The sequence below is a fragment of the Crocodylus siamensis genome, chromosome 7 (assembly GCF_052110815.1).
Source record: "Crocodylus siamensis isolate JL-2025a chromosome 7, ASM5211081v1, whole genome shotgun sequence".
NCBI classification, from domain to species: Eukaryota; Metazoa; Chordata; order Crocodylia; family Crocodylidae; genus Crocodylus; species Crocodylus siamensis.
The window spans coordinates 12141981-12214069 of NC_143401.1; the positions used below are offsets into that span (position 1 = coordinate 12141981).

A 72089-nucleotide genomic window follows, 5' to 3' on the forward strand; every position below is an offset into this window, starting at 1 on the left:
CCCTTCCCTTGGGGAATACCCATAATGAAAATGGGCCAGCCACAGCAGGGGATAGAATAATACAGCCTCTTCAGCATCATTTTTCATCAGCAGATGTCAGGGCATGTCAGCACTGGAGCTGGTTAGAAACATTCCAGTGAACCCGTTTTCTGTTGGAATTTGCCAATTTGTCAAAACGGAAACATTTCATTTCCTGGTTTCCTGTCAGTTCATCTAACTTGCTTCTTGACACCCTGGGTGATGTGCTGCTGGAGAACCCACACATTCAGGATCCATAGCTTTAGGATATCCCAGCAGGTCGGCTGCTTTCAGGCCAAGGACCTCAGGGCATCCAGGATCTGTAGCGGGGATGCAGCCTCAGCATGCAGGACCTTCCCAGGGCTGAGACTCTGTAGTCACTCATGGAGAAAGCTGACACTATTTGTTTTATTATGAATTAGAACAAAAAATAATTGATTAAAAAAAATCAAAATCTTCTGTCAAACTACATACTTTTCTCCCCCCTAACCCTAGGGCCAGTATCATTATCTCCATTTTACCTATGGGGAACCAAAGCACAGAGAACAGAAGCCACTTGCCATGGGCCGGTGGCCCGCAGCAGAGCTGAAATCAAAGCCATCATCTCTGAGGCACTCAGCCAAGTGTAGCACATTCCCATACCCACATTGAAAAGAAGAGTGCACAATGCATTCCACATCTCTGGAGCCAATTAGGGTCCAATTGCCAGCAATCCTTACACAACACATGGTTGCTATACTGAGGCCTGTAGATGCTGGGGTCCAGAGCAAGTGGCCTATCCTAAACATTCAGAGATTCAGATTCTTCTCCACAAGGATGCTTTTTTCCTTAAGGAGCCTGAGAAAAGCATTCAGCCCCATCTCTAGAAGTATCTTACCTGGCGTGGGGCCAGGGCAGATCTGGGAAGAGGGGAGGGATGCAGTGGTATAGTTCGGCTCTCAACTCCCCCCCACCCCTCTTTGATTCTTGGTCCACCAAGGCTAGGGACAAACATTCATTCAAAATGGCTGAGCCTGAATTGATTCAATCTTTGCAAATTAATCTACCCTGGCTAGGCTGAACTGCTTTGCAAGTGCACAGACATTCCCTCTGGACTGGGAAAATGTAGGCACATGCCTGCAGTGGCTCAGGCTAGAAGCGGGGGGGGCGCTAGAGCAGCCCTCCCTTCCCTTCTACATTGCTGAGCTGGGGGGGACATAGCTAGGCCCCGGCAGGACGCTTTGATTAGGGAGTGGTTCCCCCACTCCCACTGTTTCTGACTAGCCCAGCAGGGAGTTGATAACAGAGCATTTAGTACCCCATCAAGAAAACAACAGCATCTTTCATTATTTTAAGCTTTTCTTAAACAACTTTTTCCCAGGAAGGAACAGAGGGACATTACCAACTGACCTGTTGATTAGTTTCAAAAAGCCCTAAGTGAAAACTGTCCTGTCTACCTTTATCCTGTCTGCCTTACACAGACATGTCTCAGCATTAGCTAGCATGCCACCTGCTGGCTATGGTCCGTGCTGTGGGAGAGGGGAAGTGGGTGATCCCTGCTTGAACAAGGAGTAGTAAGGGCGGGGGACGCAGGGGGAAAGCAGGCAGACCCTGCTGTAACTGCAGTTTCTGCCGGAGCTCCAGCCAGGGAGCAGAGCAGTGGGGCCAGCCCTGCTGTGGAGCAGATAGCCCCACCCAGCCCAGAGAGCATGCTGGAATGATGGGGAAGTCTGGTTTATCTTAAACCAGCAAGGGGTCTGGGACAGACATTGCATAAACTGGTTTGACCCAAATCAGTTAAGTCTGATACTACATTCAACCAGGTTTAACTCAAACCAGTTTCAGCCATTTTCAAACTGGTTTATGTGCACTGAACATCTGTTCTGTTATAGATTTAAACCAGTTTCTGATCACTTAAAATGGTTTATGTGTAATGTCTGTCCCTAGTCCAAAAGTTTAAAACAAGCTGCCTGGCAGTAGCAGCAGCATTTCTATTCAAGTAGCAGTGAGGGAGTCACTTGACCTCATGGTTCATTATATTTTACCTGATTCCTTCTAAATTCTTTCTTCCACAGGTATGAACGACCCTCTCTCCTTTTTAACTGTACGAATATTCCTCTAATCAAGCTATTGTTTCTTATGAAATTTTGCTATCTCTTAGTTCCTCCTGGTAATGTAGCTCTTATTTAAAAGCCTGGCAGACTGTTTGTTATGCTAGCTAAAAATATTAACTCAGGGATGGAAATAACTTGCAGTGAAGTAGAGAAGGCACTGTGAAAAAGCTCAAGAAGGCTTGATTTTGCTTTATGAATCCAAAAGAGATGTACATTTAATTTTAATGATAATAGATCTAAAGAAACAACATCTTTTGATTATTTTTCCTACTTTGTTCTTTTTTAATACAAAATGTAGGATATAGCAAATTAATGCACATTCCAATAAAGTTATATTTGTTTTTGCTTTGATCTTAAGCTGAATAATATAGTCCCAGGCCTCTATCATATTAACAAAGTTTATAGTTTCTTTTTACCTGGAGAAAAATATGTGTTGTTTTATAGGCAATGATGCATCAATCCATCTAACCCACCCTTTTCAAAATCCTAGATCTGTCCTTGCATGGAGCTTTGGGGAAAAGCCCCATTTTTGCTGACTGGGTTCTGTAGCTGGTGAAATTGTTGGCTATTGCCTCAGCCTCAGGAGAAGCACCTTAAGGCTTTTTGCACAGCTGCCTCCACAACAGCAAACCCCTGGCACCTCTTTCAGGGAGGGGCTCAGGCGTTGGGACAGGTCTTGGGAGCCCTAACAGCTGTCTCAGTGGGTTCCCGGGATGGCGGCATGGAGAGGAGCAAAATCCTATTGAACGGGCTAAAACCTCACTGCCAGCATGAAAACCATGGAAAGCCCTACCACAGGAAGCCAGTCTGTGTCCCACCACACAGGGGAGACTGATCCAGCCATGGCAAGAAGCAGAGAGGTCTTGCAGTCGTTAATATTAAAAAGGGAAGAGTCGGAGGACACAGGAAGTGGAGATTACTACAGATCAGTTCCTGATCCTGGACTAGGCCCTAAAATCTTATGGCTACTAAGATGGGAGATAGCGCAGCCAGTCAGTACTAAGGTATGGCCAAGGTATGCCCATTGAGGTAGCTGGTCATTCTGTGTGAACTTACCAGCACTGCTTGACTGTTTCACACCTACACTACTGCTGCTAACTGCTGTTGGAAGGAAAGGTGACTGCCCAAACACAGAGGCATGCTGCACTGCCTTCAACCCTTGGCTAGGTCAGCCACCATCCCTAGGCACTTGGGATTACTGTGCACCAATCCCGAGAGTGGATCCAGTGAATCTCCTTGAGCAGTCTTACCTGCCCACTGGCCCTTGACATGCAGTTGGATTGCTGATCCTGCTCCACAGCAGATTTCCTTCTATCAAGGGCCCCTTGTTCATTCAGCTTATGGTCAAATATCTCTGTGGGCATCCAATTCCAGGTTTCCACTTTGAAGCAGTTCACTGACAGGTGTATATCAAGCAAACTAGCCTCACAGAGACAAGTACATGCTTCTGATCCTGCCAAATGCTCCTCTGTGGGTGACTGAGGCACATACGTTCTTGCTTCCAGCTCTCACTAGGTGTCCCAAGTGCCCTTTTCTCATGAAAAGTTTCTTTAAAAGACAAGCTTTCTTTTTTATTTTTTTATTAGAAATGTGATATAGGCAACGCTGCATTTCAGGAGGCTGCATATCTTTCATACTAAACTATCTGTTCTTTTACAACTCTCTCTCTCTCTCCATCTACCCATCCCTTAGCTAGTAGAATTCAGTTTTCATTAAATGCAATTTTGTTAACATAGACCTAGACCTCACTTTAGTAAAGTCTGGAATACATGAACAATTCCCTCAGGAAGAGGAAAAATTCCCTTGTCCATTACATTCTCTCCAAGAATATTATCTCTCTGCTCAGATATTATTGGAGATGACCCCTGTACTAGGTAATTACCTAGCATGTTAACAAGGTTACTTCACAATTCCAGATGTGCTTTCAGCTCTTGTATCTCTCTTGACACATCTATTTCCAGTAAAATCAGGGGGAAAAAAATCCTTTTCCCTTGGTTCTGTTGCTATCACACACACACACATACACATTTATTTATTTTATATAAATAAATAAAATAGTATGTGTGTGTGTGCACGCATGTGCATGTGTGTTTTAATTAATCCTTTCTTTCCCAAAATAGCCCTTGCTATCAGCACTATTGATAGTTCATCTAATGGCTTACTTTCTCTTAACTGGTGTGACACCATGGCTAATTTGTAGGTACACTGATAAAAAATAACAAAAGTGCCTGGTGATTAAATTGAAATCTGACTGCCTGAAAGGTCAGAATATGATTTCCCTTTGCTGCTGGTCTATTAATTTTATGCCTGCTTAAATGGCCTAGCAGCAGAATCAGTGAGTTTTCAAAGAGCACTGAAACACTTTTAGATTATGCAACCCCCTGGTGCACATCCCTGGGTGGATATAAGATCTGTTAGAGTCTATAGAAATAAAAAACACTAGACAAAAATAGTCAAAATAGTCAAAAAATATTGTGCCAGTAGTCCTGTAGTCATTATAATTAAATGTACATCTCTAATTCAGATTCATAAAACAACATCTAGGTGTCTTGATTCTCTTGACAGTGGTCCCAATACTTTACTGTCAGTCATTTGAGTTAACTGTCAGTCCATCTGAGCTAACATTACCATACCTGAGTTTTTTAGCTAGAGATCAAAACAGTCAGCAGGGCTGTGAAATAAAAGAGAACCTTACCAGGAATGGCTGACTGACAGCAAAATTACAGAAGGAAGGGTAGATTGAACAGTGAAACAACAAGGCTATTAAAAAAGATAGAGAGTTATGAACACCTATGGAGTGGAGAGAGATTAGCAGGAATCGGGGAGATGATAATGAGCCATGAAGTCAATTGATTCTCTCGGCACTGCCTGAAAAGAAATGTTGCCGCCCCTTCCAGGCAGTTGGTTTTAAAGTTTAGATGGAGCATAAATCAAAGGGGGTGTGCAACTGCTACCCTGCATCTCCTGGATTCGCCCCATGCATGTTCACCTTTGTGTCCAGGTAACTGTGCACACTAATGCCCCATTTGCACTGGTGCAGCAAGCATGGGTCATATGTGTGACATGTTTACAGAATATGTCACATGTCACTTCAATAAAAAGCCTACATGGAGGACAGAAGCTGACTATGGATCCTAGTATTATTGATATTATAATGGCATCTATTGATATCACACCTCCATTGTGTTATGCAGTGGACAAAGCCCAGTGCAAAAGGCAGTTCCTGCTCCAATCTAAATGGAGAAAGGGCATGAGCGGAAAGAGATGCAGAAGGAGCTGGACTTGCTATTCAAAACTCATGGGTCAGGCCAGCAGCTAAGCCCATAATAGGACCCTTTTTGCCCAACTGAGAGAGCTGTATCTTACAACTTATGCTATTACACTACCAGTTCTCCCTCCAATTGCTGTAGGGCTGAGCTCTTGGGTGTAAATGTTGTTCAAAAGTCTATTGGAAGGGTGCAGAGATGTTATCGCAACACTAGTTTTCCAAGGCACAAAGTTTTCACTTCTTCACATTCTGGGCATATGAACTAGAGGCACGGCAGAGCTGCAAAATTCAGATCCAGTTTCGAGTCTCCTTTTCTATTTCTTCGCTTGTTCTAAAGTCAAACATTTTCTGATGTTGAGCTGAATTGCAGCTCATTCCAGATAGGTGTTCCAATAGTGCAATTTAACTCTGGAATTTAGGGTACTTCTATTCTGTCTCTAAAATGAGATAACTTATCCTTTGTCAGGAGTCTGTAAGGGTATAGACTCTGTCTTATTACATCTCTCTACAGCAGTGGTTTCCAACCTGTTGTCCACAGATCCTTGGGGATCCACAGACTATGTCTAAGGGGTCCATGAAAGAAGACTATTATCAACCAAAAGTATGAGAATACCTACATTTTTTAAGGGTTCTGCAAATGAAAAAAGGTTGAAAACCACTGCTCTACAGGATCTCGTGCAATGAAATATTCCGTCTCCGTGTTTCAGTTTTACTACAGTATAACCTCATAAATCTGGCAAGCTCAGGACCAAGCACCTGCTGGAAATTTGAAAATTTCAGATTTTTTAAACCAGGGTGGCAGCCAGTCGTGGAGTGGAGGGGGTAGTGGCAGCTGGTCCCAGGGCAGCAGCTGCATGCGAAGCAGCAGTGTGGGGTGGTGGATGGCAACGGCAGCTGCCGTGTGCAAGCTTCCCCCTCTGCTGCTCTGGGACTGGCCACCACTGCTCCCCGAGCAGCATATTTAGTTTGTGTAGTGTACTTTTCCAGCATAGTGTAGTGTAGTGCACGCAATCCAGTGTAGCATATTTTTTCAAAGTACCAATTTTTGAGAACCCTGGATTTTCGATATCCGGATTTATGAGGTTATACTATATTTGTAAAACAGAGCTAACAGCATGATCTTTTTGTAAAGCGATTGATATCTACTAATAAATAGAGTACTGCAAAAATATGATATAGAAATAAGGTATTACCATCATCATAAGAACTAAAACCTGGGGGGAAGTGGGTGACCTGAAGGAAGTACAAGCAGGAGGGGGCAACAGGGAGGCCTTCTCATTCTTCCTAAGAAAGTAGGGGAATTGGCAAGTTACCCCGGGTGTCTGTCTGTACACAAATGCATGGAGCGGGAATGGCATACTATTCTCAGTGGTGGCAGATAACTGGAGAGCTACTGAATTCATGGCAGAAGAGGACTGCATGGAAGCTTCTTTAATCTTGCACGTCCTCCTCTATCCCTTTCCCTCGCAGCTCCATGCTGCCTGGCAGATGGGCCCCACCTCTCACTCCTGTTTGGCAGAGGTGAAAACCATAGTTTTAAATATGGTGCCATTTTTGCCTTCTGACCAGTCAGGAACAAGCAGCAGGGCCACAGGAGCCCCTCAGCCAATCAGCTACGGGAGGAAGTGAGCATGGGAGAGCCTGCAAAATTAAATCAGTTGTCATGCAGCCCACTTCCACTGTGAATTTGGTAGGTCCCTACAGATGACAGAACAAGGAGCAATGGTCTCAAGTTGCAGCAAGGGACGTTTAGGTTAGATATTAGGAAAAACTTTCTCACCAGAAGGGTGGTAAAGCACTGGAACAGGCTACCCAGAAAGGCTGTGGATTCTCCATCCAGTTTTTAAGACCTGGATAGACAAAGCCTTGGCTGGGATAATATAGGTAGGGATGGTCCTGCTATGAGCAGGGCACCTAAATGGCCTCCTTAGGTCCCTTCCAACCCTAATTTTCTATGATTCTATCGTCATCATCATCACCTCTATTTCCAGCCTAATATACATAATAAATGAAAAAGTGCCACAGAAAATATACTTCCCCAATACATTTTGTCATTTGCAGAACAATAAAACACCAGAACTATTATAAAACGTACGCAAGAGTTCCCAACTTTATTGTCAATTTAAAAAAAAATCTAAATAATTTGAGAGACAAATAAAGCTATTCTAATTTTATCATCGGAGCTCTGACCTGTACAAAGTTCATCATTAAAATAATTACTCATGGCAAAAGAGGGCAATGCAGATGAACTCCCTGTACCATGTGTGGGCTGTTGAATCATTTTTTCCAGCTAGCCAATCAACGCTAAAATGACAAATAGTAATTTGCACAACCTAAATTTATTAGCACCTCAAACTGTCCATTTGGTAAATTACCACTGAGAACTGGGACAAGTGAAATATGCTGCTTTTTATAAGGAACAGTGAATTAATGCGAGGCCTGAGACAGGATGAAATGCATGACATTGACTGGAGAAAATGATTCTAATGCCTAACCAATCATTAGTAGCAATTATGAAGTGTTAGTGTTACAAATTGCTATTAAAATCTATTCCCATGCCAAAAGATTTTGGCTTTAGTTGTAAGTGGTTTTTATTCGATCACAAATAGCCTTTTGTTATAATAGAAGTGACTCGAATGAGATAAGTACCATCCTGCAGGGCATCTGATTGGTGACAGTAACTCTGCTAACTAACACTTGGCTCTTTTACCTAATCTTTGGAGAATGGTGGGATTTTCTCTCTGGGTTGATTTGTCCACATTGTAAGTCCCCCACTTCACCCCAAGTATGTGCTTAGTATAGAATGCCCCCGGTATTCCTGACTTTTATGATTTTATTGCAAATCTCAATACATTTAATGCTGTATTTAAATCTCCATCTCCTGCAGTTATCTCATTACACAAGAATTTCAGCTTCTAGTCTTTGTGGTTGTAGAGGAAAAGGTTGAAACCATGTTTTCAGAGCTCCTTATAAGCTTAGAGACTTGAAGGCAAATAAGAAAACCCCTGAAGTATCTAGGAATTCTTTTTTAATCTTACTACTTTAAAGTCAATGTCAGTCTCAATTTGGGGGTCTTGGAAAAGGTAGATATTGGCTATAATGTATTCCCAAGGTGTTTGCATCAGAGTTCAGAAGAGCTGAACTTACTTCTAAAAGTCATTAGGCCAGATTCTTTACTGATCCAAATCCTGCTTCCTTCTTTCCACCAATACAGAGTGTACACAAGAGGCTACAAGAGGCAAAGCAATAGGAAATCTGACCAGTAGACTAAGGGGACTCACTCTGATTTATTGTAAAGCCCATTTTCTACCACTCATGGGATGTAATAAAAGACTCTTGAAATCTTATACTGTAGCCATAGAAAAGTAGGGTTGGAAGGGACGTCAGGAGATCAACTAATGCAACCCCCATACAAGTGTTTTCTCCTTTCCCCCAGTACTGAAAAGTTGCACTCCCTTCCTTTGGCCCAACCAACATCCCATGCTGGGTGGTGGCTTCTTTACGTTCAGGGCACGCAGGATCGGGTTGGGGGTAGCTCCCCGCACAAACGGATTTGCCCTGAGCCCTGCATCTTCCTCAGATCAAAGGTGCGGGGCTCAGGGCAAATCAGCATACCAAAATAGATACAGCTTTTTCATTATGTTCATTGATCACAGAATTAACTTTTGAAATGTTTCAAGTTCCCTTGTTTTGTACTGAAGCTGTTTCGAAGGCTTTTATTTTGGTTTGATTTTGCTGTTTCAAGCTCGAAACACAGTGAAACTGTTGAAACTCAATGCCAGGCAAAATTTTGCCCAGCCCTAGTATTTATATTTTCCTCATACATTGATCCAGCCTGCTCTTTGGCTGTGCTGGTCAGCCCTGACACTGGCTCTGATGGTATGGTATGGTTTTCAAGACACTAACTTCATAAACTCATTGGCACAGTTTAAGCAAGGCTTTTGCCTGCTGCCTGATCAGTCTGACACACGCCTTCCATAAAAGCAAGTGTTTTCAAAAGTATTTAGCAATTTGGTGTTCCCAACATGGACCAGTTTTTTTCAGAAAACACCTTCTGAAAAGTCCATCCTGTGAAAATAATCCTCTTTTCTCACTGGATCTCAAATTGGGCATCTAAAACTGAGTTATTTGAAGACACTAGTTGCTCTTGATAAACTCTTACTTTAGCCCTTCTTGTCTGCTTTTATGGGCAAATCCATCTTATGATCTAACAAGTCCTGGAAATCTCAAGGCAGTGTGGGAGCATAGGCACAAATATCCTTGTATTTAAGCCATGTGGCCAAAATCTCAGAGGCACATGCTCCATTGTGTTTTAGTGGTTTGAGGGAATAGGCTAGATTACACCCCCATGAGATTATCTGGAGAAAGATTTCAGCAACACCATTCTTACTACCAGCAGACTGTGAAGCCCAGTGCAACAATGGCTCTATATACTAAAATGGATATAGCTTTGTCATTGTGTTCATTGATCACAGAATTAAGGCCATGACTGGTGTAAGGATATGGGAGATGCTCTGTTATTCAGCATGCTCTTTTCGTTCGAGTGCCTTGCAGAGGGCTTGATGGTGAATTAGCTGCAGAGCTACTTTTATCTTTAAAGTGAATAGAGACTTCTTGTGAAAGCAAACTGACCAGAAGTTTTTTCAGTGGCTTTGATTTTATATTGCACTGCTCATAGCTCTGCTGTTCAATTTTTGCGCTGTGTGAGGCTCCCAAAATATGTTCCCCACATAGGAGAAGGAACAGGCAGCCCATCAGAGGGTCTCTACCAGGCAAAGCTGATCATTTTCAGAGGGTCAAATTGCCAAGACAGCCCAGAGTACTACTCATCATAGGCTGTGGGAGTGTCTGCGGGAAAAGCAATGTTGGTGAGATTTGGGTTGGGGATTGATTTTGGAGGTGGAATTTGATTCGAGGATCAGAATTAATTTGGGGGCGGGGGCTGAGGAAACAGAACTGACGACAGAGGCTGAAGTCATATTAAGCAGGGCAAACCGGACTTGGGTGGATTGACATCAGTTGGATGTAGAGGCTGTATGAATGCTGAGGGATTGCAGAGAGCTGGGCAGAATTGTCAGGTTCAGTATTAACTGGAGAATTGCAGTATTCATTTGGGAAAGTGTGAGGGGACAAAACAGACTCCAGTACAGCCCCTGCAGCCCTCCTGGGGCTACTCACTCTCAGGAGCTTCTGGGGCCCAGGCAATTGGTACCTGGGGACACTACCCCTTGTGCCAGCTAGACTGCTGCAGCAGCTTCCCAAATCCATTTTTAAAAATACCCTAAACTCCATGTTCTTCCGCAGTTAAAACAAAAAAAAAAACACTCTACACACACACATATATTGAGAGAGGGCAAGAGAGGGCGAGAGAGAGAGAGATCAGATGGGTAATGCTTTATTGGTATATTTACAATGTTAAAGCAATTTGGAAGCCTACCAGTGTCTCTGTCATCATGAAAAAATAAATTCTAAATACCTTTATGTGTTGATGTGTGCTTTTGGTTTTCTTCACACATGACGGGTGCATGATGGGGGATTTGGTGTTTGCAGAAAAGGGGTGAGAAGGGGTGTGTGGGAAGGTGGGTGGGTGTGTGTGGAGGGATGTGGGTTGGTCTGTGGGTAGGTGTGGGACAATTGCTAGGGGGACTGGGGGTGTGTGGGACCTTGTGGGGGTGCTGCTCATGAGTGGTGGGTCCCCCACACAGCACATGGAATGCCCCCCCCCGCACAGGGCCCCAGCTCCCCTCTGGAGGGCCACAACCCCTATCCCCTGCAGGGCTCCAGGCACCCTGGAGGGCCCCCCCACCCCAGGGTCCTAGCTTTACCTTGGAGGGGCCCTGCCACTCCTGCCCATGGCCCATAAGTAACCTTTCACAGCAGCAGAGGGACAATGCACTAAGCCCAGCTGGGTCCTGCTGGTCCTGAGGCTGCTCCTGCCACCCACAGCTGGGCTGGTCTGATGGTGACAGGACCCAGCATGGCATGTGAGGACCATGTGCTGGGCCCAGCTGGGTCCTGGAGCCTCTCTGCAGCCTGGCTGGGCTGGGCCCATGGTGACAGGCCCTGGCACAGCATGCGGCCCTGGCTAGCCAGGTCCTGGGGGCCCTCTTCAGCCCAGCTGGGCCAGGCCCATGGTGATAGCACAAACAGCCCCAGGGCTGGCAGGACCTGGCTTGGCTTCATACAGTCCCCCCGTGCTGAGCCGGGTTGGGCAGTACGAGCAGCCCAGGGCCAGCAGGGCCCAGCTTGGCTCCACACAGTCCCCACGCGCCGGGCCAGGCAGCACGAACAGCCTGGGGACCACGTGGCTCATGGTGCCTGGCCTGGCCCAGCATGCAGGGACTGCATGGAGCCAAACCGGGTCCTGCCAGCCCTGGGGCTGCTTATGCTGCCTGGCCCAACCAAGCGGTACGAGCAGCCTCAGGGCCAGCAGGACCCAGCTCAGCTCCACACATTCCCTGCATGTCAGACCATGTCCTGCCGCTATAGGGAGGGCCTGGCTGGGTGGCAGGAGACCAAAATTAATCACTGGAATTTTAACTTGAACTGGTCAGAACAGTTTTGTAAGTCTATGGTTTCATCAAGGCAGAACTGTTTCATTGAAACAGTTCTTGTTTTCAATGAAGATTTCTTGGAAACATTTTGTAAGAGAGACCATTGTCCCATGGTTCACGTGTGACAGGTTAGGTTGTATGATAGGGTTGATCGTGTAGTTTAGTAATGGGTTAGATAATATTGTGCATGGGATAGTTTAGATAGAGATGATCCTGTGGGATTTGGACTAAATGACCTCCAGAGGTCCCTCCAGCTCTACTTCTTTAGGATTCTCATCCCTCTGGGATTCTATGGGCTGAATTGAAGCGATTTGGGATAAAAATATCTCATCTGAACTAGGCACTACATGGATAAGACTCTCATATCTGAGGCCACTATCTGCCTCTCCTGCCAAAAAATGTTTGAAAGTTTGTTTTGTTTCTGAGGTTGCAGCTCTGGAAGTTGTTGAAAAATAGAACAATCTCATACATGTGAGCATACACGTGCACACATTGTGGATCTTCAGCCATCCATAGATAGATAGAAGCTGAGTCTGGCAGTCTCTGTAGCAGTTATGGCCCGGGTGATGTTGCCTGGGACCTTTTTGGATGATATGCCACAAGCCCCAGCTGTCCCTGAGGGCTTCTCTGGTCCCTGACCCCAGGCTTGTACCTGATAGAGTTTGCATCCTGGGGCACCAGAATGGAGATGGGGGGGATCAAGCTTTTGGGCCATACAGACTGGGGACTTGATGCAGTTGCAAGAGAGGTATCACTGTAAAGAAGGAACTAGGTTAATCCTTTCCTAGTCACACAACCACCAGTTTTCTATGGTGAGCAAGGATGCAAAGCCTGGAATTTGGTGGCAGCTGCAGGATCAAGGAAGGTGTAACTTGGTGGTAAGACATGAGATTTCTTCTCCCAGTCGTGTCATGCCCATGCTGTACTCCACACAGACAGAGGCTCAAGGCTCTCTGCCTCCATTCCAGAGCCTCCCTTTACTGAGTGCCCAGGCTTCACATGCCACACACAGCAGCTGCCCATGTCACTTATGGCACCCATACCACAGGTTGGCTACTCCCACTCCCTGGGGCTACAGCTCAGAAGGTTCACTAGTGCAGTATTGGCAGAGTACAGCCAAGGCAAAATTGCCTATATGCCATCTTTCTACCTCCTCGGTTCTTGGATAAAATGAATCAGAGCTGCATAAATTAAGAGTGGCTCTGGGAACTATAGGGCACATCTACGTGAGACACTACTGCACAGTCATTACTGCACATTTATTTAGTACTTGTATTAGCAAATACTAAATAAATATGCAGTAACTGGAGTTACTAATAATAATGCAGCCAATAGTAGCCTAATACTACTGAGCAGTAGTGTATTAGTGCTGTCCGTGCTGTGATGCACTAGTGCACGGCATTTTTCAGCTACTGCACAGTCTCATGTAGATGCACCCACTGTCAGTAGTTGTTCACACCAGTGAGCAGGTATATCCTGCAGACTGGCATTCTGTATATCTAACAGCTAGATGCAGCTAGACTTTTTTCAGAAGTGTATTTCTTCCCAAAATCTTTCACCCAGCCTCACCACTATTTCTGTAATGAATCCGTTTCACACAATATCATTCGACATGGCTGAGAATGGAGCTGTCAGGCTCCTCTGGCACTCTGCAGACTGAGAACAATCACAGATGTGTGATTTTCAAGATTTCTTCTTTTACTTCCACTGTTTGTGCAATCTGCTTTTTCTCTGTCTCCCCAAGATCCCTTGTTTCCCTGGCATTTTTCTCTTGCCAAGAATTGATTTGCATCTTGAGAACTGGTTTTAGCTCTGTCAGCAAAACTCTGACATAGCCTGCATGTTGCTGCTATAAAGAGATTATTTTCATTCAGTCCAGAAATCAGTAAAGCCAACAGGAACCTTGGTGACCACCACTGACTGTTTGAGAACTTTTGGCCTAGCTTTCAGCCCACAAAAATATGCATTGCAATGCCTGCAAAATTGAACCCAGTACTATTGGATGCATGGTTATTTACATATGCCATGGATCTGCAGGCATAAGTATAATTTTGCATGAACCTTCACATCTCTTTTTTGTGATTCCAGACTGCAGGTTGCCTTTGAGGCTGAGTGAATATACAGTCTTCCTTATATTGTCTTGTTTCTTATTTATGCTGTGCTGTAGAAAAAGTTCTAAACTCAATCTCATATCCAAGTGCATGTACACAGACATACAAAAGCTTATGTGGGAATTTGAAGAAGGAGGAGTCAAACTTGAACCAAAGGTATGTGACAGGTATGAATACTCAGGATAATTAGGATCATTGGGATAAGGCAGAATGGGGAAAATTATCTGTATATCAAGAAAAAGTTTCTCGTGGCTTGGTTTATTAGGTTATGGAATAGTCTTTTAAGGGACACAGGGAAAATTCCTTCCCTTGGGACATTTCTAACTAGATTGGATAAACAATGGGGCTATGCAAAGCTTCGGGTGCTGATTCAATTCAGAGGAGATTCGGCCCAATTCAGCAGTTGAATCTCTAAATCCAAATCGAATCAGAAGACCAATATAAAGGTCCAAATCAATTTGAAGCTCTCTAAATCAATTTGGAAAATATTCAGAGAGCTTCAGAGACTCGGGCAGTCCCCACTCGCTGCTTCAGGGAACTGGACCTGGACTCCATGCTGGTAGGTAGGGGGCGGGGGATGGGGATGGGGCTGGAGGAGGAGGAGAGGACCATGGTGGGGGACCATGCCCTCCTGAGTTCCCCCTGACCCCCGCCCACTCTCCCATCCCCGTCAATGGCTGCCTGCTTGGCTCCAGCTCCTGGCTCTTTAAAAAAAAAAAAACAAAGCCCCCAATCACGAGCTGCTGCAGCAGCCATCAGGGCTTTGGGGGGCTTGTGGCAGAGCCTCCCATGCAGTGCAAGGCAGTGGGGATCGCTCCCCCCACTCCCACCTGGCCTTGCAGGAGCCAGTGAGTGCAGGGCTTTTTTTTATTTTATTTTTTTAACAGCCGGGAGCTGGGGCTTGGGCTGGGGCTGGGGCTGGGGCTGGGGCTGGGCCAGGAAGCCATTGACAGGGCTGGTAGAGTGGGCAGGACATGGGGCCTGTTCAATTTGGAGATTCGGGCGATTCAGCAGCAGCTGAACCTCTGAATCGGATTCAACCGAATCATTTCAGGACAGTGATTCAAATCACCAAATCGGACGAATCTGAAGCAAATACTAGTCACTTTGCACAGGCCTAATAAACAATGCTTTGTAGTATACAATCTTGCAAGAGGTAGAAAACACAACCTTAAAGGTCTCTCCCTTCTATTTGTATCTTCAGGTACTTTTTTTCCCCTCTTGTGAGTCAGGTTTTCTTTTGAACAATTGTTTGAATCATTTATTAATCATATCTTTTTTGTCTTCCCAGTAATGCTTTTGCCTACAAAGTGGACGGAAGTCAAGGGGTGCCCTTTTCTTTATGTACTAAAGAAATACACAGTAGTATAAGTAATAAAATGAATATCAAATGCTTTTTCAAAGTTTTCAGAGAACTTTTAATGTATTTCCTCCATCCAAAAACATCTTCTATGCTGACATTTTTGAATAAGCCAAGTTATTCTGAACAGGCTTTTACATACACTCAAGTATAAATATTCTGATACAAAAAAATATCCAAACCCAACCACTCATGCTCACATTTGGAGGGGCACAGTGGTGACATGCATAACACAGCATGCATCTTTGTGACTGGCTGCTTAGCACCATCTTCCATGGAGACTAGGGCTCTTCGTGGCAAGCAATGTTAGATGCCTCTCGACCATGCTGCTGCTTTGTACTGATTGGATTTTCATGACCAGGGAGGGTAACAGTGATGGGTCTAAAGTCTGACATGATGAGATGAGCTGATCAGCTTAAGCAATGCCTCCAGGTGAGGAGAAAGCCAGTGAGCTCTGTGCAGAGAAGGCACCACAACAACGATGCCACTGAATTTCTTGACAATGTCCCTGAAAGAAGCTTTCTGCACTTTGGGTTTATCTGAGATTGTGATAAAGTTTCCTTTCAAAGTATAGTTTTGAGAACAATGATGGAGTAAACTAGAGAGCTGAACAGTCAGGTAGCGGCAGGTACCAGTCGGTGCTGCTAGCATTGCCTTGTGTGAAGCCATGTAGGGGCAGGGTCTCATTGTGCATATCAGGGTTTTGCCATGGATATTAAACATAGGACAGGTGCTGGCTAGCTAAAGCATTTTGAGGATATTGGCTGGCCAGAAGAACTGAGCTTTCTTTCTTCTGCTGCTGTGGAGTAGCTATATGAAATGGCACGGAATGTCCTATTCTAGCACACCTCCAATGCCACACTCAGCAACCACTTCTTTGTTTCACCTGTTTAACAATATATGCATTTTATGTTTGCCAAGATATTTAGATCTTCTGTTTTATTTTGTTCATACTCAGGATCTGATCTGTTTCAATCCTGTTTGATTCTTAAACTAAATTATCAAAAGCAGAGAAACAAAAGTTGCAGAAGAACACAGCAAGGATTCACAGAACTCATAAAATCAAGTACATATTAACAAATATATATATATATATATATATATATTAAGCTTTAGATTAAAAAAAAATCTTTCCAGGTTTTTATATATGCACACTATAGGATGCAAGGACATAAACAAGTTTTGCATACAGTGACTCTCAGTGCTTTGCCCGTTAATATGATGTCTGCTCTACCATTATAATCTTTCCTTTTCAGAAGAATGCAGCTAGATTTTTTTTTTTAATATAGAAAGCTGGATGTAGCACTGCAACTGAGCTGTTCCTCCGTATAAATGAAGGTTTCCTGGTACCATTACATTGTGTTAGGAAAGAGAAGGAGAAAAATAATAGTGCTTTGGGTTCTTAGACAATCTTGTTTTCCAGGGCTGCGATCCTTTTTGTCACGGCTTCCAGTGAATAAGAATTAAGGAAAATGAATGTCATGTTTCAGGGATGCAGGGATCATAACTAAGTTGTCAAAAATCAAAGACAATAGTACTATCCCCTCTGCTCAGGATCTGGCTCATCATTTAAGGACAGAAAGGACCACTATGATAATCTAACCCTGAATTTCTCACCCTTTCCAGATTGATGACTTCCTATTTGAAGTAAAAGACCAGCTCTTTCCTTTCAATGTAAGGTAAGAGTAAAAATGTAGCCATGATTTGTAGTGTTTTTCAAGAGATTGACGGAGAATGCTTGACCTTGAACTGTAAGGACGTGCAGAGTGTTGGAAAAAGATTTTCTTTGATTTAGATTGCAATGCAATTTTCAATGCCACGAAATTTTCCTGATTCTCTTTTATGACCCGCAGGGGGCTATGACCCACAGGTTCAGAAACACCAATTTAGTTTGACCCCCTGCATAATGTGAGCCATAAAATTTCAGCCACATTATACCAAACGAAGGGATGGTTTACGTTGTAAGTGACATTGTGGAATCTAGTGTCTTGAGGTTATCCTGAGTATTTTTTAAAAGGGCATTCGATCTTGACAACCCAGTGACTCCAAGTGATGGAGAATGTAACTCATTCTTTGGTGAGCTCTCCCAGTGGTTCATTAATTACCTTTACTTACCATGAAAATGTTATGTCTTATTTTCTACTTGACTTTTGCTTGCTTCTCCTTTTGTCATTGGCTCATTATGACCTTGCTGGGTATATTGAAGAACCTCTAAAGCACAATGCATAACCCTTGTGCTCTCACAGATATTACCAGTAGCCTTGTCATTGTGTGAGCAGGTGCAGGAATCAATTATATGAGTAACTGAGTAATTACATAAGATCCTGATAGCATCTGGATCTTAAACAGACAGCAAATCTTACCTTACATGCTTGGAGTAAACTCTTTGGCAATAACCACAAAGCTTCCACTGTATCCTCCTTTAAATCCCACCTTAAAGCTTATCTATTTTGAAGTGCCTGCAAGTCATACCGGCTGACACTTGAACAGCAAATGCTACTTTTGGGCTCACCCTTATCTGCCCAATTTGTTTGACTTGTTCTCTTCCTGTGTCCTGTCAGACATGCAGATGTTGAGCTATGTAGGGCAGGGATTGTCTCCTTTTGTTACGCGTCTGTACAGAACTCAAGTGTGTTGAAGCCTACAGTCTCCCAGTTAAACCCTCTCTCTGGTCAGGAGGCTTGCTAATTTGCTATCTCCACAAAATGCAACCCAACCCTGTATGTTCTGGACATGGTCAGCTTCCAAAGGATATATTTCCGCTGCAATGACTTTATGAGGTCTTCTACTTTTGTCTGGAACTTCACAATGGCTTTACATTCACAGGGGTCTTCCTCTGTGGACCAGAGAACAAAAGTGAAGATGAATCAGACATAAGATGGAACAACAAAGAGTCAAAACTTAAATCATGAGGCAACTGAAATAGGGTAATGCCCATTTTCTTCAGCTACAAGCATGGAGGAAATCAAGATATCCTACTAAATTCTCTGACTGGCTATTGCTTTGTTTAACCTTAAATTAAACAGAGGGTTACAGACTTCTCTGGCTCTATACATGCTGAACTGTGAATATTCCAGTTTTACTTATCAAATTAATGACTGTCATATGTACTTCACAGAGTCACAGACATTTAGGGCTGGAAGGGACCTCATGAGATCATCAGGTCTGAGCCCCCTGCTCTGGGCAGGAATGACTGCTGCAGCAAATAACCCCGGCAAGGTGTGCAACTGTGTCCTTCTGAAGATTTCCAGGGTAGGAGCCTGCACCACCCCTGCTGGGAGTCTATTCCAGAGTCTGGTAACACAAGCCATGAAGCTTTTCCCTATATCCAGTCTGAAATCATCTTCTAGGAGTTTATGACCATTGTTCCTGGTTTCCCCCCTAGGGAGGTTTGGTGAATAGCTGCTCACCTAGCCCTGGATGTTCACCCCTGATATATTTGTAAGCTTTTAAGAGTATGGTTAAGCAAAAAAGTCTTTTCTGATTTTCAGGAAAAAAATAAATGGTGGGTTCTGCTCATGGATACCACAGAACATTCCCTGAGCTTTGGGCTTGATTCCATGCAGTATTTTAAAGCTGTTGTATTACAAACAGAAAATCTACATGCAGACAGTCAAATGGTGAGATTGCATCAAGTTACTTCACTCAGACTACAAGGGGCTCATCCATACCACTTCAGTAGGCGCGTCCCAGGAAGGATAGGACATCCAGGCCTAGCCCATCTGTGTCTGCTGGCATGCTCCTAAGTTTGACATTCACCAGGATGGCCACTCTAGGCTTGCTTCTAGCACCTGCTCTCAAGCCCTCAGTCTTCAGGGGGTCTGAGAGCCCCCCAGAAGGAGGCCAGAGCAACCTCAGCGGTGAGCTTTTCACTCTGCACCAGGTCAGCAGATGCAAATGGAAGGAATGTCCTTGCTGATGCAGAACCAACAAGCCCTAGGAGAGCTAGTGCCTCGGAGAGAGATATGACATGGTGAGGGACACAAAAATGATGTCTGCAGGGTTCCTGCAGGAAGTTGCACTGGGCACCTTCACCTAGGCCAGTGCTCTGTGTGTGTCAGGAGGCTTTTTGGTCTGTCAAACCTGGAGGATCTCACATGCACTATTAGTCCTCCCTTTGTTAGGAAAATATGGACAGAACACAACCCTGGTAGGGACAAAGTGTGTGGGGAACTAAGTAAAATGGGATGCAAGATGGTGGCTTAGGCAAGGATCTCATGCTCTACCTCCTTTCAAATGTCTTCTCGCCATTCTCAGGGAGCTTGAAGACTTGAGCCCGTTCTCCTCACAGCACACTTCTCTGCTAGGTTCATGAAATACTAGATGACTGGGAGGGGAGAGATGGAAGGAGCTGTGGAAGTGTCCCTCTCCTCTCTGTTTTCACTCACCCATGCTAGTAGTGACACCATGGGGGAAATAAATATTAAAAAAAAAACATTTAAATATTAGTTCAGCTTGGGACCCCAAGAACTAATAGGTGTCCTTCATAACTGGATAGGAAATGTCTTTTCTTCTTTGTTCCATTTTCAGTCCCATAGTTAAAGCTGCAGTGAGTTTTGCTCCATTAGTAATGTAGGCCAAGCTCTCTGTATTAGTAAACTTTTAATATTGCATTAATGATTTACCAACATACCTTTATCATTCTGATTAAGTGGAAGAGCCATTTCTATTTGAGAGAGATGAAATCAAACTGAATAGCTGCAGAGGAGGGCTACTAGGAGGATCAGAGAAATGGAAAAATGTTCGTATGGAAGAAGATTAAAAGAGCTTTACTTGTTTAGCCTGGCAGAACAAAGGCCCAGGGGGGATATGATTGCTGTCTATAAATACATCAGTGGAGTAAAATACAAAATAGAACAAATGACTGTTCAAACTAGATGAGAATATTGACACAAAAACAAAGAGGTATAAAGTAGCCATGAATACATGTAGGTTGGAAATGTGAAGTCTCTAATAATCAGAGAAGTGCAGTTCTCAAACAAACTGCCATTAGGAATCAGAAGGTAGCTCAAAGGTCAGCCCATGGCTCCTGAATGTGGTTCTTTCAGACTGCAAACTGGTGGCCCTAACCACTGGGCTATCCTGTTTCCATGACATAAGAAGGGAAGTGAAACAGCTGCAGCTAATCTGTCAAGAGGAACTACAAGAGGAACTACATTGCATTTTGGCAAGAAGGTGACAATGTTACTTGAAAGGCTGCATTTTTGCATCTGCAACAATAAAAAATAAATCCCTACAGTAAGAATTAGTCTGGACAACCCAAGCGGCACAGCATCTGTACAGCTACTGCATATTGCAAATGCACATCATGTCTCACCCTGAGGCGCTGGCTTTCACAGGGCTTGTAGACCAGGGGTGGGCAAAATGTGGCCCGCGGGCCAGATGCAGCCTACCAGGCCACTCTATCTGGCCCACGGGGCCCCTGAAAAATTTAGAAAATTAATATTTATCTGCCCCTGGCTGCCTGTCATGGTTTGCCAAACTCAGTCAGCAGCCCTCCACCCAAAATAACTGCCCGCCCCTGTTGTAGACTGTACCTCGGTAGAGATCCCTGGGTTTGAACCAGTTTATTCACGGCTTTGTGCTCACTAGGTCTCTATACCAATGAAAACATATTTTCCTAGTAGTAGTATAAATCAACATAGGCCTATACAACTGGTTTTGGAAAGAAAATGCCAAGTTGTTACAGTGTTAGGAAGAGCCTTTCATTGTAGCTTTCTAATATATTGAGAGCTAATACTACATTGCTCAAACATCTGGAAGCCCAGCCATTTGTTCACTGCAGTACCGTGGGGTCTGCTGAGTTAAGGGGATGATACCAAGAGTTATAGTCATTCTTCAGGAACCCATGTTTATTCTTCCCTTCAAAGGCTCCGTGTTTTGGACTGACTTATAATTCCCCCCAAACAACTTGGATACAATTTTGCCCAGAGACCCCCCTTTATTGGCTGGGAAAGTTGTTTATGATTATTAGTCATACAAGAGGAATGGCCTCCTCAGAGCCACAAAATACTGCATCTTCCTGGTGCTTCTTTGAAGGAAAACGGCCTCCTTGGTTTTCAGGAGGCCCGGTAGATCAGGAAAAACACCTTACATGGAACAAAGTGATATCTATATCTCCCAGTGCTTCTAGATACCTTCTGATGCATTCAGGGGAAGGACTGCCATGGATGAAAGAAAGAAAGAGAAGCACATTTGAAAGCACAAGAGAGAGGGTTGCTCTGGTTCAGAAAAACACAAGAATAGATCAACACAAAAAGTTTGGCTGCTGACATGGCCGGTCTGGGGACTCTACAGAGCTGTAGGATACACACTTGGGGTGGAAAGCAAGGGAGAGAAGATTTCCAGCACTTAAGCGAAGGTAGACCAAGTGCCTATTGGCCTTGGTCCTATCTCATGGACCAAGTGCCTATTTGCTTCTCTGCTTATAGAATGAGGGCTTTTTGCATATAATTCCCATCACTGTAAGTAGGCTCCCACATTCTTTCCTTACTCACCAACACAGATTTTCTTTTGCAGTTTCTTCCCAATCTTGTTGATGGCTTTGAAATCAGCAGTGTAGAAGTAATGCTCTGCCACAGGCTCTGAAGCGATTTCCCTTAAGTTCGTCTTCCACAGCATTGCCCACTCCCACAGCGAACATCCTAAACCCTGCAAACAACAAGGGTTGTTAACCCTGCTGCCATGTTCTGCCCTGGAACAGCTGCAGAAATGTAACCAACTTGTACATCCTTCCCTGCCTTTACCACAATCAACATATGCCTCACTCCTTGGATGTTCAGCATGGGTGTCCCCCAAGTGTATGGAGCTGTGGCTGTAATAGTACCACATGTTCAAAGAAGATCACTTGAGAACACCCACGCTGTCTGGACATGCAGTTACAGTGCTGTCAAATTCCCCAGCTACAGGATCATGTGAAATGGAAGCTGTTACAGCCCACTGAATAAAAAACACACATCCTGTAGACTTGCCATGCAAATGGTGAGAGCCCTTCTTAAGCTGTCTCAGAAAGCCAAGAGAAAGCTAAAATTACAAACTAAAATCCCTGTAACGCTAGGAAAACTCAGCTCTGGATTTACATCTGAGATTGCCTCTTGTGTATTTTTCCCCTGTAAGTACTTGTTTAACAACTGGTGATAGAGAAAAGAAAAAGAATGCAAATACAACATAAATCAGTGATCCACATACTACTATTATGTGAATGAGGCTTTTAAATACTAGCTTAATGCATTCTGTGCTTTACACCCCATGTGCATGATAAACATGCTTCTGAAATGTCAGTTATTTGTGCCCTTGTGTTTGATCTTTATTATTATACCCCAGCCCTCAAACAGGTCCAGTGGTCATAACAAATGATGCAAGGAGGTGAAAGATTTAGCAATTCACAAGCAGATCCAAAAGGGCTGCATCCGTTTCATGCAGTAAAGAAGGGATACGAGGAATCTGCTCGTTAGTAGGCTAGCAGAAGGGCATCTCTCCAGACACTTAAGCTTCAAGATTTATTAAATGTTTATTTTTATTTTAGTTATAAACCCTCACTGGAAGTGGAGAAGGGGTTCCCTGCCTATCCCCCGTCACATGTGCCTGAGAGCAAAGGTTTGTTGAGGTTGAGTGTATTCTACTGAAACTTGCCCATGTGGGAAGGGGGCAGCACATGGCCCAACCATCACTTAAATTCTGTTTCAGGTCAATTGGGGGTTTTAACTTGGAGTCAATGATGGCACAAAGTCCTTGTACATGGGTGTTCTGGTTTGTAACTATATAGTTTGGTTGTATGCAAGGATTCGGGATAAAGGGTTGGGGCGTAAGAAAAAGGTTCCCTGTATCTTCTTGCAAAAAAATAGTTTGTCCCTTAATCTGTGATGCTTTTTTGTAGGTCTGTGCAAAGCGGCTAGTATTCACTTTGGATTTGGCTGATTCAGGGGACAGCGATTCAATCTGGTGATTTGAATCACTGTCCCGAATCGATTCAGCTGGATCAGCCAGGTCCATCCCCCCAGCCCGGCAATGGTTGCCCTGTCTGCCCCAGCTCCCAGCACTTGGGGAAAAAAAAGTCCCGACTAACTGGGTGCTGCCAGGTGGGGGCGATCCCCACTGCCCCACGCTGCATGGGGGGCTCTGCCATGAGCCCCCCAAGCCTCCCCTCTGTCCCAGTCCCCCCATGGCTGCCCTGCCTGCCATGGCTCCAGCCCTTTAAGAAAAAAACCCATGAGAAAACCCCCGCACTTACTAGTTCCTTCCTGGTGGGGGGCAGTGCCCACTGCCCCCCACTGCCCCATGCAATGTGGGCAGCTCTTCCATGAACCCCCTGAAGCCCCAAGGCTGCTGCAGGGGTGGTGCATCCTGGGGCTTTTCTCTATTTTTTTTTTCTTAAAGGGCTGGAGCTGCAGCAGGCAAGGCAGCCATGGGGGAAGGGGGAGCTGACGGTATTGGGGGGGCATTGGGAGGACTCGTGTAGAGCCCCTCATGCAGCATGCGACAGTGGAGGGAAGTGGGGATCGCCTCCCACCCAGCAGCACCTGGTGTGTCAGAGCTTTTTTTTAGAGCTGGGGTGGGTAGGGCAGCCGTGGAGGGGCTGGGGAGTGGGCAGGGGTCAGGAGGGCTGGAAAAGCATGGAGGGGCTGGGGGCTGGCAGGGTCCTTCCATGATCCCCTCCCCTTTTTCTACTTACCAGCACCAAGTCTGGCTGCAGCTCCCTGCTGCAGCCACCAGGGACTGTCTGAATCATAAACTCTCCAAATCTTTTTCAAATCCAAAGATTTGGAGAGCTTTGAATCAATTCGGACCTTTTAATTGGTCCTCTGATTCGATTTGAATTCGGAGATTCAGCCACCGAATCCAGCCAAATCTCCATATCGAATCAGGACCTGAAGCTTCGCACAGCCCTAGTATTTTGTTTATTCCCTTGATGCTCTTTTCTTTTTATGGTCCTTAATGCTGAGATGCCATGATCTATAGTCCTACCTGACTGTGCAACCCAAGCCACGTTGCTCATCGCAAGCTCAGAGATGCTCTCTCTTTCCTTATTAGGGAAGGGGAGTCATGATGAAAATTACTTTTATTACAAATAGAAGCCAGGCTAGATTTGAACCACATAGACTAGCCAAATGTGTGTGTGTGTGTGTGTGTGTGTGTGTGTATGTTTGTGTGTGTGTGTGTGTGTGTGTGTGTCAATATGTGCGCGTGTGTGTGTGTGTGTGTGTATAGCATATCAGATGAAGTGAGCTTCATATATATATCTACGCTGGTTAGTTTGTAATATTCAAATCTACCCTGACTTCTACTTGACTCAGACTAAGATAGCTATCTATGTCTCTGTTTTATTACAAATATAAGGCCAGGACGGGAGAAGGAAGAGGGTTGAAAAGGCTCACACACAATTGAAAGGTTCACATGCAACATCTCCATCCTTGCATAAACTAATTGCCTCCTTTGTTGAAAGCCTCAGCTGAGAGACTGGTGTTTTACTTGGAAGAAAAACCACAGGGTGAGGTTTTTATGCCACACATGGAATTAGACATTAGATGGAATGTCCCCGTCCAACTCCCAGCCCGAGCTACCCCACCGAATGTAGAAAATAGAAACGCTCTCGGTCAGTATAGATGCCTCTGGGTAGAGTAGAAGCAAAGTATGGGAAACTTGGCTCTATTGCTACCCATGTTTTATAATGAATGAAGGACTTTGTTTTCTGAGATTATCAATCCAGTGGCACCATTATGACTTCATCACAACTATAGATGAACCAGCACCAGATAGAGTATTTGACCCAAAGAGAAAACAAGCACATGGATTTGGGGGGCCTACCTAGCTCCTTCGCTTTCTTGGAAGCATCAGTGATGTAATCTTGTGACCGTCCATCAGTGAAGACAATGCCCACCTTGGGGACACCAGGCCTTGCTCCATTAGAGACAGCAAAGGAATTGTCAACGAGGTATTTCAGAGCTTGGCCTGTCATGGTTCCTTTCTCCATGTAGGCCATCCTTTTCACTGCTGTCTTGATGTCCTTCTTGTTGTTGTACCGCCCCAGAGGGAACTCCTGCCTGACCGAACTAGAGTATTGAACCAGGCCAACATGGGCAAGTGTATCTGACACTTCCAATGAGTCCACAATCTGGTTGATGAACTTCTTCACCAGCTCAAAGTTTTCTGGTCGTACACTCTTCGAGCCATCAATCAGGAAAACAAGATCAAGGGCGGCTCCTCCACCCCCACTGCATGCTGGAAAGAAATGAGAGAGGGCAAAAGGTGAATGTGAGAAGCTCAGGTCCCAATTAATTAGACAGGCGGCTAGCTGCAGAAGGACTTTATTAATGGCAACATATAACGGGTTGGTCAAAAAAAGACAGCTGTTTTTAATGTTTTTATTTTCTCATTTTTAAAAGTTGTTGTGGTCATTTTTACAAAAAGAAGTTTAAAAAACAGTTTTCAAAAATGAGAAGCATGTGTTTCAAACAAGATTTGCTTGTATCAGCTGCTACCCCTTGCCTCATATTTTTATTAAATGTTTTTAGATAGAGATGTGTGTGCGTATGTAACCAGAAACTTTTAGCAAAAACAGTGAGGCTGGGGGGGAGCAGCTGATAAAAGCAAATCTTGTTTACAAGCATTCAGTTAACTCTAAAACTAACAGGGCTTAAATTTCATAGATGGACTCACAGGGCCATTCACCTCTATATCACAAAGTATTGTTACCATATTCATTCATTAATCCTCTCGGGATCTTAGTGAGTGGTATTAACTGACCTTGGGAGGTGTTGTAAAGTGTCGTCCTAGGCTTTGTATGAGGCGGGCGATTTGAGCTTAGGGTAATGCATGGCACAAGAACATTTTAATTTGTAAGCACTAGGGAATTTTAATGATGGGCGTCATAGGTTTAATTTCTATTGGTGTCATGGGACTTCCCCAAACCTTGACTCACAAAATGCATCTTTTGTGAGGGAGTGATTAGATCCTAGGAGGTCAGGGTTAGGCAGAATTCCTGTGGCCAAATGTTTTTTCCTCGGCTCGGCAATGAAGGTTGCACTGATACAGCCAGAGGTAGGTTTAAGAGCTGGGTTCTGTTCCCAGCTTGGCTACTGACTGTCTCCTTGTTTCAGATGACTGAGTTCACAGCCCCCAGTCCATTTCAGTACATCTCTTGTTCCAGCAGGCAATGGCCAGGATAAAGAAAAAAAAAAGGCAACTTTGGATATAGTCCACATATCAAAATGTTTTGCTCTGCTGGAAATCCTAGAGGCCATAAAGTGACTGAAACTGGTACAGAAAGTCTCTTTGTTTCCTGAATGGCAGAGACCCCCCAAAACTAATCGGTGCCTGTCCCACAAAATCTAATAGGAAGCAGTCCCCGGGAGACTCCTTCTCATGTTTCTTTGGCAGGTCATTTTAGACAGCTCATCATGGCCACCCAAGCAGGGATAGGGCAGGGGTGGGCAAAAGGCAGCCTGCGGGCCAGATGCAGCCCACCAGGCCATTCTGTTAGGCCCGCAGGGCCCCTAAAAATTGAGAAAATTAACATTTATCTGCCCCTGGCTGCGCGGCCCTCAGTGGCTTGCCAATACTCAGTAAGCGGCCCTCCACCCAAAATAATTGCCCGCCCCTGGGATAGGGTTTGTGCTGAAAGGCAAAGAGATCAAATACTTTGAAGCAGAACATATAGGTAGGAAGGTTCAGGTAGTTTGGGCAGAAGTCTGGAATGACATTACCCATGTGGTGGATGCTCAATGCCACCTTTACGAAGTTTATACCCTCAACTATGTCTGGAGAGAATTTTTAGCTCAACATTTACATTTTTTTTTTTGAAACTACAAATGTTGTGCCAGTGAGCAAAAAATAAAAACAAGAAGATTTCCAAATATTTTAAATGGAAGATTTTAATTTTGAAATTCAAAAAACCCTTTTGGTTTCAAAATTCCTTATATTGTATTTCGAAAGGAAACATTAAACAACAGTCAAAGCAGAGTAACTTTTTTACAAATCCAAAGCAATATTTTGGTTTGCCAACAATTTCAAAAAAGGTTTCCCTTTAAGTCAACTCAAAATTAATTTTAAAATTAGTTTTCAAAACTAAATGAATTGAAAAATCATTGCTTCACACCATTCTGGAAACTCAATGGTATGGCTTATTGTGTGGCTGTCCTGTGCAGTGAGAAGAGCTGAACAGGGCAGGATTTTCCTCCATCAGGTAAGACAGAAAGCAGTTTTACTGAAACATTTCCTGTTTGGGCCTTTGGCCACAGTTCTTGGCTTGCTGCATCCTCCTGCCACTCACTACCTTTTATTTTTGAATTTGGTACAGTGTTTTTTGACATCATGCCCCATAAAAAAGTGTTTAATTTAGAAACAAGAGGCAAACAAATGCTTACCTAAACCTTGGACTCTTGCACCTCCCAATCCCATACATTTTCAGCAGAGAATCCCAAATGAGTCTCTTGCTTCATTAGTTCTGGCACCTAAATCTAAGGCTCAGACCAACAGGCTAGTCAGACCTGAGATCTTGGGACCATCAGTCTAAGAGCCTAATCTTAGGAATTACTTCAATGGATTTTAGATCTGGCTCTGCGATGGGAGAGCTACTCTTCTGATTCTCAGTGGTGAGCAACCTGTAGTATGAGATGTAGGTACCGTCATTCTGCTATGCTTTCATCCTATCACTTTTCTGAGCAGGGCAGTGTTGCTGGTGGAATAATCCAGCTCCCTGTCATAATGCTCACACTCAACTTCATGCCAGGCTTGAAAATATTATTTACCACTGCAGGTTTTCCCATCACGGTTCAGGGTGAAGCCTTCTTTACAAGCACACTTGTAGGACCCTGGCGTGCTGACACAGATCTGCTCACAGTCGTGATCTCCCGTGGCACACAGATCTGACACCACTGTAAGAAATGAGGTAGATTAAAATTATGTTGAATCTCAGTGTGGAAGTGTCAAATGGAGCTCAAACCCAAGTCTGCACTAGGTTTGTCTTCCTCTGTCTGCAAGAACCATGTAGAGCACATATTCTTCATTGTCTTCCCCCTCTATACACTAAAAGTGAATGAATAATAAACCCCCATTTAATAAAACTTGATTCTTTTCTTCTGCAGCTCTTAAAGCAAAATGTGGTGTTTCAAGCCGAGCACCCAAAAAAGTAAGGTATCCCTGTTACGTTTGGAAATGTGTCTCTCTTACAAAACAGCCCTCTCTCTTATCCACTTAAATATCATCGTTCCAAAACAGCGTGCTTGGTTATCCTGTCCCTGATGAGCTACTGCTTTAAGCATTACATTAATTGTCAGAGTCCAGATTAAAACATAATATTTTCTAGATTGGGAAGTTGAAGCACTGAGGAAGAAGCAACATGAATAAGTCACATAACTCACTGGTAAGTCCTCAAATGCAGCCCAGATCTCCAGACTCAGACTCCAGTACCCCAGCCCCTGGGACCAATACTGGCCCCTACTGTTTGTAGAAGCAGGCCAGTATTTACTTCATTATCTGAAATTACTGACTGCTAATTCTTGTGCTTTTGTAACTGTTTAGATCATGAACGTCTTCCTGGGACTAGCCAGCATTTGCTTTTCCAGTGTGTGGGTAAATTGTGATTAGTCAGAAGAATCACAAGGCATTGTTTCCATTCACAGCTTAGTTTAGCATGCAGGCAAACATTAAATTCAGCTTACAAAAGTATGTACAGCACTCAGATTTGCTCTTTGCAAACATTTCAGCCATTTGAATTCAATTGGAGTCTGATGCTGAGCAAAAACATCTTGATCTGAAGTCAACATGCATTAGTGAAGCTCAGCCTCTCTTAAAACCAGGCCAAAGTTCATGAGTGGCAGCAAAATCAAACTTAAAAGTAAGACAGACTTGCTAGAAACAAATTCATGCACAAAAAAAGGGAGTTTTTGCGGGGAAATAATGTCAGGATTTGCCTGGATATAGGCAAATATGGCTCTGGTTCAAAGTCCACTGAAGAGACCAGCGGTCTTTTTATTGACCTCACTGGAATTTGGATCTGGTCTGCTTCATGTATACATGTGGACTTACATATGGATGTGTATGTAAGTGTCAGTATACATACACATACGTACTGAGACAGAGACTATACTCAAGCTTTCTGATTGCTCTAAATAATACAAAGCTAACTCCTAGCAGTTGCAAGCAACACTACAATAATAAATCAATTGGCACATGCCCAAAATGGAAAAAAGTCAGCAGGAGTGAAACTGAGCCCTGTATGGATGTTGCAGGCAATAATTATGCCTGTGCAGACTGAAGTGCAGCTCCCTGCTGCAACACAGAAGTCTTCGCAGGAAGTGTTCTGAGTTACAACAACTCCCTGGACCAAACAGAAGTTCACTGTTAGGTCCAGGGAGGAGGGAAATCTAGCTGCTATGAGCCTGCAGCCAGCTTCCCAGAGCAATGACCCCCTCCTCCATGTTTTCAGAATGGGAGGGGAGAAAGGGAGCAGAGGGAGCTCATTCCAGGGGTTCCCCAGCCAGCGCTGGAGGGTGGTTGGGTGAATAGGAGTCCCCCATTTTGGGCGGGGGCTTCAATACCCCAGCTGCACCATCCATCTGGACTGAAAAAACCCCAGCCCAAACTCCCTCCCCTCCCTTTTCCCCCTCCCATTCTGAAAACAGCTCAGAGGCTGGCAAATGGGCAGACACAAGTTACAGAAGACATTGTTTTGAAACATCTTCATCTGAAACCCTAATGCATTCAATGAGGGTTCAGATTTTCATGCAATCAGCCATTTTTGAAGCAGTATGCAGCCATGCACTTCTGTTTGGTTATGGCTATAGACCACTTTCTATCAGGCAAAAATTGCCACTTCTGTCTGCATCCATTTTATGTGCCATTTAAGTCTCACTTGTGTCCTCAGAAGAGGCCCTAAATGTTGTATATGCCTAATGCCAGTTTATTATGCTAAGAATTCCATGGCTGGGAAAGTTTATAAAGACATTTGATGGTTTACCACCCTCTCATAGGTCGGTTTTTTTGTTGATCACTGATGTTCAGACATTGCTGAATATTTTTCTCTGGTCTTATTAGCCATGTACCTGTTTTTCAATGGATAATTTCAGATACAACTGCTGATGTGTTCATATGGCAATTTTGCTTAATGACACTTATGATCCATTTGGCCAACTGATGATTGACCAGACATTGTTCCCATAAAGATGGAAAAGTATCATCATCTATGTGTTACTAATGGAGAAAATGAGACGGAGAGAGGTGGAAATAAACCATGCCTGCTTTGTTTTGTTTTGTTTTTTTAACTTTCAATGGCTGTTGATATTCTGACTCCATTGAAGTCAATGTCAAAACCGCTCTTAACTAAAATGAACCAAGGTTTTCACCTTAGCATTTCACTTTGGCACCCATTCTCTTTGTATGTTGCACCTCTCCCATGTGGATATTTATATTGGAGCATAAGATGTATGTCTCCTCATCTCAGTACTGATCTGAGTCTTACATAGACTTCCTATCACATCACTCTTAGTTACCAATCAGCATTTTCAGCAGAAAAAGTTAAATCATGAAATTTTACACCTTCTAAAGGAATTGGTCTCAGTGGGCTTATTTACATGTGTACTTTACCATGCAGTAGATTAATTTGCTGAGCAGTAAAGCATCGTCATCTACACATGCATGGCAATTAGGTTGGCATAGATTAATTTACTGTGCTGTCAGATAGTACAGTGAGACACAAGTACTATCCGATGGCAGAGTAAATTACTGTGCTTAAATGCACATGTAGATGGTGATGTCTGGAGTAGTTTACTCCAGCTCAAATTGTGCCGGAGTTTCATTTGCATTAATTGCACATCTAGATGCACCTAGTGAGTGCAGCTACACATGCAATTAATGCAAAGCAATACACTCTGGAGCTGTCTTAGCTGCAGTAAACTACACCAGGGTACAGCATCTATATGTGCACCTGGGATGGCAGCCATTTGAGCTGGGGAAGAGCAGGCCCAGGTTGGCAAGCGGTGCCGGGGGTCAGCTCCAGGCTCGGGATGGCAGCGTCGGGTGGCAGAGTGGTTGAGTAGGACATGAGGGTGCTGAAAGTCCAGAGCTTTATGGCTAGGCAGCAGGTAGAAGTCTGGCCCCCTGCTGGCTGGGCTGACGGGGCACAATTTACACATGTGGCCAGCATTTACATGTGAGTTTAATCGCAGTAAATTACCTTGGTGTAATTTCAGCATTAATTAGTTTACTGTAGCCTAACATCATTGCACATGTAGATGGTGATGATTACTCTGTAGCCAATTAGTCTACCCTGCAGTTAAATGTATTTGTAGACATGGCCAGTGTCTCTCTCAATTCTCTGTTTACTAGCGTCTGTCTGTTGGGACTGTATTTTGTCACACCTCTTAAAAACTGTTGCTACATAGCTGTGTCTTAGCAAAGTGGTATCTGAGGCCCCATGGCCCATTTATTTAACCTAGAAAACAAATATTTATGAGCCTCTTTCTTCAGTCTTGTAGGTTTATTTTAAAATGGCAAAGCCCTTCTGCTTGGTTCAGTGTTACTTGTAGGTGTGACCATGAGTTTGCAAGAGACTCAGAGTCTTATTAGCTGTATTACAGTTGCTCCAAGGATCATCAGTGTATTAGACACTGTAAACACATGTGACAAACTCTGCTCTAAAGTAGTTACAGCTGAAGTAGACAAACACAGAGGAAGGGGAAACAGAGCCTGGAAATGTCTTGCCCCAGGTTACTTGGTAGGTCAACAGCTTATCTGGGAATGGAAGCAATGTTTCCACAAACCCATGTAGATCCCTAGGCTTTCTCCTTGTCTACAAGTTTTTTTGGGTTGGGGGAGAGGGAGGTAACTGAAGCACTTGAAGAATAGTGAAGTAACAATAGGATATTATATAAATGGGGGGTTCAGCTTCTCTCAAAGCAACAAGACCAGCTTTTGTTTAATCATGATTTTTGATTACAGTATTGCCAATAAGAATCTTGCATCACACTCCCTGAAGTCACAAGATAAGCGTAGAACTTATCAAGATTTATTTTAATAATAAATTTAACTTTTATTTTCATTGCCTTCTGGTTTCTGAGCCACTATGGTGCACCTGGGTCTCGTTTACAAACCTCAGCCACCATAAGGACCAGGAATTTACTTGTTTTTATTTAACATAAACCAGAATCTACTAAATTACACCTATGTAATCTATGGCTAAGTACAGACATTCAAAAAGCTGGAGGCAGAAGTACTCTAAGTATCGCACTTTATTGAAAGTGCTCTAGATTCGGACAGGAGTGAACAGAACAGACATTTGCTGTTCGGTGGAAGGCGCTCAGAGCCTGCCTGCACTGGCTGAGGCCAGCAGGCTGGGGACCCTCCTTCATGCCTGCAGGCTCCCAAAGAAAGCAGAGTCCAGCCAACCCCAGCCAAGCAGCCAGCCACCTTTGATTTCATAGACATAGATTTCATAGATTTCATAGACATTAGGGCTGGAAGGGACCTCAGGAGATCATCGAGTCCAGCCCCCTGCCCAAAGGGCAGGAAGTCAGCTGGGGTCATAGGATCCCAGCAAGATAAGCATCCAATTTACTCTTGAAGGTGTTCAGTGTAGGTGCTTGAACCACCTCCGCTGGCAGACTGTTCCAGACCTTGGGGGCTCGGACAGTAAAGAAATTCTTCCTTATGTCCAGCCTGAAACGGTCTTGCAGGAGTTTGTGACCGTTCGACCTAGTCATCCCTTGGGGCGCTCTGGTGAACAGACGTTCCCCCAGATCCTGGTGGTCACCCCTGATAAACTTATAGGTGGCCATCAGATCACCCAGAGCCTACGCTTTTCCAGGCTAAAGAGTCCCATGGCTCTCAGCCTGTCATCATAAGATCTGTTTTCCTGACCTCTGATCATGCGCGTGGCTCTCCTCTGGACTCTCTCAAGCTTCTCCACATCCTTTTTGAATTGTGGAGCCCAAAACTGGACGCTGTACTCCAGCTGCGGCCTCACCAAGGCCGAGTACAAGGGGAGAATGACGTCCCGGGATTTGCTTGAGAAGCATCTATGGATGCACACCAGCATTTTGGTCTCTTTACTAGCCGCAGCATCGCATTGCAGGCTCATGTTCATCTTGTGGTCAATGATGACCCGCAAGTCTCTTTCTTCTGTAGTGCTATCCAACGTAGCACTGCAGAGCCTATAAGGATGCTGCAGGTTTTTCCTCCCAAGGTGGAGAACCTTGCATTTTTTGGTGTTAAACACCATCAGGTTCTCGTCCGCCCATTTGCTGAACTTGTCCAGGTCAGCCTGGATCACCCGCCTATCTTCTGCCGTGGATGCTTTGCCCCAGAGTTTGGTGTCAACCCCAGCCAAGCAGCCAGCCACCCTTGATTGGCCAAGGTGGCCCTGCCCCACCACCCCGGCTGTTGGGGGATGGGAGCAGCGAACAGAGACCCCTTGGCATGTGGGTTGCTGACTCAGGTCTTGGGGGGGTGCTGGGTCAGACCCATGTAGCAGGGGGCTCTTTCCCCCCCCACCCCCAGTTCTTGGCACAGTGAAAAGCAGTGCACAGCTCTGAGCTGCAACCATCAGGAGGCTGGGGACCTGGTGTGGGGGGAATGGAGCCCCCTGCTACATAGGTCTTGGGGGGGCTGTGTACTGGCCAAGCCAGACACCTGGGAGGAACCCACATGTCAAGGGGGCTCTGTTCCCTGCCCTCATCCCCCAATCACCAGAACTGACAACAGCTAGTTGGTGTGGGGGCAGGGCCACACTGGCCAATCAGGGCTGGCTGACTGTGAAACACCCCTGAGTTTGCTGGCTTGAATCTTGAGGGGAAGGCAGGCTGGGCCTGTGTGACAGGCGGTGGGAATTTATATTGCAAAGGCTTTGTCACAAGGCAACCTGCCTATCTCTCTACCTTCCTTCATTGAGTTTGTGTATTTGCTCGTATAGGAGGGAAAACCAGACAGATCCAAAACGCTAACTTGTTTCATACCCATTTGTCATTGACCCTGTTGCCAGCTGGGAACAGACACAATTCCAACTGATCTCCCTTCTACTTCTGTCCTTCTGCATTTAGCTTATGCATTCAAGGAATATTTTTTAGGAAAGACCAATGTATGTTTAGTCCCTTGTTTGTCACTCTTGAAAAGATACAGAATCACACTGGTAACCACTCTGCTATGCACCTACAGCTGAGGTTGAGGTTCTGTGGTCAGAGTGTGCCTAGTCCAGGTTCAGACACATAGGCCCAGATCCTTAATTAGATGCCTAACTCCTACTGACTGATTTTAATGGGAGTTGGACATATTTGATTTGGTATTTGGGCTTGAACCTTTTCATAAGTGAAGTCTGGAGCCATTATAGCAACAGGAAGAGTCTGAGGCCATTTGTGGCTGTGTAGATTTCTTTGTAAGTAGGATGCCTGTATTCCTAGGTGGGGTGTCTCCGCGTGTGCTTTAATGTGCAATAGACTATTTTATTGTGCATTGAAGTGTCACATAGAAAAGTGACATTATGCTAATGTGCAGTAAAATAGTCTACTGAGCATTAAGGTCACTAAAAACTGTGCAATTGTGCTACTGCTCATTAGCACAGTGCAATGTGCATTCATTTAATACCTTACACTGGCGGTACTAAATTGAATGCACATTAGAAAAGGCACAATGATGCATGTGTAGATGCACCCAAGAAGGTCTCTGAGGAGTCTTATTAGATCATTTTGGTCCCATCCCTCTCCCTACCCTAGCAGGTCAACAAATAGATGGTGTAGGTAATCAAGTGGACCACCTGTGTAGGAGCAGAGGTAATAGGATTTAAAAGGGATTTTTTTTTAAATAGAAACATTATAAACTAAACTAAAAGAGGTTAGAAAGAGATTACCCTTATAGGAAGCCTGCGTGGGGCTTATTACACCTTCCTCTGAAAGAGCTGGCACTGGTCGCTGTTGGAATGACCAGCTAATTTTCTGCTCTAAACCGATGTGGAAATCTTCTGCCCTATGTATCTTGGGTACTGTCTGTTAACCAAGGAGTATCTTCATCCTGTGTCTGCTCACCCTGAGGAAGTCCCCTGCTAGCCAGCTTTGATCCTTTTAGTGCTTCTGTAGGTCTGTGTGGTAATGTGGTGAATGAGGTTGTGGGAAATAAGGCCATGGTTGGACACAAAATATGAACTGAACACCTGAGGACTCTGTAGAGCTTCACTTGGTTGCTAGGAGTCACTGCAAAGCCTTCATTCAAATGACAGTGGTTGGGCAAGGACCAGGGCCTATCACGGGGGGGCCAGGAGGGCCATTTGGCCCAGGTTTCTCATTCATGGTGAGCCTCAAATCTAGACTTTTGACATTATCTCCAAATGACGTTATACATACAGACACAGATTTATACTGAAAGGATTGAAAGAAGATGTTCATCATACACCTTTAAACTTGTGTCCCCTTGCTGGGCCACACTGCCTGTAGTGCACTGTGAATTAATATTTTTTTAATATCCCAGGAGCCTCTAAAAATGGAAGTCGCCCAGGCCTCTCTCGACCTCTAAGAGGGCCTGGCCAGGACGGGAAGAAGAACAAACTCGGGTGCCAGCTCCTGGTTGTTTTTGGGGGATTCTGAGTTCGGTGCCAGAGAAGGTCTCTCAAGAACCCACTGATCAGTTCATAAGGGGTGGAAGGAGTCTGGTTTATGTGGCATTGACTCAAGTTCAGAGGACCCAGCAGTTTCTGAGAAGGATGCCTGACCTGGCTTTTGAAACAAGACAACTCTATGCTCAAGCCGGTAAAGAAGTCATCTCCAAATACACACTAAATGAGAGCTGCCTTTGGTTTTAACTGTAAATAATCAAGTGAGTGTTGCTTAATCAGGACTGGCTTTTCCTGCACCATTTGTATCAGCAAGGTGCCATCCATAGGAACCGTGTCTTGGTAAAACGGGAACTGAATGAGAAGTGCAAGCTTATATGCAAGCTGTGTGAGAAGCCTTCTGATGGCAGCAGTTACCCAAACCCATAGCACAGAAATCTTGGGATCATGACCAAGACTTACCACAGAAGGCCTCTTGAAACTTATGGGTCAGCTTCTCAATGACGCTGTAGCTCTCCACGTAATCCACGTGATCGTCCAGAGGCTCGCTAGCAATTTGCCGAAGAGTATTCATGTCCACTCGGCCCACCCCAATGGCAAAGATTTCAATGCCCGCAGCTTTTGCTCTAGTCGACACATCCTTTACGCCATCTTGGGGGCGCCCATCAGTCACAACAATTGCCACCTAAGAAACACGGGAGGGGAGCACAGAAACCAGGTAACAGACTCTCTCTTCGCACTCGTCAGAGCAGCTGACATGTGATAAGCCTCTGACCCTTTCTGCCTCACTGTAATTCGTTCATTTGTCCATATCTACATGTCTTCAAATCACTGGAATTAAAGGCAAAAGCGAATCCCTGCTCTCCACAGCACACCACCACAGCAGAATAGTCTATTTTTGGTTCTCAAGTGGTTTGTTCTCCATCAAAAGAGATGAATGAGTTAAACTGGTGTTATCTTGAGTACTTGAAATAAGAAATGAAAAATTGGTGCCAGCTTTAAGAAAACTAGGGCGGAGGTAGCAGTTCTAACATGTAACATTAATGCTGGGCCAAGTTCAGCTCTTTACTCAAGTGAAACTCCTAATGAGGTTAAGAAGTCCTCTGACTGAATAAATAACTGAAGGTTTTGGTTCTGCCATATGAATTTTTATGCTATGGCACTTTTTTAACCTGAGGATCTCAGAGCACTGGAAAAAAGTCCATGGTTAGTGTTTATGTCCATTTTATAGATGGGAAAACCAGGGCACATAACAGGGAGGTAACTTGCCCAGGGTCACCCAGTAACTTGGTGACAATTAATGTTTCTGAATCTCAGGCCCTGCTAGAAAAGCAGCCAGGGGGAGGCGGGGAGGGAGAGAGATGCCATAGAAAATAGAAAAAAAATACAATGGATTCCAGTGGGGCAGGATTTCACTCTGGATCATGCTTCTTTCTCAGCTTTGGAAAGCTTCAGAAAGATCCGCTGTTGGTAGATTGTCAATTGTCCTCATTATTTCCTTGACTGGAGACATTTTCAGAAAAAAACCCCAGGATCTTTGCTCTTTGACAAATCATCTGTTCCTGCTGCTTTTCCCTAAAACAGCTTTATTCTGACACTGCTATCCACCCCAAAGCAACTTGGGATGTCATACAGGAGGGTGAAATATAATCAGTAGGAGCAGATGAACTGCCAGAAACAACAATCTGTATCACAGACAAAATGTGCTCAGCTATACAGGAAATAAAGAAGCATCCGAAGACAAGTGCAGTAAATAGCCACGGCAGCAACAGCAGGATGTTGAGTCACCCGTGAAGAGTCTACAAAGGCTAAACTGAGAAGTAGTATTTACCACCGTGTGCTGGCCCTTCTACATTTCCATTCTGCATGTTTACACAGTTGAAATCACAGAGGAGTTGTACAGAGACTCTCCAGTTGTCCAGATTTGGTAGCTTTAAGGCTGCTGCATACTGCTAGGGTGAGACAAAGCAATCTCAGTTGGGGCCAGGATGTAGCTCTTATGATGCGCTGATCTGAAAGGTATGGAGCCTGCATTCTGCTAAGTGCCCTTGTAGTTAAGTGCTTATCTGAACTTCCTGATGGCTGCAAAATTGGGTTCAAACCATGAGAGGAGTATAAGCATTCTGGAACTTACTCTTTCCAACTGTGATACAAATATTGCAGATCAAGTCCTAGGAGCTAGGTCTTATTCCACCAGTTACATGCCTAAATGCAATCCTCTTCCCCCCTGCTCAAGTCCCTGAAAAAAAAAAGTAATGCTCCTATTTTGGCAGCATGCCAACACCTTAGCTTTGAGACTAAGTCACAAAGAAGTTGAGAGGTGGTGTTAACTGTTTAGTGTTAATATTTTTTCAGGCGGGGTGGAATAGGATCAACACTTAGGTGGCCTAAATCCAGTTAGGTACCTTGTGGATGGTATAGGATCTGGCCTCTAGGCTGCATCTCAACACTTCTGCTTCTAGCCAGAATCGGGGAGAGAGGGCATGAAAATGCTTAACCAATGAAAACTTGCCAGTGTCGGTTGCAAGATTAATCATTGCGAGGAAAGAGATAATGATGAATTTAAAAGATTTACAAGTGTAACTTTCTTTCCCCCTTTATTGACCTGCAGCATCAATAGATACATCGGTCAGGGTCATGGAGGTCTCCCTCCCACCGTCCTTTCAGAACCCAGCCATGCAATCCACACTTTTTGCCAGAAGAGAGAGCCATTGATTCAGCAACTCCGGGTGAAAAGTGCCACTTGGCAAAAGCCAGAGCTAATGGCTTTGCTTTCATGCACACAGTACAGTGGTGGGGATAGGGGCTGCTGCCAATTAGAGCTTATCAAACCCTACCTGTCATGAAACAAGATTCGCTATCAAATAGCTTTAGTAAGAAACACTACCCTGTGAACAGGCTTCTGTCAGTAGTTAACTATGTCTCTAACAGCATCTGTCACCAGTACAGGCTTGCTGGGTGCCCTCCTTGCACTTACTCTGTCTGAATCAGTTAAGTGGAGTGGAGCTCCCAGCTTAATCAGTAATTGTAATTCTTTAACATAACTGACTTTAAGCCCACTGATCTTCATAATTTAGACATGAACTTGAGCCAAACCCCCAAATCCAATCCCAGGAGCTGTCTGATATCCAAACCCAGGTCTGAATCCAATGGAAGCTATATTCAAAATGGCTCTGTACAAAAATCTTACTCAGCAGGGATGCATGGGACTCAAAATTCACATCTGGTTCAGGGCTTTTGTGGTTCAGCCTAAGTTTAAGCAGGTCAAATTTCAGAATGAAGTTTTTACACTATAGATGTACAATGGTTTAGTGAACAGAGTGTTAGCCCCATAAGTCAGGAGACTTATGGTCTGTCCCCAGCTCTGCCACTAATCTGCTCTTTGGCCTTGGGCAGATCACTTTCTCTCTCATTCCCCATCTCCTCTTTCTCTATCAGGACAGGAATTGCCTTTCACAATATATATGTATGCACCCAGATTCTATTCCACTTTTATATCTTTCCCACAAGTCATGCAAAAATCATGCATCCTGCTTTGCAGTACAATCCAGATCCACAAAGAAAGATACACAGCTCTCCCATTGTCTCAGTTACAGTTTAGTACACACACAGACCATGTCCAGACAAGTGCGGCCACGTGGTATGGGGTGCAAACATGTCTGTAATGCAACATACCGTGCATTCAAATATTATCTGCACTGCAAGAGAGCGCTGCCTGCATATGTGCTGCTCTGTTTTGGTTTTTTTTCCCCACGGGCTTTTTGACCTCTGGATATCCACAGGGCAAAAAAACCAGCAGCACATGCACAGGCAGCACACGCCACTAGAAAGTGGAGCTGGGCCGCCCAGAGCTGCGCTGCAGCTCCAGGAGGATCCCGGGACCACAGGTAAGGCTGCTGGGACCAGCACAGTGCTGGCCCCAGGCTCCCCTACTGCACCTGGGGTAACTTGCTGCCTACCAAAGCACATGGTAAGGCGCACCACCGGTAGGGAACCAAACGTCCACGTTTGTGTGGACGCGGCCACAGATGCCCATTCAATCCACCAGGAAAGACCACAGCTATCCTTTTCTTTCAGTAGGGAATCCATCTGCCTTTGTCGTTCAGAGCTTTAGCCCTTCAGCCCTGCAGGCTACCCGCCAACGGCAGGTTTTGGCTCACAAGATGGGGAAACAAGACTTACAGGTGTCAAAAGCAAACAAGCAAAATGTGAGAAAGAACAAAGAGTGAATACAGTATTAAAAAGTATTAAAAGTCTCTCTTCCCTGACAGCATGGTAAACTCACCATGGTGAACACTGTAACCATGGAAACAGAGAAGGGAAGGCCTGTGGTGAATCAAAAAGCTGGTTAAGAGAGACACAGGAAGATAAAAGGACTAGTTAAATGGCCAGTTCTCTGCTAAGTAAAATGCTCTGTACTCAGGACTACAAAACTGCGCTGACCCCCTAATAGAGCAAATTAGCATTACGTTTTTAGATTACTCCATCTGAAAGTAAAAAAAAAAAACAATATGGGGATCTGCAGATCTCTTGGGTGCTATGGAAGCAAGGACAGGTGCTATTTAAACTATGTGGGATTGATTAGTTAGAAAAAGATCCGTACATTTTTATGGCCAACTTAATGAACATGTCTGTTCAGTCTTCAGTAGGCAGGGCAGCATGCAAGATGACAGGCTGTATTAGGAAAAGGAATCAGGAATGATACAAAATGCTATAATAGCGTTGCATAAATCAGCAATGCATCCTCACCTTGACACAAGCTCAGTTACCTCATCCTTAAACGTACAGAGATGAATTTGAAGAGGAGCCAGAGAAGACAGAGAAAAGTGATGGGTTGTCTGTGGAACAAGGGTAGCTTGAATAACGGCATGGGTTCTGTGCGAGACTGGACAACAACATTATAATTATTTACTAAATATGAAAGGTGTGAAGAAAAGAAAGTTAAGACAGAGTTATACAGAATAATGGTATGGAGAAGGCCACTCAGGCAGGAATGCAAGGCATACTGAGACCAGAAATCCATATTCATGCAGTGTCTGACTAACCAGAGGAAACACCCATGACAGGAAACAACTGAGACAAAATGGTCAGTAAGGTTTAGGAACACAGGACTGGGGGCTCCTGGCTCAACAAGTCCAGCTTGCTGCCATCCTAAACCACCATAGCATATACAATCCCTTTCACACACCAATTAAGTGCCATCTTAAAACCAGTTAGATTATTTAGCTTCTGCTCCATCAATGGGAAGGTTGTTCCAGGATTTCACTGTTCTGATGTTTAAAACATTTATTCTAACCACTGGCCTAAATTTATAACAGGATTCATCTTTTGGGGGCCACAAAATCTATTAGTTAGATACAACACTCAGGCCCAAATCCAAGATCATTATATAGGCAATTACTCATCAGTCAAAAGGACTTTTAAATGTTTGAGACTGAAACAGAAGCAGAGCACTGGATTTTGTCCTATTGTCTTCAATAGGATTTTTCTTGGGTGTAAGAGGAAATACTGGGTGCATCTATATGTACATTAGATCCGGGAGCAGTTTACTCACAAGTGAATTACTCCCAAATAAATGCTCCTGGGCAGATGTCTGCACGTACAGGGAAGCTGAAGCAGATTTGCTGCTAAAGGCAGCAAACTGCTCCCACTTCCTGGGGCCATGCAATAGGCCCCAGCTGCCACCAGGAGGACCTCTAGGCTTGCTCAGGGACTGGCAGGGAGCACAGGGCCAGGAGACTCCTGGTGGGACTGGGACACTGCCCCCGGCCCCCAAAGGGGCTGCCTATTGCTGACGATGTCCCCCTGTCCTGGAAGTAGGGAGGTCCTGGCCCTGGCAGAAAAGGATCTCCCAGCCACCACTCCCTGATCATGATTTTGGAGCAGGGCCTTGGAGCTGCTTGCTGCTGGGGCAGATAGACATAGCCTGTGTGCAGTTTCCAGTGGCAGAGCCCACTCTGGCAGCAGGTAGCTCCCAGGGGCAGGGAGCAATCTCCTGCCCCCTGGTGACTGACTGACCTGGAGCAAATCTTCTCCCAGTCAAGCATCTACATGAGCGCTGCTGTGCAGTTAGTAATCACAAGTAAATTTACTACTTGCATTTGTAGGTAGCAAAATTTACTCATGATTAGCGAAGTTTACTGTGCAGTTAGCATGTGCAGTAAACTATGCTACTGAGTAGTAAGGCATCTTTTGTAGACACACTCACTGACAAACATCATCAGGACTTGGCCCTGAGTGAATGCCAGAGGCCTAGATTACCTGTCTGTAAATGTATGGGTCCTAGATCTTTTGACCTTGATATTGTTGGTTTGAATTCAATTGGTGATGGCTGAAGGTTTTCACCATATGATAGCCATATTCTGGCCCACACAGGACACGTTTGCCAGGTCTCATTCCATACTGCATCAACCTCCGACACAGTCTGTATTCACTGGCCACCAGACTAGCACTTATTTAAAAAAAAAAAAAGCTATGGGCTGAATTGTCAGGCATTCAGCCACCTTTCCCATTAACATGGTGACAGGCTGGCAAGGGTCAGAATGGGTAAAGCTTGCTCTGACAATCCCCATGCCATTCTGTGGCTGAATGGAGTTCAACCCACCAGTCCAGCCACAACTCTTGCAAACAACTTGGCGGTAGAGATGGAGTCCAAGTATATGTTAAACAGTGATCATCAGGGCTGGAAAATAATACAGTTGCAACCACTGCAGATACAGAAGCTGCTTTGCCCAGATAAGATCGGCATAGGATTGACACAAAAAAAGAAACACTTTTGATTCAATATTGGAAAGCAGATGTACTAAGTCACAGATGGTAGGTGCTAAAGATGGGAATCAGTTAAGAAAAGCAAGGGTATCATCTCTAAAATGTGCTGTTATAAAATAATTTGATTTGGGAGATGAGGATTTCAGCAATAATTTATAGCAGTCAGCTTGAGAAAGATCAAGGAGGAGAGGTGAAATGAACTCCACCCTCTGGAAATACAATGAAATAATACTAGGGCTCCACAATGGTCAAAACCCAGAGCATTTATGTGGGTCACTCAATATGGATTTAGGTGCCTTGTTTTAGACGCCCCGCTTGGAATATGTAGACCTTATTTTTTCTGTTTCTTAGTTTCCTTCCTCTATTAAATGAGCAGTCGGCTCCATAATAATCTTGAGGAGCTCTGTGGGCTCAGATGGAGTTACAATGGAGTTGGTCTTGGCCCAGAAGTGTTTATCAGTATCCTGGAATGAGCACAAGTTTGAATTCATTAATATTTCCAAGTGGCATCTTACAATCTGACTGGGAGATGCCAGAGAAATCCAGAACTGCTATCAAACCCCACTGCCATTCCTTTGTCATCCCAACGCTCACATGCCCTTCCTTAGGGTGAAGAGCCAAGATCTATCATGCTGGATCTCAGAAACCAGACTCAGAAGAAACTGGGGTTACATTCAACCAGTGATTCTCAACCAGGGTGCTGCAGTACCCTGGGGTGCCTTCAGATCCTCACAAGGGTGCCGCAGGGCACAATGCACCATTAGGTGTACAAATGCAATTCACAAGATGAACCCAGAGTTTTCAAATAACAATCCATAGTGTTAAAAACCTTCTGACCTATTATGATCTTTATGAGTTTTCTGCAACAGAAGAATTGTTCTATTATTTTTCTGTAGTCAAAAAAAAAAAGAAAAAGAAAAAAGATGGCATTTTCTGAGAGGAGCCTCGAGTCTAGAAGAGGTAAGAACTGCTGAATTAAACAGCACATTACAAAAATGGTTTCAGCTAGTCTGCACACCTGACATCTTTCTTTAGGCAAATGTAGTCCCATGATGGAGTCCTAAGAAAACACCATTCTGGGGAAGAGGCTGGTTGCAGTGGCGTCTTGCTGGCTTGAACTGCTAGGCTGTGGTAAAGAATCTGCCCATCAGCTTCTATGCAGTAAGTGCCCAAATATAACATCCTATTTCTGTTTTGAAGAAGGCATTGGTCAGTGCTTCGGATACACACACAGAAAATGAGCTGATACATCTGTCATGCACAAAGTGCATTCATACCCTTAAAACTGAAGTATGGTTACAGTTAGAAAGGGGACTGTAAAATAAGACTTTCTTGCATGTCTTGAAACAAAGTGACCCCTGGTGTGACTCAGTTTATTGCCTCAAAGAGAGTTAAACCAACAGTGAATCTGCCTGCTGACTTCCCATACAAGAGCAAATAGTATTTCCGTTAGACCAGTAGAAATTGCTTGGGAAAGGAGCTGGGTTCAGTTCTACCTGATGTACTTATAACTGATTCCCTACCAGAGTGCCATAAGATCCTTTTAAGGGTGCCCAGGGGTGCTGTGCAATATCAGCACTCTTAGGGGCCCAAGCATCTACACAAAATCCACAAGATAGATGCAGACATTTCAAATAGAAATCCATGGTGTTGAAACCATTCTGCTCTGTTGTGGTCTTCTTGAGTTCTTTGTAATGCAAGAATTTCTCTGCTTTTTTTGCTATAGCCAAAAAATCAGTGAGGTAAGAGCTGGCATTTTCCAAGAAGTGCCTTGAATCTAATGAGGTTAAGAACCAGGATCTAACCACCTGTTCAAGAGGAGGCTAGATAGACATCCCTCTGGGATGGTTCAGGAACAGCACATTCTGCACCTGAGCAGGCAGCTGGATGAGATGACCCTCAGAGTCCCTTCCATCTTCAAGACGCTGTGATCATTTGGTTCCAGTGCAGAATCCCCATTATCAGTGAAAGGCTCTGAAGTAGGACAAACCCAGCTGGATTGTTCACATCTAGGGAATCTGTGGCCCTTGTGCCCATTAATCAAGGTACCTTAGGCTGCACTGAATAAGAACTGGCTCCAGAACCAGCTGAAATGGAGTGAGAAATGTTCGTTTTGTACGTGGTTGTTTTTAAATAGCAGATATTAAAAAGAAGGTTTCCCAGCATGTTTTCAAGAAATAAACTAAACCAAACACATTTTGGATTCTGAAATACAACAAATTACTTATTTTCCCCAGCAGCTCACATTTTTATCAAAAACTTTGGGGGGGGGGAGGAGATCGTGCTATTCACTGAGCAAAGAATTCATTCAAAATGATTTTTTTGAACAACCCAAATTTGATCTTTTCCCCCTGAAATTTCAATGAAAGCTTTTGGGTTGTTGTTGTTTTTTGGGTTTTTGGGTTTTTTTGGGGGGGGGGGTTAAAAAAACAGAAATGTTTCAAATTAAATAAACATTCTCCAGTGAATACTAAAGCAATTTCTCTTTGAATAAGCATTAGATACAAATGTTTCTCTAAATCAGATTCATCATTTATTCAGAATTTGTCAGAATATAGAGGGAAAATATCACTATCATTAAAGGGAAATGCATATCGACAGCCCCTATCTTCTTCCCAGCCACAAACATTGCTCCAAACTCCTCCTTAGAATAACAGCTGCATCTCTGATTCACACAAAAACAAGTCTGGCTTCCATTGCTTTTTTCTGGGCTTTTGCAATGGCTGTTCCCAAGACCAGACACAAATGCAACTGCATGTTGATGCTTTTTATCATTACTGGTACTTATTCAGTAATCAGCAGCAACAAACCCTCACAGTTGAGGATGATTGTCTTTCATGATTGCCTTATCTATAAGTTTGAAGATGGCTGACAAGGCCAATCTGGGATCCACAGGTTCTACTGCAACCTGGGCATATGTTTCTACGTGGGGTGGGTGGCTCTGGATTCTTGGTTCGGTCCACAACTTGCTGTTTCTGCTGCTCCCACCTTTTCATCTTCTGTAGTTATCATGACATTTCAAAGTACTGAAATTCTTCCAGCAGACACTTCCTCCATTTGGGGTGAGCCTGAGTGATAGTTTCCCATGAGTTGATGTTGACGTTGCATTTTTTTCAAGTTGGCTTTGAGGACGTCCTTGAAGTGCTTTCTCTGCCCTCTTCTTGAGCATACACCTTGGCTGAACTGAGAGAATAAAACTTGCTTTGGGAGCCTGGAGGCGGACATCCGGATGACACGGACAGCCTAGCAAAGTTGATGTTGGGTGATCATCACCTTGATGTTTGTGATGTTTGCTTGAGAAAGGATGCCAACATTGGTATGTCTGTCTTCCCACTGGATTTGAAGGATCTTCTGCAGGCAGCATTGATGGTACTTCTCCAGTGACTTGAGATATCTCCTATACATTGTCCATACCTCAGCTCCATACCATAAGGTAGGGATCACAGCAGCCGGACAAACCATGAATCCAATGTCTTGGTCTTCAAACACTTGTTTCCTCAGGTGTCTGAAGGCTGCAATTACACGTTTAAGGTGGTGTTGGTTTTCTTCCTTGATGTTAGTCTTCTGCAAGAGATGGCTTCTGAGGTATGGAAAATAACATTCTCCAGTCTCCGTGTACATCTGAATGAGCAGAGCTGGAGATTGCTCATTAAGAGTTTGTTGATGGAGGGTCTTAGTCTTCTGAATTTTGTGTCAATCCCATTTTCTTGTATGCCTCAGTGAAGACGGTGACAATTGCCTGAAGGTCTGCTTCTGAGTGAGCACACACTACTGCATCATTAGTGTATTGGAGCTCATTGACTGAGGTTGGGGTAGTCTTGATTTTGGTTTGGAGTCAGCTGAGATTAAACAGTTTACCATCCAGTACAAGCAAACTAGCAGAAATGCAAAGATCTGTGGTTTTTGTCTTCCCAAAGGCTGGTGTTAGACAATATAGCATAATGTTCTCTACTGAGTAATACAGAAAAATCGTATTACACTGAGCACAAAACTACTCAATAGTTTGAAATATGTCCAGCTCTCTCTTAATGAAATGAAAACTATTTGCTGGAGAACTGGGTGACTACACGAAAAGACCATGCCTTTGTCTTTATCTGATCAGGTTGCCACAATCCAGCTTGGTTCGTCCAAGCTGCACAGACTTGCTCGCAAATGGACAAAAGTGTTCTATTACCTTCCCTTTTGCCCCCTGCTCCTACTGCTGCCACTCTCCTTGAAAAGGGCTGATTGCAGAAAAAGTCTCTCATTCAAGATCAGAAAGTGCTCTTTAGGGGGTCAGCAGCAGGTCAGCTTTGGGGAAACAAGGGAGGCTTGAACCTGCCTTAGAAAAAGTTTTGTCCAAAGCCACGAGGTCTATCGGAGCATTGCCAATCCACTTGTGCTGTTCAGCTTCATGGATCAAGCTCTGGAGCTTTGAAGCACTGTAACCCAGGCCCTGAGTTCAAAAGCAGCCTTCAAGCAATGGTGCTGTAAGTTGTAAGGCTATGTCAGCACTAATACAGAGAGATCCCTTTTGCCCGATCTTTTATTAGTAGCAATGCCAGGCAGGCTGAGGCAGGTTGCACTCAGGGTACCAGCACATGTACACAATACTGCGATGCAAGGTAAAGTGGGGTTTTCCTGCACATCAGTTGCTTTGTGCCATTTTGCATACCCCACCGTATGTGAAAGCTAATCATTTTCCCTGGGATCTGGGACAGACTTTGCATAAACTGGTTTGACCTCAGTCAGTTAAGTCTAATACTACTTTCAACTAGGTTTATCTCAAACTGATTTCAGCCATTCTCAAACTAGTTTATGTGCACTGAATGTCTGTTCTGGTACAGGTTTAAGCCAGTTTTTGGTCATTTAAACCAGTGTATGTGTAATGCCTGTCCCTAGCCTGGGAGCTAAGTACCTCAGATTGGCTTTTATTTGACATGAGCTAATAGTGTACATACAAGCAATTGCCATGGAGCAACTGATGAGTTTTAACACTCCCATCCCCTGCTGCCCCATTTTTCTAGCCCCATTTGCTTTGCAGTAACTGGTTCATGAACTGCCTCTAATACTGTCAGCAACTATAGGTCAGAACAGGGAAGTAAAATTTCTTGGTAATTTAAAATGGATATTCTTAAACAACACAGGAAGAAAATACTGAGTTCAATAGCTGAAAATACTTCCATTTTGAACTGAAGTATTTTTGGATCATTGGCCAAAATAAATGGCCTTCATCAATATTTTTTTGCAAAGGGAAAAAATAATAACTTCCTAATAAGTTATACATTGCCATTGCCAATGAGAAATTGAGAAATGATGTCTCCCAAATAGCAAAAAGGTGAGAAAATCTATGCATGTGGGGAGGGAGAGGTCTGTGTGTGGAGAGGCAAGGAGTGAAACTACTAGTGGGTTTCCTGCAACTTCAAAACGCTGGTGGATCTGGTTTTAATCCATCGTGGTGCCATAAAGGAACTAGAAAGGTGCAAAAGAAGACTTTATTGCTGAGCAAGGGACAGACCCCAAATGGCACAGGGTGGGGGGTTGGTTCTGAATAAACTCAACAGAGTTTGAGAAGACCTTTGGGTCTAAAGCACCAGGCTGCAGATATTGAATCACCACCTCACTGCCATGCTTCGGTGACTGGTGCTCTATAAATATGATAGAGAGGTTTCTTGTTTCTAAGAGAGATAGATATACTTCCCTGTGCAGCCTCTCTGGGAGCTTTTACACCATTCCTGCTTCCAAGAGTAATATGTGAAAGCAGAGAGAAATGAAATATGCCTTCTTAACAATGTGAACCCTTTTGAACCTCCAAAAAAAACAGTTCCAGTGAGAGCCAGGGCTATTCTTAATGTGTTTGAACTAGCGTGGTCAAAATAATGATATAATTAGCCTTTCAGCCTTGGCTTGCCAGACATACAACACTTAAATCACAATTGTTACAACCATAACCCCTAGGGGTTATGGTGTACTTTTCACACACAGATCTCAAAGTACCTTGCCAAAGAAGCAAATCCCACTACTTTAAGCACCAGTTCCTTACAATTAGGTCTCACACCACGACTGCAAGGGAGAAAACACTTGCTTTATATGAAACCTTTTTATACATGGCTACCCTCAGCTGCAGAGCATGCAGAAAAAAAAAGGGTGGCCTTGTAATTATGACTCCATGCTGAGATTCAGAAGATCTAGGTTCAGGTGTTTAGGGTGATATTTCCAAAATTTTCAGTGTGGGCCTCATTCTCCTCCCATTGACATCAGAATTACTTTTCCCCGTTAACTTCAGCAGGAGGGGAATTAGATTTAAATATTGAATGCTTTTGAAAACCCTGACTTTAATGTCTTAGTGTCTCAATTCCCATATTGATCACTATGCATTTTAGGTCTCTCTCAACTTTTTGTTGCTTGTGGCTGACTCAGTCTGGTCATTTTGTACCCAGGTTCACAGCTGTGGCTTACCTATTCCTTTGCTAGCCGTTGAAAGAAAAGGAAAAGGTATGATGTTCCAAAAAAATTATAGTTGAGAAAAAAAAGCAAAACCTTCCCCTTCAAGCAGCTGGTTCCCTGCCCATTTGGGAGGGAAGCGTCTGTTGCTTGCATTAAGCTTTTGCTTATTTTTCTGCTCCCATCTTGCTAGAGAGAGGCAAAGCAGCCAGCTTTGGGAACAAGGGCCTAGGAAGCACCATCATCTATGGTTAGTGATAACACAAGCTGTTACTACAACAAGCTTTCTGCACAAACTGAAGGGAGCATTTCCCTGCTGATTCCTATGGAGCTGAGGTCTGGCAACACTCAGCTGAATACAGAAGTAATGTGTGGTGTATCAGGATAATTCAGGGGACCCAGGTGAACAGGCTGGGTGGGGTGCTGGACCACTCTGTTGTTCTTATGCACAGCCTTAAAAAACAGACACAGAATAAAGCAGACTGCTTGCAAGCTCATTAAGCACAAAGGGATTGTTGATTTGAACACTTCAGAATAGCAGGAACTAAGGAATTACCATGAGGCAGGAGAAATGAGCAGTTATGTGCTCTCTGGGCCAGAGAAAAACAACCGAGGGAAGTTTACTTGTGCTTCACTTTATGTCTGCATTCAGAAGTCACCCTATTTTGCGGGGGCTAGTTTTGAATCACTTCTAGCACAAGATGGAAAGGGTGGTGGGGAAAGTGCAAGTTGTTGCTGTTGCCAATATGGAAGCGCTCTCTGACCCTAGGAGTATTTAGAGTCTCAATACAACAAGTCCCTGACATATGCACAGCAAGAGGTGATCCCTGCCCCAAGGTGACTACACTGTTGACAGTCTAGATAGGCTATGCATGGGATATGGAGGAAAGGGGTGGGATGACTTTTGAGTGGGCAACTTTAATTGCAACACTTCTTGGAAGGCATTTTCAAAGGTATAGCGTGAAATTACACAGGAGAACAGGGTACGGTAGGGACAATTTCCTTGAATCCTTCCATCATTGGAGATGAGCGTATAGTGCACTTACCTTATTAATACCAGGAGACTGCACCCTGGCCCCTTCTGAGTCACTAAATGCCCTATTTATGGCATACTGGATAGCCAAGCCAGTCATGGTTCCCGTGGAGAGAGGCTCGATCTTGCGGACTGCTTGCAACAGGCTGGCTTTGGTCTGGTAGGTCTTGAGGGAGAACTCGCTCTTGACCGCACTGGCATAATTGATTACACCCACCCGAGTGGCATTGAGACCAACATCCAGGGCCTCAATTACTTGGGACATGAAGACTTTGACCTGCTCAAATTCATTGGGTCGCACACTTCGAGAGCTGTCTATGATGAACACCAGGTCTGTGGGTCTTGTCCTACACAGGGTGCCTGCAAAAGAGAAGAGGGAAGAGAAAGATGAAGAAAAGACAAGGACAATGAGTCTATCAAAAACAGAGATGCGTTGTGGGATTAGAGAGGCAGGGTGTTGGTTCAGCACTGATGAATTCTATTCCAGGGTCTTAAAAGGAAGAAGGGAGCAGGTTACTATGGATTACAGAAGACAATTGGGAGTCAGGATGCTTGAGTTGTATTTATGGCTCTTGTGGAAAGGCAAGAAGTGGGATCTAATGTCTTGAAATAGGGATTTATGGACTCTATTTATGGGTTGCTGGAGCACCTTGGGAGTGGACCCTAGGGGCCGGTGTAAGAGACCAAGACTTGGGATGACTCGATTGTGTTCATGACTTGTTCTGAACTTCCCTGTGCCTCACTTTCCCCATCTGTCAAATCAGGACGATAATATTTGCCTGCCTCAAAGGGACACAGTGACTTAATTCAAAAACGCTTATAAATGTTCATTGTTTAATTTCAACGTAAGGTGTAAAGGAAGTATTTTTATTGGTTGACAAAATGTACTGATATTCCACAGAGAGGGCAGGAGAGTAAATGTTTGCATTTGTAGAACTGGAACCTCCATGGTGTTCCTCTACATAAGTCACATTAGTGTAAAAACTAAGTAAAGCAGCAGTGAACCAAATGAATGGCATGCGCACTTGTATCAGATGAACTTCAGAAGCTTCCCCCAAAATAATCAATTCTCACAGCACCTCTGTCTAATAGGCACTGCCCATCTTGGAGATGCATAACCAAAGCTCACAGCTATTAATTAATTTCCTGAAAACTATATGTTGTTCCAGTAAAAGGGAGCACAGAACCCGGGAGTCCTGACTCCACTACTCTTGTTCAAACCACCAAAATTCAATCTTTTTGTTATAACATAGACAATAGCGATGAAGTACTAGAGAGTTCCCAGTATAGAACAACGCTGCCAAATGGAAGAGAACTGCGAGAGTGTAAAAGTGACTGTTTTAAGACTACATATCTTCCATTTAACTCCCGTGATTCCACTGTAAGATCACGGCTGTCTGTTACCAAAAATAAAGGTACAGAAAAATATTGCTGAGAAAACGGACAAGATTTGCCAAAACAACAGTTTAGATGACAGTCTTCAATCACATTTTTAAACTGAGGCAAAGACTAGAAAGCATCCATATTTTTATGACTTTTAAAATAAATGTTCCTATTTTTCAGCAAGCTGTACTGTATGCTGTTGTTTTGGTTTTTTCCAACTACCTTCCCTGCCTCTCTGATTTTAGCAAATGCTCTGTTAATATTTGATTTTCACATGGAAGGAAATTATTTTGTAAAATGTGGGGTGGGGGGAAGCTCTGTATATGTTTTTTATATGTAAATTTTTTGGCCGGCAAGTTTGAAATTAAAACTTTAATATTAGTTAGCCATCCCTAAAATCCAACTGAACTTTCAGTCCCTTAGGTAGATGAAAATAACTATCCTTTCACATACCTATGAAGAAATGCTATAAGCTTAATTTCCTGAGAGAATCTAGCGCTGAATATACCTCTGACTTCCGAAAAATGTACAGTATCGCTAAAAAAACCAGTGTGTAGAAAAGTGATTCAGGAAGCAATTAGTCTATTATACAATGTGGTTGCCGCTAAAACATATCTGCTGATCTTATCGGGTTGGTTTCAGCTCAGTGCCATCATTCTTTAATGACAGTGAAAAATCTCAACACAGAGTCAAGTGTACACGGGAGCTTAATACCTCGATTGTAAAGCACTTTGCAAAGTTTTCATTATATCTATTTTACAGGCAGGGAAACAGGAACAAAGATGCCCTAGATTATGAAGTCTTTAACTGAGGCTGGAGCAAAGAATGCAAGTTAGGTTGCCTGAGTCCTTTTTCAGTGACCCATCTACTGGGGTCTATTTTATCAGCAGCTAGTAGACATAAGGAAATATGGTGCCAATGCATTCAAATCTGGTCCAAGGACTGCTCAAGCCAATAAAAGTTTTTGCAATATAACTTTAAGGTTGTGGCCCAATATAACATTGTGTATCTCTTCTCATGAACTTTGAATGTGTTTACCTATACTTCTATAGAGATGGCTACCTAGCCTTAGCCCTTGTCTGGAAATGGATTTCTATAGGAACAGCCATTCAGGAATGAGCTGCAACTGAGTAGCAACATGTATGGTTATTCTAATTCCAAATTCAGAATGACTTTTTTTCCAAATTAGTTTGTTACCTAGATTAAGCTAAACCAGGAATGGAATAGGAACATAGAAGTATGTTTCTGCATGAATCAAAAGAAGTAGAAAAGGTATTAGTAAGTCAAAATTAAAAGATTTCAATAATGGAAACAGCACTTGGTTACACTAAGACTTTAGTGGTTTGGACAACCAGTCTAGTTTCCTGCTTAGTCCACATAATCTATTCTCCTGCCTGTAGCACTATCTAGTATTTGTCACAAGGCATGCCCAAGCAACCAGGCACTCTGGGGGAAAATTTCCATTCTCTAAGGAAGTATATGCCCCGAACATGCAGCCATATTACATTTGTTGTTACCATGATCTGTGCAAAGAAGCATCACAGCTGGGTACAGACAAAGAGACCCAGGAACAAAATCTGTCTTCAGCAACTCTTCCTACATTGAGTTCCACAGGTTGGATATGCACTATTGCCAACGGCATCATGCTGTCCCTACCAGAGGAGTTAAGGGCCTGCTTTCCTTACCATGCTATAAATCTTCTTAGGGTCAGCATTTTTCTTCCATTTTCTATTCTGAATTTGTCGGTTCTAATTGGGAATGGAGCTTTACAGACATCAAAACTATACACCAGGCATCCCTAAAGAAAAATGGTTACTCCTTGGGAAGCTTGCCTCCAGCAGTGCTGAGCTAAATTCCATTATTCTTGTTCAGGCAAAATCTATTCACTTAAATAAAATAGAAGTAGAGAAGAATTTAATGGCAATTTTATTCAAGTGGAGATTGAGCAGAACCTTCACTAGGACCAAACCGCAGGGACTAGGCCTTTCTTCTCTACTCAGACTGGTTCACTATTGCTAGGGACTCCATTTTTCTCTTTTAATTGTCAAGCAAAAGAAGCCCTTTGAGGAACATCTTGAAAATACAAGAAAATTCTCTTTAGGGGGCATGGGGAAGCTGCTTTAATTTAATAACTCTGTCTCTCCTGGCACTGGACCAGTTGCTGATGCTATACTAAAGGGTATATTAAAAATGAACTGAACCAGCCCTCTGTTTGAAACAAGCATGAGAAAGCAGCACAGACCTAAGGACTTGGATGCCTCTGTAAGAGGGTTGAAAAAGGTTCTTTATAAAGTCCCACAACCTGCTTGTTTTCTTTCTCTTTCCTTTCCCCCAGCTGCATTCACATTTTCCTGGTGCAGGCTGACTTGGGTATGCCAGGTGGGACTGCGAATGAATGGACAGTTTTGCTTACCTCTTGGCTGAGGTGGAGCCCCATAAACTCCGTGGTTCTGGAAGAGAAGGAGCACAGAGAGCAAGAAGCCAGAGAAAATCCTGTCCATGGTTGCTCAGAAGCTGGAGGCAGAGTGCAGAATGGCAGGCAGAAGCACTGGCCCAGAGGTATTAACATGCCACTCCCCATGGAGGCACCAGGCCAACCTCTGACACGTGTGAAGCACCCGGGGGGCAGTGGGTGGCAGGGGAAAGAAGGAGAAGAAGAAGAAGAAAACTTTCAATGGAAGTGTGTGTGGGGGGAGATGGATATCCACATGAAGGGTCTCCAATCCCTGCCCAGCCCCCAGACTCTCCACAATGGGTTCATTGCTTGGCTAAGAAGATGGGAAGTAATAAAGGGACCAGCGACTGCCTGGAATGTGGAGAATCTGAGACCTGAACAGTGGGACCAGTGAAACCAGCCTGGGGAAAAGGGTTAAGCTGTCAATCACTGGCTTTAATCTGCATAGCCTGGTGTTTACACAGTAAGTAAATGGGCCACGGTGTATCGGACTGGTGTCCTTCCTGAGCCTGAAAACTGGGGGGGGAGGGATGGAGGTGCTGAGGGGTGGGGATGTGATCAGGGTCATACAAATCATCCTGTAGGCACCTAGGTACATGAAACAGAAACCTTGCCGTTTAGGAAAACCAAGCTTGGTGTATCGGGGAGGGTTGTTATATTTTAATCATTTCCAGGCAAAAATAACATACTGCTCAGGGAGGAATAGAGAGGAACAACTAAAGGGGAAGCAAGGTTTAGTGAGATGCAGTTAAAGGAATCTGGTAGAGAATGAACTAGTGCAGTAGTTACACCTACTACAGTACCCTTTGGAAGACTATGGAAGAGAAAGAGTGAGAGTTAAGTCAATAGCACAGAATATCAGCAGCACAGGATGGACACGTCTTCACCTAAATCAAAATAAAAAAAAAACAAATAAAAAACCCTAAGTAAATGAAGACGGGCAGACAAGAAGAGTGCAAGCCTGATTTCTTTTTTCAGAGCGTACAATCATAAAAGAAGACAGCCTTCAGCCACAACCACCTAGAGTCGACAAAAAAGACTCATGCTGTACTGAGTGAACAGATATCAGATATTCATTTAGGATGCTCCAGTGATGATAAGAATGAATGATGCATTTATCCCTAAGCAATGAAATACTGTAATACTGGTAACAGTAAAAGCAAACCCTTTTGGGATGACTGATCAATACTATCAAGTTGTACATCATCTGTAAGCTCACCTATCCAGCCACCTATCCCCAACTTCAAGCTCTCACTCCCTCACCTGCATTACTTTGTCCCAGAACCACTGAAAACTACTGGCTGTTCTAAGACATTTCTGCCAACCTTATTCTGAACAGCGCCCTGCCTCAACTCTCATTGATATCCACAGGGCATTACAAAGAGTAAGGTACTACACAAGTGAATAAGGGAAGTACAATCCAGCCAGAGTAATGTGGTCCACACTTTTCAAAATCATTGTGATTCCTATTAAAAATAAATGGCTTTTGTCCCCTCCAGCTTTCACACAGTTCTATAGCTGCTTTGAAAACAAATATAGAAATAAATACAACAAATTCCATCTTTTTTCCTGCTCCTTTTCAATTTGCTCTGTTGCTGAGGCTCTGACACTGCTCCCCTGATTCAAGCAGAATAGTATCATATTTCAGTAATAATTTCAGCCTGTTGAGATCAGTGATGGTGACTTACAATGTAATGACCTACTTTTAAATGAGTATAAGAAGCATACATACAAATTACATACATACAGCTTCTACTACATACATTCTACACACATAGAGTGCATTGTAAAATCTGGGTATGGTGCAAATATACCATCTATCTATCTATTCATCCATCCACATATACTACTCATGCCCATATATATCCTAATATACCTACATACATATACACCCACAGACACATATGCATGAACAAGCATATAGGCACATGTAACCATGCATGTAAACCAGCATATAAAAACTATGTATTTTTCATACATACATACATACATACATACATTATATATGTATACACATATACACATATAAATATATATATATGAAATTTCATATGTGGTGTGTGTGCACATGCATGCTTGCACATGTATAGGTATGTCTGCATGTGAATATATAAACATGCACACAAGCATGGACAATGTTCATGTGCAGATATACACATTTACACATGTCTGTGTAACATAAATTAGATAGATAGATAGATAGATAAAGTGTATAGACACACATTATATGCATCCACACATGCACCACCCCCTCACACACAACTGCAAATATATTGGGGACCAAAAGGAAATTAAAATATAAAGTTATGGTGATTTTTATTCCTCACCCTACCTGTATATAACATGGGATTTCTCCTTGTGCTCTGCTATGTGTACAAAGATCTATTGGTGCAGACAGTGTTGCTGGCCATGAATAGGGATCATTCAGACCTTCCATAAATGAAGTCTCTATGGCTGTTCTTGCTGAGGAAAATATAAAGTTTCTCTGTGTCATTTTCCTGTTAATTAGCAAAGAAAGATAAATACATTTTGGGTGAGTTTTTTTTTCTTTCACTAGCAGAGGTCAGGGCACACAACCAACATTAAAGCTTTGAAAAGCGGCGAGAGGCAAAGGTGCGTTGGGTACTATGCCTCCGCGTTTATAGAGCTTTAAAAGAAGTGTTTATTTTTTAAATATGAAACATAACTTTTCCCCAGGCCTCCAAAAGCTAAAACACTGGATCCAATATTTTGAGAGTAAAATATGCATTTAGGGCTCTTCCTAAGTCCACTTGCAACATAAACAGACAAACCACTAACAGATTAGGCTGGCCTCAGAGCAGTTATGCCATTCTGTAGGACAGCTATTGTAGGTTTCACATTTCTAGAAGTAAGCATGGCAAGTTGTTTTCTCTCCTTTCTTTGCTAAAGAAACAGTTGTTTCAAATATCAGACCCTGCTCATTCCTTCCATTTCCGGGGAGCATTGAATTGAGCGACTATATTGGGACCTAGAATTCTCCCAAGGAAGTCAACTGGCTCAAGACAATTAGTGCCCAGTCATGGAACAGGACCCCGCTACACAAGATACCTCAAAAACACAGAAAAAAATAAGGTCTCTGACCTGATATTTAGCAATGTAAGTATAAACAAGCACGGGGGAAACAGAGTGCTGGGAAAAAGACAAAAGCAAAATGGTCCTTTGTGGTCCATATCTGCAAACCTTGCTTAGGTATAGCAAACTTGTGGGTCAGCATAGAAAGAACCATGCCATGCAAGAGGCAAACAACTGCTTTAATGCATGTTTCCAACTTCCTCAGGAGTTCACAGACTACATCTGGGGCCTGTGCTCCTTGAGGATGGAACAGAATTTTTTTCATGAAACAGAAGCAAAACCAGTGATGCAGGCACAGATTTTCACAGCCCCTCTACACCTCCTGAAGACATTTTTTCTACAGAGAGGCCCAACACCTTTGTCCCAAAATCATCACATAAGGTGTTTTCCCAAGGACGCCAACATTGCAGTTGACACCTAAGAAATCCTGGCCCCACCACACGAATGGCCCAGCCTCCTTTACACACTCATTAGTTTCAAACAAGTATCTCCATGTTTTCACCCACGCTATTATACTCAGAAGAAACATCTTATAGACATTGAAGACAGAACTCTGTTACACTTTACATACCCAGATGATACTTTCCCACCACATAACTCCCATTTTTGGCACTTACGCACAGTTAGCAATCCTATCCCACAAGTAGTATGGAAATGTAGGCACACAACTCCATACATCAGTAAGTCCTCAAATTGTAGCATACTCTTGAGGTTGACCCACTGCACCTTATATTTAAGTCATGGGATAAGATGGATGAAGAGGAATAAAGCAGCAAGCAGTGGGAGCAAGTGTCTGGGTTCTTCCAGGTAGCCGTCATTTCACTGAGCTGCACATCTTCTAGCTTGCTCTCTTCCTCCTGGTCCTACATCTCCCCCTCCTGAGGGCCGTGCTGTTCTGGTAAGTCATACATAATGTTGTTTCAAACTCCTATGAATAAGTGGGGTCTAGAACCTGGATCTTATGGTTCCTTTGCAAGTGTCCTAATTATTGGGATAAAACATGGTAGGGCCCTGTCTAACTCTCAGGGAACCTGGGTGATCACTAGATTAGCCACAAGCCAAGAACAGAGTCCTCCAGCGAAGGGGAACCAATACATGGGTGATCCCACTACAGAAAAGGATGAAGAGAGTCTGAACAGGTCTGGATGGGAAGCTATTCAACTGTCAGAGATGAAACTGGGACATAGGTGATCATGGCTTGACGTTGAAGGGTCACAACCCAAGGGATCAGGAACAAACAAGGTCAGGGAAGCAATGGTTCCAACTAGAATCAGGGAGTCAGGAGAGGGAGGCCAAGGTCTATGTGGGCCCAAGATGTAGGCAATCACCCTGGGAAGAGCCACAAGCCAGGAGGAATTCAGGAACAGGAGGCAGGGATACAGACTGGAGTGACCTGTCAGGGAGATCCAGAACAGGCAGCGGTAAGCCTATAGGACCAGGATGCAGGCAGTCACCAAGTTAAGTCAGGAGGTGACTATCAAAGCACAGTTTGGAGCGCAAGGGATCAAGGAGCTAGCAAGGCAGCCTGGAAACCAGACTGGAGTCTGGAAAAAGGAGTCAGCAGGGAGGAACCAAGAACAGATGGGCAGGAACCAGGAACAAGGATGAAGCCAGGAATCCAACAAACAGGGGTCCAGGAATAAGAAACTGGAAACAAAGAAGCAGGACTAAGGACTTGGAAACCAAGAACAAAAGTTAGAAACTGGGAAACTAATAACAAGGAGTTAGAAACCCAAGGCTAGACAGAGAAGCTTCTTTGCCATTAAGCAGCCTGCTGCTCTTGAGCAAGCTGTTCTTATTAGCAAGTACATGTAGCAACTGAGACCAGCTGGGACCAATTAGCCTGCTAGCAGCCAGGCTCATTCGGTAATCAGGGCTAGCTAGGGGCATTTCAGCCTGCCTGTTGCCCTGTTTCCTGACACGAACATCCATGAGTCATGGGGGTTTTGCCCAGCTACAGTGACAGAGCTGCTTACCTGCCCAGCCAAAACAGTTTATTGTGCACACGCAATAGCACCTACACTGTACATGGAATAAGATCATTAGCTGTAAGTACCAAAAATGGCAGTTATGCAGCAGGTTAAGTGTTATTTGGGTATGTTTTGGAGGTGCTGGTTATAGCCGTGTTGGCCTAAGGACATAGACAAACAATGTTCTTTGGGTAAATGTGATATCTTTTATTAGACCAACTAAATAGTTTGAAAAAAGAATCATTTTATTTGTGCCGGAAAGCTTGTAAAGAACAATTTTTCCAACTATTAAGTTGGTCTAATAAAAAATATCACATGTAAAGTTAAATAGGATCCTGTCATTAGTTCTTGAACAATGCCTATTGCAATGAACTCCAGTTCCACGATGGGGGCACCAAGGATCTACTGTCTAAATCAGGGGTGATCAACCTGTGGCCTAAAGGCCAAATTCAGCCTGTGGGAGCCATGCCAACCAGCCCACGGTACTCCCCACAGGTCAGGAAACGTGGTGGCGACAAAGCAGAGGTAATTAACAGCATCGCTCACTCCCACTGCCGAATTCCCAAACCCCAAGTCCTGAAAGGTGGTTCAGAGCTTTCCCCTTTTCCCTGCATGGAGAAACTATACCCTCTCCCTCCTCACAGCTGAAATGGGGCATGGCCAGCCCCCTTCCTCCCCACACGGCCAGATCGAAGCTGGGCCATGACCCCTTCCCCTATGGGCCTAGATCCAGATCCCCTACACAGTGCATGGGGAGATGGAGGTCATGCCTCCTTTCCTCCTCCCTGCCTCACTGCAGGGCCAAGCCAAGTTCCCTTTCCTCACACAGCTGGATCAGGGCTGGGCTGTCCCCTGTGGCGCTGGATGGAGCCCCAGGATCACCAGTCTCTCTGTGTGGTTGGATGGGGCCCCAGGATCACCAGCCAGATCTAGCCTGCAGAAGGACTGGGCACCACCCATCTGGCTCATTGGGCAAAAACATTGAGCCCCACCAGTTAGATCCGCAGAGGGATTTAGATGGCTAATTCCTGCCCAATTGCTAGTTTAGGGATCTAAGTTTAAAAATGGATACCCTCAAAGCCCCCAATCTGCAGCCACATAACAGTTTCAGAGTTTCATAGTAGGCAGGGTTGGAAGGGGCCTGAGCAGATCAAGTCCGACCCCCTGTGGAGTCAGAAGGGACCTGAGCAGATCATCAAGTCCGTCCCCCTTCACTGATCAACCTGTAGCCTAAAGGCCAAATTCAGCATTTTTGATCTCCCTCACTGATCCTCTCAGTGTTAGCCTTTGGTGGTATCTAAGAAGCTTGTCCTTTTCTACCCAATAATAACAAACAATCATCTATTTTGGATGAACCTTCTCCTGAAAGGGAACAACTTTGCAACACCATGAGGGCATGTAACACGTGCTAATGTATGGGTTTGAACGTATGGGTTTTATAACCATACTAGTAAGTGCTAAACTGAACATGTGACACCACCCTTGGACTAATTTCAGCTTGATGTATGAAGAAGGTCCAACTGTTTCTAGCCAACTGTTGAAAGTCTGTGCTCAAAAACTGTGATCCATTGTCACTACAGCCTTCATCTAGAATCCCATGCCCAGCAAATATTCTGTTCATGCTGGCTATCATAGCATTGCTACATGTATTGCTCAGATTGCAAATTTTTGAATATAAAGATTAACAATCCATGACTATTATAGAATTCTTTAAACTCCAGTTAAGCTAGTACCTACTTTTTTATAAAACCTTTGTGGGGCTGGGTATGGCTTCAGTGGCTCTGCCTTTTATAGTTTCGTAGTTTCATAGTTTGTAGGGTCGGAAGGGACCTGAGCAGATCATCTAGTCCGACCCCCCTGCCATGGCAGGAAAGAATACTGGGGTCAAATGACCCCAGCAAGATGTTCATCTAACCTCCTCTTAAACACCCCCAGGGTAGGAGCCAGCACCACTTCTCTTGGAAGCTGGTTCCAGACCCGAGCCGCCCTGACTGTGAAGTAGCGCCTCCTGATATCTAACCTAAACCTACCCTCTGCCAGCTTGTGACTGTTATTCCTGGTCACTCCTGGCGGTGCTCGGGGGAACAGTGACTCCCCCAATGCCTGCTGATCCCCCCTGACTGGTTTATAACAGGCCACAAGATGCCCCCTCAGCCTTCTCTTTTGGAGGCTGAACAGGTTCAGGTCCCGCAGCCTGTCCTCATAGGGCCTGCCCTGTTGTCCCTTGATCATATGAGTGGCCTCCTCTGGACCCTCTCCATTCTGTCGACATCCCTCTTGAAGTCTTATATTTCAGACATAAAACAGTTTGCTACCATATTAGCAATGTCCTGATTCATTTGTGGCCAAACACCTCCCAAGACCATATTTGCACTTCACAATTCTTGTGTGGCTTTCATGTATGTTCTGCAGGATTTCTTTTGTACACTTCTAAGGTGTCTTTACATGTGCTCTGGGGTGGGGCATTTTAAATAGAATCAATCTTGAGAACTGCTCTATTTAAAATGCCCACAGCATTTCATGTACTCAGTGTCCCATGCTTCAAAATGGTGTTGGGGGTGCTTTACCTAAAGCTTGTTTGACAAGCTGTAGTTAAAGTACCCCTGCTGCCATTTTGAAGCAAGGGGACGCTGAATACATGTGACGCCGAGGCTGCTGGAGCATGCTAATTAGGGGTGTGCAAAGCTTCTAGTGGTGATTCAATTTGGAGGAGACTTGGCCCAATTCGGTGGCTGAATTTCTGAATCCAGATCTAATCAGGGGACCAACTAAAAGGTCCAAATTGATTCAAAGCTCTCCGAAACTTTGGAAAAGATTCAGTGAGCTTTGATGATTTGGACAGTCCCTGCTGGCTGCAGCAGGGAGCTAGAGCCAAATTTGGAACTGGTAGGTACAGGGTGGGTAGAAGGGAGGGGGAGGAGGGGACCATGGGGGGACTCCTGACAGGCCCCATCCCCTGCCTACTCCCCCATCCCCCCTGACCACCGCCCACTCCCCCAGCACCCCCATGGCTGCCCTGCCCACCCCAGCTCCCAGCCCTTTAAAGAAAAGCCCCCACTCACTATGCTGCCAGGCAAGGGACAATCCCTGCTGCCCCCAACTGCCCCATGCTGTGTGGGGGGCTCTGCACAAGCCCCCCGATCCCCCCGCTCACTCCCACAGCCTCCCCATGGCTGCCCTGCCCACTGCAGCTCTGGCCCTATAAGAAAAAAAAAAAAAAAAAAAACAGAGAAAAGTCTTGGGACCCATCAGTCCTGCAGCAGTCTTGGAGCTTCAGGGGGTTCATGCAGAGACCCCAACGTGATGCGGGGAAGTGAGGATTGCCCCCCAACCCCCACCAGCAGGAATGCTGAGTGTGTGGGGGGGTTTCTCAGGTTTTTTTCCTTAAAGGGCCAGAGCTGCAGGGGGAAGGGCAGCCATGGGGGACTGGGGGAATGGTGGGGGGATTCAGGGGGCTCATGCAGAGTCCCCCATGCAGCATGGGGAAGTGGGAGCAGCAGGGATTGCCCCCCCTCCGCCCAGCAGCACCTGCTGAGTCAGGGCTTTTTTGCCCCGAGCGCCGGGAGCTGGGGCAGGTGGGGCAGCCATTGCCAGGCTCGGAGAGTGGGTGGGGGATGGGCCTGGGTAATTCAGAGATTTGGCAGAAGCAGTGATTGGAATAACTGAATCAAATCAGCGTCCCCTGAATCAGCTGAATCCGAATCCAAAATGAACACTAGCCATTTTGCACAGGCATAATGCTAACCAGTGCGTTTGAGATGACTTGATCCATCTAGTTTGCAGCAAGTGTTGGGCATGTGTATAGGTGCCCATAATGTTGCTTCCCCTGAAAATCATTCCATGAGTCCAAGTCCGTACCTGTAGTTCCAAAAGTCTCTGATGTTGGGACAACAACCACATTTTTCTATAGACCATCTCTTAGGAATACTTTGTCTGAGGACTCCCAATGCTTTGTCTTTCTCTATTTCCTCTTTTGTTTGTTGCAGTTGGTAAATAGCTACAGAAAGCAGCATTACAGAAAAGGTCTACATAGGCTTGCAGCTCTATTTCTGAAGTCTGTTCTATGTTGATTGTAGGATGCGCTGCTCTGGAAAGCTGATCCACAGTAAACATGAATTATCCTGGCTTATAGGTCACCAGCAAAGCGTATCTCTGCAGATATCCATTTCAGCTCCCACTTTCTGGCCAGAAATATACTGATAAAATCTTACACTGGCAAACAATATTCCTAAAATCTTCTTGATCAGTGCATATCTACTTTTTGCATCAATCAGTGATTTGAATACATATATAACTGGTTGCCAACACTCCCTATGTTTCTGTAAAATCACTGCACCTGACCCAGACGGTGATGCAGCCGTTAATATTATTTTATGGCTTTCTGGTACACACAACCTCCAAGCAGGCCCTTCCATTAATTCCCATTTTGAATTTTCCCGTGATTCTTCCTCTCCTGGGCCTCAAAACCATTCATTCCTAAGCTCTAGAAGTTTCTTCAAAGATGTTGCTTCAGCAGCTAAATTAGGAATATAGTTTTCTAGATAATTAGCCATGCCCCAAAAACATTGTTCATGTTTTTGAACTAAAAATGAGGCATCAGTTTGATGGCAGGCACTTTCCTTTTATCAGGTTTCACTCGGATATCAGTTAATTAACTCTGAAAACTCACTTTCCTCTATTTAACTTCAAGTTTGCTGCTCTAGTTTTATCCAACACTTTTCAAAGCCTACAATCAAAATGATTGTCCTTAACTGAGTTCCAGATAATCATATCATCCATCAAGGTATTGATATGATGGATTTGTTCATTGAGCAAATGTATGGTTTCAGTGTTGAAGCTAAGCTGAGAGGTAAGGCTAAAAATCTGTATCTTTTAAATGGGTATTGCAAATACTGTACATAATTTGGAGCCTTCTTCTGTTAATTGTAGCCATAGTCTCTTCTCAGCCTGGAAGTTTAAAATATGCCCTTTTAGTAGCCTTATTAAAGTCTCTTGAATCCAAGCATATGCACAGCTGGCCGTTATTTTTTTCTGTGCAAACTAGGAAGCTCACCCCTTCTGTTGGCTCCTTAGTTGTTTGTACTGTTTTCAAAGCTTATATCCTTGCTAGCTCTGCTTTCAGTTCATCAAGGAGAGCAAATGGCACTTTTTTGACATGGCTACATGATTGGAGTGATCTGCTTGTTTATTTAAATTGCATGTTCACCTGGCAAACAGCTCAGTCCTTGAAAGAGAGCCTGATATTCCAGCTCGAGTGCCTCAGTAGTCAGGGTCGGTTTGATCTTGTAATGAGAGCATCTGTTTTATCAAATCAAGTTGTTAGAGCTTGTCTGTAGTATTTTTTATAACTGATGCCCACCACACACATCCCATTCACAGGTATGATTGCCCCAGAATTCCCAGTTACTCTTTTTTTTCTGTTGGTCCCCACTTTGGTCTTACTTTCCATTTCTTATAATCATTTAAAGATGTGTATTAACCAGGGCCTCTGGGTCCAGTTTGAGTGGAATAATTGTTTAATTCACAAGTGTTGGTATGTTCCAGCTGCTCTCCAAGTTTTGCTTGATGTGAATACATCTACACAGACCCTGTCAACCAAGCCTGTATCAATCACATGCACTTCGTTTTTCTGCACCTAGGAGCTACAGAATTTTACAAAATGATTATTTTTGCCACGTATTTTTCCCAAAAGGTAAAACACAACATGGGACTCAACTGCAATTTGCAACTCCCATATAATCCTCTATACATAGTATCTCTTTGATCAGCTCTGCAAGTTGTTCTGCTTTCTGATGTGACCTTTGCCAGCTGCCTTCATTTAATTGAATATTAAGGTCTGATGTCCCTCTCCACCTAGTTTTTATGGCTTCTAGAAAGAGGCTATTTTGGTACCCAAAAGTCTTAGTACTTAAAACACTTGCTGCATCTTTGTTTTCATTTCTCCACCTCTTCCTCCTCCTCCTGTCAGCAGTTTATTTTCAGTGCCTCGATGTGTTCTGTAATATGCTCTGGGCGCTAATTTTGTCTGCAAACCACTGCATGCCTCTGAATTTCTCTTAGCCCAGCCACCATGGTGCCTGGCTTTTAAATAGCTTCCCTTTTTAGACCCAACATTCCCTTATAGGTAATAACTGTTTCTACTCTGCCAGTCAGTAGGAAGTCCAAAAGATGTGGATCTCTGTTGGGGCAGGGGTGAATGCAAGGAGGTGGAAGACACAGAGGCGTTTCACTCAGTGGATGGCATGACAGTGGGGAACAGGAAAATTTTGACATAGGCCAGCTGGTTAAATCCCACTATGTCTATAAAATGTATGTTAAATGCCCTACAGCATTTAGTGCACTGTTGTGGGTCTGTACTGGCAAGGCGGAAGGAAAGAAACATACCCCAAGGGATAGACAGGCAAGATAACATTTACAAGAAATAATAGTCCTCCACAGGCCATAGTGGTATAGTGTAGTAAACAGAACTGCAAAAAGAGGGTCTAGTTTAGCAGGGACCCAATTTGATAAGACATTCAGATGAGTCTCTAGAACTCAAGATGGGGTCAATAAGTCGCCAATAAGCCTCTTATTGAATAACACAGGCCTCTGCTCAGCAAAAACCTTTTTATGAGGGTATGATTATGTGGGTGATTGGGACTTGACCCTAGAGGGTCACGGCCTAGGGGATCAGAAGCAGACAGTCAGGAAGCAAGGGTCCTAACAAGTCAGGAGTTAGGGCACCAGGAGTAGGCAGGTCAGGAGACCAAGGTCTGGAAGGTCACCTGCGTAGAATTACAATCCATGGTGTGACCGCCGAGTCTTTAACACCCTCTCCCATGCGGCCTTAGACCGAGTGACAGGTGCCATGCGTCTTCCTGGCTCCCATGATAGGCAGAGTTGCTGGTCCCTCCAGGAGTCGTCTCCCCCTGTCTCGCCTGCCACGACTTTGAATGTTCCCAGTGGGTGGGGGTTGACTATCCTGGGCCCCTCTGTTGTTCATGGGTCACCCGATGGTCACTCACGGGGCTCTGCCGCCCCTACACCCCGGCCTCATGCCACCTTAGTGGATTATGCTTTATTTCTCTTGCTCCTAAGGTTATGGTGCCTCTTGGCCTCCTTCCTATTGGTGTGGAATTCTTGGGGCCTGTTCAGCTTGCCCTCTTCATGGGTCCTCGGTACCCACAGGTTAAGCTCATGGAGCCTGGTTTTGACCTAAGCTTTCCAGCCCTCGAGTCCAAATTGCTCCCTGACTCCCTATGGGCTATACTCCCCAGCTGCCTCACTTTCCCAACCCCTTCACCATGCTCCCTCGCCTCCGCTCTTCCAGCCAGCCACCATTTTTATTTTCACTAGGCAGCGATTGCAGGTGACGTCACCAGCCAGCCCCAGCTGAAAGAAGGCACGGCTAATGAGCCGCGTGGGCTTTTCTTCTTGTCCCTGCTGCGCCACGGCTCCTGCTATACATAAGTGTTTTTCTTTCATTTTTTTATTTGTCCCTTCTCTCTCCCATTCTTCCCTGGGACACATGGGAATTAGAAACAGAAGGCAAGGGGTCCAGAGCAGGCAGCTATAGTTGTTTGGGGCCAGGAGGTGGGCAACTGCCAAAGTAAAGCCACAAAGAAGAAGCCAGCTGGAGTAACAGGTCAGGGGCCAGCAAATCAGCCTGGAGCAACAAGGTTCAGGCTGGAGTCTGGAACAAGGAGTCATCAGACAGGAACCAAGAACAGGACCAGAAACAATGATGAAGCCCAAAAGTCAGGAAGCCAATAGGTAGGATCCAGGGAAGAGGAAACTAGGGACCAGTAAGCCAGACCAAGAGAATTAGAAAAAAGGCGCCAGAAGCCCAAGATTAGATAGAGAGATATCTGTCCTGTTGAGTATCTGGCTGGGCTCTGAGAGGACTGCTGCTTAGAAGCAGGCAGGTATGCCCATGCAGGCCCCTTGAGCCAGCTGGAAGCAGTTAGGTCACTGGTAACTAAGCCAATTCAACTAACCAGCTGTGGGCAATTTAACTAACTCCTGACAGTTTTACCTACAAATCTGACTGTCTATCGCATTAGATTATTGGTAATAAAACACCGTGGCAGCATTTTGTCTCTGAGACAGTAGGACCATAAACAACAGCACACCACTGCAAGCCTTTGGCAAGGCTGAGTTTACCAGCTGGAATCTAGCTCAGATGTAGAAAATGCTTCACCCCCTCCTCAGCCTCCAATATGCATGCTCACTTCCCCCGCCTTCTTCTCCCCTCCTCTGTTTACCTGCCTGCTGCTCTGTCTGTCCCAGGGAAGCAGGCAGGAAGGGTTAACCTGCCTGCCCAGCTGCTGCCACCACCACTGCTGCCACAGCTGCTACTATGGATGCTCTCTCAGCTGGGCTCAGTGGTGGTGGTGGCCAGGCAGACAGGTTATCCCAGGAGTTTGCAATTATTTTAGGTGGAGGGCCACTTACCAAGTTTAGGCAAGCAGTTGAGGGCTGCATACAGCCCCTTTGGCAGGTGCCCCGCCCCCGGTCACCGTCATGTGATCATAAGTCTCATCCCCTAACCCCTGACCTTTGTCACCAAAAGACCCTCCCCTTGCCCCCAGAAAGACTCCTTAAAGCAAGAGGTTTTGCCATCTCAGAACCAGAAAAATACCAAAAACCAGAATACCATATTCTAAAAATTGAACATCTATGACATTCATTAAACTTTTTCCTGATTTACATGTTTTTGTAGTGTACGCAGAGGTGACTGCACAATAACTTAAAATTCCAACCAACTTCCAAGAGAAGTGGTGCTATCTCCTACCCTGGGGGTCTTTAAGAGGAGGTTAGATGAACACCTTGCTGGGGTCATTTGAGCCCACTACTCTTTCCTGCCATGGCAGGGGGTCAGACTTGATGATCTGCTCAGGTCCCTTCTGACCCTACCAACTATGAAACTATATCATACAAGAGTCCAAATGAAATGTTACCTTCTTGTTGGAAATTATTGAACCAAAATGATTTGCTGGCACCAACTGAAAAATAAATCAGAGAGGCATAACCAGGCAGATCTGGGCCCATGGCAATGTGGCAAGACAGCAAGGTGAGCAGCAGTGGTGGCTGCTATTTTTGTACTCCTTTCCCTCCCTAAGCTGACACCTGGGGCTGCCCCTTTAGCTATGCTACTGGAAAATATTACAGAATTTTTGGCTTTCAGTAAAACGTGGGTTTTATGTGAAAATTCTGAAGAAATACAAACACACAATAGAAGAACTTCCTGCAGAACAGAAATTCTGGTCTCTGATCAGCTTGATTAGCAAGGCATTAATCAATTAATGAATTAATTAAGTTGCAATTTAAAGTAAAGAACATCTCACTCTCCTGCTTGCTTTACGCCGTCTCTTCTGACTGAATATCCTCTGTTAACATCTTGAAACATGTGCACATATGAATGATGTCGCTTTTGTGTTGTTGTTCTTGTTCTTGTCAATACAATTTTTACACTTTTTCAGTAAAAGGAGCATGAGATTGTTTGATTTTTGAAAACGGTGTTGCCACCAACCCCAAAAAGGTTGAGAAGCACCAGTTTTAGCGGCATGTGTTGGATCCAAACATTGCCAAATTTTGGGAACTGGCCCATCAGAACTAGATCACTCGCATTGCAGCCTGTGTTTTGAGCCCTCAACCATAAATACTTTTGAGGAGGAATCTGGAGATGTGGCTGTCACACTAATTGGCCACCCAGATTGGAGAGAAAGGAAAAGACTTAGATTGGGAAAGCCAGCCAAACACTGAGTAGTTTACTGTTGATTTTCATTTCAGTCTAAATAAATATGGTTGCTCTGGTAAACATACCCTTCTTCCCCTCAAGCCACCAGAAAACATGAAGGTTGAAATGAAATATTTTAGTACTTTTTTCAGCACTGAGGGAAAAAAAGGCTTCCTTTGATCTTCCCGATTCAAAGTTACTGAGCTGGATTCACAGCTTGCATTTCAAAAACACAAGAAGAAATTTTGCAGCGAAAGTTGCCATTTACACAAAACTCAAATTCCCCTCCTCTTATTCCCACAATGTTTCTGTTTCACTGCCTACTTAAAAGGAATTGAGGAACCACTTGCCACCCATTTTTTTTATCAGAGAGAGAGCACATAAAAAATTGAAGATGCTCCCTAGGGCTGTGCAAAGCTTCAGTCCCTGATTCGATTTGGCGGAGATTCAGCCCGATTTGGTGGCCAAATATCTGAATCCGAATCGAATCAAAGGACCCTTTGATCTCTTTGAATCGATTTGGAGAGATTCAGCCAGATTTGCCAGTTCAAACACAGAGACAGCTTTAAATGTTTTTTCTACATACCTCTAGGTAGCAGGGGCTCCTGATCGCTGCAATGCTGGGGTGCATGCCGCATCCCACAGGAGCATGGGGGGGCTCCCCAATGCGCTTGGCAGCAGACCTGGAAGCTGACCAGAAGCACTTCCAGGTCCACCGTAGAGCATGCTGCACACGCCCCCCTTCCCTAGCACCTTCCCCTGGTTCGGCAACTGGTGCCTTCTAGGTCTGGGGGCAGGGCGCACCCAGGGTCCCCCTGTAGCTGATCACTGGGCAGGAAGGGTGCGGGAGGGACCCCTCCCCCCCAGCACACTCCCCGGCATACCCAGAAGTGGACTGAATTTACTTCCAGTCCACTTCCAGTTTCGCTGCAAAGCACACTGGAGAGCCCCCCATGCTCCTGTGGGACGCTCCATCCACCCCAGCGTTGCAGCAATCACAAGTCATGCCTGCTATCTCGAGGTATGTCGAAGAAACTTCTAAAGCTGCGCCTGTGTCCAAATCACTGATTCACCGAATCAGCATCGAATCGTGAGATTCCGATTCAGCCAAATCGAATTGGGGACAGTGATCCGAATCAACGGATCAAATCACTGTTCCTAATTTGGGCCGAATCCAAACCCGAATCAAATAGGGCCCATTTCACACACCCCCAGTACTTCCTCTGCCTGAAGAAGGATGTTTGTACCTAAAAGCTTGCCAAGAATTTTTCCAACTATTTTAGTTGGTCTAATAAAATATATCAGATTTACCCAAATAACCTTGTTTATCAGAGAGACTGTTTATTGTAAAATCACTTTATTGCGAAAGGGACAGTGAAGTAGGATCTGTTTAAGGTATAATCCAATGTGAAGGGTGGGAGGCTGCGGATTCACATATGGCTTTAAATATAAACCTGCTGAAGAACTCAAGACCCAAGCAGCTAATGTTTATCCTTTAAACTGTAAATGGTAGGTAAATATTATTGTGCTTCTATGCTGTAAATAGTAAATGCCATTTATGACAAGTAAATGTTTAGGTGTATTTTATGGGCTGCACTCATTTCAGAAGGATCTTTTTTTTTTTTTATTTCCCAAAATCGCCATCCATGCTAATTTTACCCACCTACCTCCAGGGTACTAGGAGTCAAGGCTTGTGGGTTCTGTACTTGTCTCTGCCACTGACATGCCTGACTTCAGGCATGTTGCTTCCTCTCTCACCATGCCCAGCCCAAAACTGGCGATGACAACACTTGCTCATTGTATGAGTCTAATTAAGGCCAGTGTCTGTTCTTCAGGTGCACAGAAGACCCTAAGGCCATGTCCAGATGAGCGTGGCTGTGCAGTATGTGGTGCCACAGACCCACATACTGCACATTCATACTACACATTCACCCCTGAATATCCAGGGGTTAAAAAAAATAAAACCCATGCAAAGAAAAGTGGAGAGGCACACACAGGGACAGTGCACTGCTCAAAACTGGAGCCTGGCTGGTCAGAGCCACACTCCAGCTGCCAGACAAGCTCCAAGCTGCAGGATCGCTGCTCCTGCAGCCCCAGGAGACCCTCAGGACCCTAGGTAAGGTTTCTGGGGCCAGTCCAGTGCTGGCCCCAGCCTCCCCTACCCCTCTCAGGGTAACCTGCCATGCACCGCAGGGCATGTGGCACAGGTGTTCCCGGGGACAACTAGTAGTGGCACAAGGTATGCCTCTGCTTTTCTTGGTGAACCAAACATCCTTGCTCATGTGGGCCTAATATAAATATTGTGGATCAGGTACAGAACTATTCCACAGAGAAGACAGGATCTGGGGAGGTTTTGACAGGATATTTGTGCACCATGGAGCATTGCCTTCAAAAAAGAGGCCAAAAAGAAATGAGTCTGGCTCTGGTGGGTGTCTCCATAGCTATGACTCCAGTTCTCTCCGTGGAGGATTGGTTTACAAGGGGTGGTGCCACAAACTGGCTCTGGAGTCACTGGGTGCCATACAGGGAGGACACTTGCACTGACCCCCTAGAAGATTTGATGACTCATGCTATAAAAGGCAAAAGGAGTTCATATAATGTAACAGAGCCACTGGTAGGGCACCTTATCCCAAGGCCAAGTGCAGGGAAATATCCCAATGTATATATACCATGCATACATATTTGGTCCTATAATCTGCATCTTGGCTACATAATTATTATCGGTATTGCCACAGTATCAAAAAGACTCAACTGAAATCAGAACCTTGTTAGTCTAGGCAATACAGACTTATAGTCAGTATTAGGTTTTTCCACAAATAGCTTACCATTTAAGTACACGAGGCAGGCAAAAGCTGGGAGTTCAGAAGGATTATTCTTTCCATTTTACAGGTGAGGAACTGAACCAAAGAGACCAAGTGAATTGACCAAGAATGCAAATTGCACCTGGCAGATCTAAGAACTAAGTGGAGATTCATAGATTCATAGACGTTAGGGTCGGAAGGGACCTCAATAGATCATCGAGTCCGACCCCCTGCATAATATCCTAAGTCCCATTTCAGTGACTCAGGTCCAAGTTTCTCCTTCCTTTGGAACTCACCTCACAGGTTATGAAACAATGGAGTCTTTGTCACGTTAACAAGTCCATACTCTTTCCCCCAACAGTCCTGTATGCTCTCTCCTAATCTTTTATGGGGAGACTTAGGTACAGACGGAGCATGTCTACATGTGTGCTTTAATGCACAGTACCCTATTTTACTGTGCCTTAAAGCATCAAGGCAAAAACAGCGTTAACACACTAATGCACAGTAGAAT

General features: G+C 44.4%; 1 protein-coding gene across 1 annotated transcript; it reads right to left on the bottom strand.

The window, feature by feature from the left end:
- Window positions 1-15438: 15438 nt before the first annotated feature.
- MATN1 (matrilin 1) lies at window positions 15439-54147 on the bottom strand. The gene is given in 9 exon segments (XM_090057389.1): window positions 15439-16856; window positions 18160-18240; window positions 21902-22007; window positions 22009-22055; window positions 25209-25622; window positions 28151-28276; window positions 36397-36619; window positions 50172-50518; window positions 53955-54147. Coding segments are annotated over 9 exon segments (1482 nt in total). The 5' UTR covers window positions 54043-54147; the 3' UTR covers window positions 15439-16806.
- Window positions 54148-72089: the final 17942 nt, after the last annotated feature.